We start from the raw sequence: 72,089 nt of genomic DNA, 5'->3' as shown, positions 1-72,089 counted from the left end.
GGGACCTGCAACTGGTCCTAAGAATAACCCTAAATTATGGGTACAACTTGGAGAGGAGGCTCGCAATACAAATCTTGCAATTTTGGAGATAGTACAGGAGTTGAAAAATGAAATGGCCCGATTGTGGGAGGATAACACAAGGTTAACTATGGAACAGGAGAGGATTATAAAAAGCCTATCTAACAAGCAAAATCAGCAACCACTGATTCCCAGCGCTGAGCAGCAAAGGATGTCAAAGGAGCATAATCACCACAAAGAACCTGAAGAGTCAGAAGGAAGGGATGAGGAATGATTTGATAATGCTTTCGAACAATAGACATCAAAAATGAAACAGATAGAGTTGCAAGGGGAATTTCGTAAGATCAAACCGCCACACTTTGACGGAGAACAGGAGGAAGCAGTTGAGGCGTGGTTGATTAATATGAACAAATACTTCCAGCTATATGAATATGATCACAACCTCAAGGCACGGTTGGCCATTTTCCAATTACAGGGAAAAGCCACCCTGTGGTGGGAAGAAGTTACGATGGTAAGAGGAGTAAGTGAACATAATATCACTTGGGAAAATTTCAAAGATACTTTAAGGAAAGATACGTGACCAAACGCTTCTATGATGAAAAGGCAAGAGAATTCCATGACCTGTGATTGGGACAACAAACTATGGATGAATTTATCACTCGTTTTACTTCATTGCTCTGTTATGTGCCTTATATTCGAGAGGAAAAGGCTAAAGTACAGAGGTTCGTCAATAGTTTACCTTTGAGCATGAGGGCAAGAATCGAATTTGACAACCCAAAGAGGATGAACGAGGCCATACGTAAAGCCCAAATTTTCTACCAGCACAGCAAGCAGAAGGGAGAAATCCTAGGTAAGAAATGGGTCGATAAGAGAAGCAACAAGATGGCTGGAAATTCTAGAGGTAATTGAGGTGGTGGTAACAAAGGATTCGCCAAGGGGCAAAACAACAACAACATATAGAAGAATCCGCTCCGATTAAAGCCCCCCATTAAGTCTAGAACCAATGAAAAACCTAGGAAAATAGACAACGAAGGGACAACAAGGCCTCTAGTGCAATGTTGGGGCTGTGGTGGACCCCATTACGTAAAAAACTGCCCTCAATGAAAAGGAACCAAATAGGTTTCCCAGGTCTATGAAGCATCTACAATTAGCGATGTAGGACGGAGTCTACCAAATATTAATGCTGTTCTGGAAGATCATCAGGTGGAGTACCAGCCAACCATGGTGGAATTTGAAGGTAAACTCTTATACCTTGCTGTAACTGTTTTAATTGATCTTGGAGCTACGTTAATTTATATTATTCCTAAGGTTGTGGAGCATTGTAAATTGCAACCTGTTAAATTTAAGGACCCTTCACTAGTACAGTTGGCAACAGGGGCAAAGAGACGGGTACTTGCTAAGGTAAAAAGCTACCCTTTAAAGATAGTATGACAGCCGGTGACGACAGATTTAAATGTGCTTCCCCTTGGTTCATATGATGTGTTGATTGGTATGGATTGGTTAGAAAAACACTGGTCCATAATTAATTGTAAAACTAGGACTATCTGTTATAAAGATGAGCTTAGAATAAAGCAAGAGATGCAGGGAATTAAGTGACCAGTGCAGCTTCGGCCCATAACCACCTCACAGTTAGAAAAATGCATTAGGAAAGGATGTCAGATTTATGCCGTCCAAGTGTGTTATGCCAACTCGAAAGATAAAATAGCCACATTGGAGAACATTCATGTCATACAAGAATTTGTTGATGTGTTTCTGGAAGAGATTCCGGACTGCCACCCAAAAAAGACATATATTTTACCATCGAACTGGTGCCAAGAGCAGCCCTGGTGTCGTGAGCACCCTACAGAATGATCACACTAGAATTGACAGAGTTAAAAATGCAATTACAAGAGCTGTTGGACAAAAACTACATTCGCCCCAATGTGTCACCCTGGGGAGCCCCAGTGTTGTTCGTTAAGAAGAAAGACGGGACTTTTAACATGTGTATGGATTATCACCAACTGAACAAATTGACGATCAAGAAAAAGTATCCTCTAACCCGTATTGATGAACTATTTGATCAAGTAAAAGGAGCAACAGTTTTCTCAAAGATTGATTTGCGATCAGGGTATCACCAAATCAGGATTAAATAGGAAGACATAGCTAAAACAACTTTTAGAACACGATATGGCCATTATGAATTTGTGGTGTTACCCTTTGGGTTGACCAACACCCCCGCAACCTTTATGTGTCTAATGAATAGCATATTTCATCAGTATTTGGATAAGTTCGTGCTGATTTTCATTGACGATATACTGATTTATTCTCGAACTATGGAGGAGCACCAGGAGCACCTTAGATTCATATTGCAAACCCTCTGAGAACACCAATTATACACTAAGTTTAGCAAATGTGAATTCTTTAAAGAAAAAATACAATATTTGGGGCATATAATCACTAAAGAAGGAATCACAGTGGATCCCGAAAAGATAAGGACCATAATGGAATGACCGGTACCCAAGGATGTGGCAGACATCCGATCTTTCATGGGGTTAGCAAGCTATTACAGATGGTTTGTAGAAGGATTTTCAAGAGTAGCTTATCCAATCACTTCCTTATAGAAAAAGGGAAGAACCTTTAGGTGGACCCCTGAATGTCAAAAAAGTTTCGAACAACTTAAATATCTGCTCACCACTGCACCCATTCTAAGCATAGCCGATCCTAGCAAAGATTACGTGGTGTGCACAGACGCAAGTAAGGAAGGGGTAGGAGGTGTGTTAATGCAGGAAGAGAAGGTGATATCATACGAATCAAGAAAATTAAAAGAGCATGAGCAGAAATATTCCACTTATGATTTAGAGTTGGCAGCCGTCATTCACACCTTAAAAATGTGGCGACATTATCTTATGGGAAGAAAATATATATTATTAACAGATCACCATAGTCTGACCAATTATTTTAGTCAGCCCACCTTAAATTCAAGGCAAGCACAGTGGATAGATTTCTTAAGTGGTTTTGATTTTGAGATCAAGAATTTGAAAGGGAAAGAGAATTGGGTGGTGGATGCTTTAAGTCGGAAATTGCAATGTCTATTCGAGATTTCTTACAGTGAAGGGAAAAGCCCCTTCGAAGAAATGATTAAAAGGGTAGCAGAACAAGATACTGCTTATCATTAAATAAAACAGCAAGTTCAGCACCCAACCAGCAAAGAAAAACAGCCAGATTATGCTTTGGATGCTGCTGGGATGCTGTATTATAAGAAAATGTTGTATGTGCCCAATCATAACAGCATTAAAAATCTGATTTTTGATGAGTATCATAAGATTCATTACACTGGACACCCAGGATATCAAAAAATGATCACTGCACTCCGAAAAGAATATTATTGGCTGGGTATGAAGAAAGATGTGGCTGGATATTTGGCACGTTGTCTAGAATGCCAACAAATTAAAGAAGAACACCAACACCCTGCGGGGTTATTACAACCATTACCCATTCTAGAATGGAAGTGGGAAACCATCTCTATGGATTTTATAACGGGTTTGCCTAAGTCAAAGAAAAATAACGACTCCATCATGGTGGTGGTGGACAAGCTAAGTAAGTCAACACATTTTATACCGGTGCAATCTACTTACAGAGCTGTGAAGATCGCCCATGTTTTCATGCAAAATATATTTAAGCTACATGGGTTACCAAAGACAATAATCTCAGATCGTGATGTAAAATTTACATCGGTCTTTTAGAAAACATTTTTTGAAGAATTGGGGACTCGGCTTAATTTCAGTATGGCTTATCACCCTCAAATTGATGAGCAAGCATAACGGGTGAACCAGGTGGTGGAAGACATGTTAAGAGCATATGTGATGCAGCAACCAACCAAGTGGGAGGACTACCTGCACTTGGTTGAGATCGCATACAACTATCATACATCATTGCAAATGAGCCCATTTGAAGTATTGTATGGGTGAAAGTGTCGTACCCCCTCAGGCTGGGGTGGACCGGAAGACAAATTGATGTTAGGTCGCAAAATGCTTAAGGAAATGGAGGAAATGGTTAAAAAGGTATGTTCTAATCTGAAGACAGCTCAGGATAGGCAAAAGAACTTTGTTGACCAGAAAAGGAGGTTTAAGGAGTATCAAGTCGGTGATCATGTGTATGTGAGAATTCGAGCAAAAAAGAGCACGTTACAATGGAGCGGGTGCACTAAGTTGGCACCCCGATTCTGTGGACCTTTTCAGGTCTTGGCCAGAATCGGGTCGGTAGCATACCAGCTTGCCCTGCCAAGTCATATACGGGTCCACAACATTTTTCATGTTTCCATGTCAAAAAAATATGTTTATGATCCTAAGCATGTAATCAACTAGCAGGATATACAGGTAAGGAATAGCTCTCGTAGATCAATCTAAATGAGCTCTGTTAAAGAAAAAACTGATTTAGGATGTTGCTTGTTTCAGGTCGAACCGGAAGGAGAAATCTTGGTCGAACCGTTGAACATCCTCGACCGGAGAGAAGTAATGCTATGGAAAGGGGTTATTACCCAAGTTAAAGTGCAGTAGCAGCACTTTGGGTCTGATGAGGCCACTTGGGAAGATGAAGAACTTATGAAAGGAGCTTATCCAAGGTTGTTCATGGCCAAAAGACATCGGGATGATGTCCAATCTCAGGGGGGGAGATGTAATTCCCTGGGAAAAAAATGTAAATATTTGATTTACTGTGGTAAATATAAACTAAACCTGATATTATCATCTGTTTGAAATTTAAATATATTTGTTTTCATTATGAGATGTAACAAATGTTTCCTTAAAAGATGGTAACTTCTCAAGGGGGAAGTTGTCCTCTTGAGGTACAAAAAGACAGTTGTTGTGAGGGCAACCCCAACTACCTCCCCTAACTGGAAGAGTTTCCAGATAAAAGGAGGGGAGGAGAGGAAAATTTGGGTTGTAGGGACACGTAGAAGAAGGGAAAAAAGAAAAAGAAAAGAAGGCTAAGTCTGGTGATGTTCAGATAGCCCTGCACGCTGTGCGAGCAACTTGCGGAAGACTGTGGCCTAGCAAGTAAACAAGGGGGGAGATTCTGGTCTTGAAAGATGAATCTCATGGTCAGGCGGTTGAGAGGTAGCAGACCTAGTTTCGGGTGACCTTCAAGAAGAACTTTACCAGCCGGAGCACCAGGTACGTAAAGAAACCCTTGAGGGAAAACTGCTATGTGAACTTTATAATGTATCATATTTCTTTTGAAAAAGAGGTGCGGAAGGTTTTCTCTACAGTGAATAGTAGAGGAAATATGAGAGGAGAGATGGGTGTCCTCCTAAGAATATCTTTACTAATGTAAGAGTTAGTAGTTTGTGAAGAGTTTTTCTTATTCTTGAATTTGGAGATAATTGTGAGAGGAGTCTGTAGGAAAAATTATCCAAAAATTAAAACAAAAACTCAAAGATTTATAGCAGACTCGAAATTTCAAAAGGCTGACCTTGTAGTAAACCAGAATTCATACAATAATTAATAGAATGACCATTTAGGAGCTTTTTCCTTAAATATGCTTGTACACAAAGAAATGCAGGAAAATCTAGAGAGTAGATTCAAAACCTCGGAGCACAACCAACGGAGGGACATTTATGAAAGATTTTAAAGAAAATGCTGAGTGGCAAAACTGTTCCCACAAGGTTATCAAATTCAAATCCAGAACCCTTTCTTTCCCTACTTTCATGCAGCTATGTTATTAAATGACAACATTGCAAATCATGTAACTATATATATTATTGACAGAAGAACAAATCTTGCAACTACGTAACCATACGATGGTGAGTATTCATGGAAAAGTTAGATAATAGCATAACCCGAGCTCTCAGGAACGTATTTAAGCTTAAGAGAATATATAAAAGTGACACACACAGAAGACTAGCAGTATCATAGAGCTAGACTCGAAAGCATATGCCAACATGCAACAAACTTGCTAGGTATTTAACATTTTCACCATGCGGGAGGTTTCCTACACAGAATACCATAAAACATGCAGTACAAACCCAATAGCAATCCGTGGGATTCAAAACTGTAAATATAAATTACATTGTCTCAACCATAGGAATAATTCTATAACTCAAGGAATCCTGAAGGGGGTTAAAACATTACAGTATAAGAAAAGAGTCGCAATGCGCAGCAGAGATGGCATGCTTCTTTTAATAACTTAACACTTACTCAGGTCACAAATACCTTAACAAAAAATGCTGGAGAATAATTATATGAAAATTGTGCTCAGCCAACAAATGAAACCGTAGCAAGCCCATGAGATTCTAACCAGGGTTTATAACCTGAACATTCCTCTTTAAAATAAATGTAATACATAGCAAATTAAGAGCAAGCCTGAGGGCATGACAAATCTAATAATCCGTCAAGTTAACCAGGGTTACAATTCAGAGGAATAACTCCGAGAACAGGGTTTCCAAAACCCCGTAAAGAGCATAGTAACCTCGATCGGCGTATAGACTTCACCATAAATTTGATACAATAAATGCAATAAAAGTCATAACGACTAGGGCCGAAGGGCCATTCCTAAATAAAAAGGAAGAACCCTCTTGATCCGGATTTAAACAGGAACGCAACAAATTACAGAGATAACCATATACACAAAGATGCAGCGGAAATAATACTTCATTTCATTAATGGAAAATACTGAAATATGCTTACAAACAAAAATGGAAATAAACTAGCTAGGGCGATGGTAGCTTATCTCTGAGAAGAGATGTGATGGCTACATGCCTCTGAACTGTGTTACAATGAGGCTCGAAGGCCTATTTATTGTTGAGAAACAATGGAAAAACCCTTAACATTCCAAAACATAACCCTAGGATATGAAACGCCAAACTGTGGGCCCCGTTTGGGGGTAAGTTGGTACATCAACTTCCCGGGGTCGTAACTTTGGCATATGATCTCCGTTTGACGTGTACAATAGCTCATTAGAAAGATCTATCTGAGCACTATCATTGTTGGAATGGGCAACATGAGTCCAGTCCATTCCATGGACTTGTGTTGCCCCGAGAGTCCCCAAAAAACGTCGTTTAGGGCCTCAAAACGGCTCCGGAAGTTCAGGACCCGAAAAACTGCTAAAAATAGTAAGTTGTGCTACAATTAAGGAAACTGAAAATGCTGAGAAAGACAATGGTGGGGGTCCAGGTGGACTTGGCAGGTGGCCACCAATATCCACCTGGATCATTCCTCCCCCCTTAGGAAGCAATGGTCCCCATTGCGTTGAGCTCCTCCATGAGATGAGGAAACTTCTGCTGAACTTGTTCCCTGGTGAGCCACTTGCCCTGCTGAAGGAGTTGGCCCGCTTTGACAACTCGATACAGTTGGATATTCTGTTGGCGAGTGTTCTTGATCTGTGTGTCCATGATCCGATCAGTTGCAGCTTGTTCCATGCAATTTGGATTTAATTCTGTGGGTTTGAGCTGTTCTGCAATGTCGGATGTGTCTAGCAATGGTGGAAAGTATGGCCGAAGGCGGTCCACATTGAATACTGGGTGCAGGCCAAGGAATGGGGGAATGCTGAGCTCAAATGCATTGTCTCCCATAGCCTTAGTAATGGTGTAAGGACCATATCGGAGTGGTCTCAATTTTCGATAGGCTCCAGTAAGGCGTTCCTTTTGCAAATGCAACCAGACTTTGTCGCCCACCTGAAACTTGTGTGGCACCCGATGTTGATCATGTCGCTGCTTGTACTTGGCATTTGATTTCTCAAGAATGTCATGGACCTGCTGGCGAATATGTTGGATGCGCTCAATGAAGCTGGTGGCCTTATCTGTTTCGGACTGGACATGAGCTGAATTCATGTGAGTAGCTGCAAGTGGCATGGCCACATCAATGGGGCATAGTGGCTGGAATCCCAAACCCACCTGAAAAGGGCTATGGCCAGTGGAGCTGTGAAGAGCTCGGTTGTAGCTGTGCTGAACGTAGGGGAGGCTCTCGTCCCATGTGCGTGGATGCTTTGAGTTATACATGCGCAGAATGTGCACAATCATCCTATTGACAACCTCTGTCTGGCCATCAGTTTGAGGATGGAAGGCTGTGGACTTCGTGAGTTTGGTGTCCAGCATTGACCAGAGACTGGACCAAAAGGTGCTGAGAAACCGACTGTCCCGATCTGAGATGATAGACTGTGGGATCCCAAAGTGCACCCACACTTGTTCAAAGAAGAGTTTAGCAGTGGCTTCTGCTGTGATATTCTTCTTGCAGGCCATCATAATGGCCATCTTTGAGAACCTGTCGACGACCACAAAAACACAGTCATTTCCATGCTTAGTGGAAGGAAGGCCTGACATGTAATCCATGGAGATGGATTCCCAAGGTCGACTAGGGGTAGGCAACGGGGTATAGAGGCCTTGCTTCTTAATGGTCGGTTTGGCAATGGCACAGGCAGTACATAATCAGATGTACTTCCCAACATCCTGTCGAAGATTCGGCCAATAGAAATAGTTTTGCAGTACTGCCACTGTTTTCTCGACCCCGAAATGCCCAGTAGCCCGACTGTAGTGTGCTTCCCAAATCATCTTGGCACGCTCGCTTGAAGGAACACAAAGGTGACCGAGGTGGCATAATAGGGCATCCTGGAGGTGAAAATCTGCAACCTGCCGACCCTCCAAGAGTGTCTGGTATGTGTGGCCGAATTCTGGGTCGCTTTTGTAGAGAAGTGGCCAATCAGAAGTCTCGTGCCCACAAGAGTTGAGCACGGTGGTTAGCGCCATGATCGGTGGTCGACTGAGGCAATCTGCAACATTATTGGTGCTGCCCTTTTTATACTTGATATTCAAGTGAAACTGTTGCAGGTATGTAGACCACTTCTGATGGCGATCATTCTGCAATTTCCCTTGGGTTTGTATGAACTACAGAGGTCGGTGGTCTGTGTGGATGACCGTTTCCTTCCCCAAAATGTAATGCTTCCATTGTCGGCAGGCCTGTACAATGGAATACATCTCTTTATCATAAGTGGGGTACTTCCGGACTGTGTCTGAAAGTGTTTCACTGTGATATGCCACTAGATGTCCATGTTGAGTAAGGACTGCCCCAATAGCATAGTCAAAGGCATCTGTCTCGACCTCAAATGGTTGTTGTAAATCTGGTAACGCGAGCACTGGTGCCGTGCAGAGGCGATCCTTCAACTCCCTGAATGCCTTCTGTTGAGATTCAGACCAAAAGAATTTTGCTTTCGCCCCGCCCTTGGTGACTTGACTCAAGGGCCAAGAAATATGAGAAAATCCCAACACAAACCTGCGGTAGAAGTTGGCAAGACCTAGAAAGCTGCGGAGCTCTGTTAGAGTGGCTGGAGAGGGCCAATCCCGAATGACTTGGACCTTGGCTGGATCGACATGCACCCCCTGTTTATCAATGATGTATCCCAGATACTGAACCTCGGTCATGCCAAAAGTGCATTTCTCCAAATTGGCACATAGCTTGTGTTGCCGCAGTGTTTGGAGAACCTGTCGGATGTGGTGGAGGTGCTCTTCCCAACTCTGGCTGAAGATCAGAATGTCATCCAAGTATACTACTACAAAGGAGTTGGTGAATGGCTGCAAGATGTCATCCATTAGCCTCATAAAGGTTGCAGGAGCATTCGTCAATCCGAAAGGCATGACCAACCATTCGAAGAGGCCCTCCTTGGATTTGAAGGCAGTCTTCCACACATCTGAGGGTTCAATTGGTACCTGGTGATATCCTGACTTCAGATCGATCTTGCTGAAATATTTCGCCCCCTTTAGTTGGTCTAGGAGGTCATCAATCCGTGGGATCGGGTACCTATTACGGACAGTGATCTTGTTCAGCGCCCGATAGTCAATACAGAGTCTCCACGTCCCATCCTTTTTCTGTACCAACACTATCGGGCTCCCACAGGGCGAAGAACTCGGACGGATGTGACCTTTCTGCAGGAGCTCCTGAATCTGCCTCTTGATTTCATTGTTCTCTAGAACGGAGCGCCGATAAATTGGTCCATTGGGTAGCGGCGCACCTGGGGTCAGATCGATGGAGTGCTTGACTTGACAGTGCAGAGCAACCCCTGCCGGGGAGGTGAAGATGTCTTCGTACTCCTCCACAATCTTGTCCATCTGTAGCTGCCGTGCAGAGGGACCCCGTTTGGAGGCCGCAGCCACTGTCTTCTTCTTCCCTTGAGGGCGTATCATCAGGAAAACAAATTTCCTGGTTTTGGAAATGATCTTACTGCATTGTTTTGCAGTAATCAAAGAGATGGCGGCAGGTGGTGCTACCTCTGGTATCCTGAACAACTTATTTCCCAATGTAATAATAACAGCACGGGGCCTTGATTCATACACAGCATGTCGCTTCCACAAGTATGGTTGTCCTAGTAATACATCACAAACTTCAAGGGGAGCAATATCACACAATACCTCATCCGTGAAGGGCTTGATGTTGTATGGAAGGCGACACTGCTGGCTCACGCGAAGATCTCGCCCTTGGTGAAGCCATCCAATGGTGTATGGTTGTGGATGTGCTGTGGTCGGTAAGCCCAACCGCTTCACGACCTCTGCCGAAATGAGGTTCTTTTGACTCCCGCTATCAACAATGAACTGTATCGGGGAGCCCTTTACCCACATCTGGGAGTGGAAGAGACGCTCCTCCTCCTCTGGATCTTCGGGTTCATTTTTCTGGATCTTTGCGGTAGCAACAGTGGCGCTGGGATCCGCATCAATGATCTGCTTCCCTTTTTCATACCCCTTATCGGGTTCTGACTCAGAGTCGGAACATGCATCTGATTCTGAAACCTTTAGCTCAGCCACCAGTGACTGCTTGGCCCGACACTCACTTGTGTTGTGAGTGGAGCTCTTATGGAACTCGCACCATTTTCCAGTGTCCTTTCTCGGCTTCGCGGCGTTGCTCTTTGCTTGCAGCTTCGACTGGTTGTCTTGGGCTGTCCCGCCTTGGCTTTGTCCTTTGTTTTGTGGTTTAGGGGCACCTTTCCCCTGCTTTGGATTCGCAGATCCAAAGTCTCGCTTCTTTTGTTTAAACTTCTGCTCGACCTTGACGGCATATCGGTATGCTGCGCCGAGCGAGGGGATGTTTAGGAACTGTATTTCTTCCTGGATGTACTTGTGCAGGCAGCCACGGTATTTGAGTATCAAATGTTGCTCTGAATCCTTGATACCCAACTTTGTGCGAAGGGTATGGAAAAGATTGGTGAACTCCGGCACGTCTTGGTCCCTTCCTTGCCGCAGCGTGGTCCACTTTATGTATTCATCCTCATAGCTTCCGATAGGGTAGTACTGCTCCTTGATGGCATCCCGGAACGAATCCCAGGTGGGTGCGGCTGAAAATAGTGAGCCAGTACTTTCATCCTTCTGCTCGCAGTAGGTTTCCCACCAGTCCTTGACGTGGGGGGCTGCTTTGAGAAGAGAAAAAACAATCTTTTCCCGACTCGAAAATTCATGAACAGAAAAATAACCCTCTAGCAGATTTAACCATTTATCTACGGCATCGGCGTCTATCTGACCCTCGAATATGGGGATTTCAAAATTAACTTGTACCTTAAAGGGTGTGGCGTTTCCAGAGGAGCTGCTGGAAGCCGATGCGCCGCTTCTGGGTAGCCGCTGAAGGATCTGCGCAAAGCTGTCCATCATCGCGTTCCGTTGTCGCTCGAGCGCTTCTTCGAGCAAGATTTTGATGGGATCTCCTGCCCCCTCGTCTTTCTTCTCGTCCGCCATGGGAGGCCGTCGGGATTTGCGAGGCTGGTCTTGCAAAGGTTCAACCAGTTCAAGCCCTAACTCCTTATATCCCGACCTTGTTGGGGACATGCAAAGAAAAACAGAGAAAAAGCAGACCGCTCTGATACCACTGATCCGGATTTAAACAGGAACGCAACAAATTACAGAGATAACCATATACACAAAGATGCAGTGGAAATAATACTTCATTTCATTAATGGAAAATACTGAAATATGCTTACAAACAGAAATGGAAATAAACTAGCTAGGGCGATGGTAGCTTATCTCTGAGAAGAGATGTGATGGCTACATGCCTCTGAACTGTGTTACAATGAGGCTCGAAGGACTATTTATTGTTGAGAAACAATGGAAAAACCCTTAACATTCCAAAACCTAACCCTAGGAGATGAAACGCCAAACTGTGGGCCCCGTTTGGGGGTAAGTTGGTACATCAACTTCCCGGGGTCGTAACTTTGGCATATGATCTCCGTTTGACGTGTACAATAGCTCATTAGAAAGATCTGTCCGAGCACTATCATTGTTGGAACGGGCAACACGGTCCATTGCCTCCGATTCCCCAAAAAACGTCGTTTAGGGCCTCAAAACGGCTCCGGAAGTTCAGGACCCGAAAAACTGCTAAAAATAGTAAGTTGTGCTACAATTAAGGAAACTGAAAATGCTGAGAAAGACAATGGTGGGGGTCCAGGTGGACTTGGCAGGTGGCCACCAATATCCACCTGGATCACCTCTTCTTCCAACAGCAGAATGGGTAATCTGTCAATGGAACCAGAGAATCGACTACCATCAGGAGAAATATGGTTAGGGACTTACCCATTAGCTAATCGCTGAAGAGGTAGTCCCTGGAAACCTGGGAAGCACCTACCAAAACCCTTGGGTGATTGCTGGAGGTCGGCTCCATAACCCTCGTCCACATAACAAAGACAAGTGAGAAACCTATTAGCGTTTCGGACAAAAACTAAAGAAAAAGTTGTAAGGAGGAAAGGAAAATGATAAACTTAAAATATTGCATGATAAAATTCTTACCAGAAGATGAATACTGTAATAACCAGGTCAAATTCAGTCCGGAGCTCGGCAGTGTGGAAGAACCATCTGCATCTACTCAGCCGGAAGGAGTTCTGGACGAATTCGTCGCCAGGAAGGTAAGACAGAGCTGAAGCAATGCCTAATGCAAATGTTTTGGGAAACTCCACGCTACAGGATAAACATGGGTGGAGCATATCGGTCTAGCACCGCCTCGGATGGGCATCCATACACCCACACCGTCGATGAGGGGAGAAGCCCGAGGGCGCGAAGGCAGAGTGTACTCTGACCATACCCATCATGTGACAGAGTGAGTGGATAATAAATTCCAAAGCCATATGTAAAGAGCCAGCGGTGCGAGCATTAAATACGTCAACTAATATATTATCCACCGGAGAGATTTTCCAATTACGCAAAATACAAAAGACAATACCCTTTGATATTTCTGGAATCATGTATGAGTATTCAGAAAATTAGTAAAGTTAACCTGTATTATTATATATGCATGTATGTGGTAGGATATGGTTTGACTTAAATTAAAAAAAAAAAATATTATCCTATAGGTGGGTATATTACATTCATGTTGGCATAATGAGACAAAGTATTTAACTTCAACACATTTGTAAGGCTAAAGGAAGTAGTATTGTAGTAACATTTCATTGTAACATGTCCTTGCCTTTTGTTGATATTTCTGTCTTTCAACAGTTGTCAAAGAAGCATTAAGTAGTGTTGTATGTTATTGCCTTATGGGGTTTCGTTTCTGGTACTATTGCTAATTTAATGCATATACGACCAAAGAACACACAATACAATACAATACAATCTCAAAACTACTCAGTGTCATTCATTGGCATTCGTAATCAATTAACACAATTTTATTTGGCTTGTAACAATTATATTTTGCTGGTAAGAATATCAGATAAAATGTTTTTATGTAATTCCTATTTAACATTTTGACTAGGTCAAAATAAAATTAAATTGAATTAAATTGAAAATAAATTAAAATTAAATTAAATTAAATTAAATTAAATTAAAATTAATAATTATAATTATAATTATAATCAATTGATAATTAAACCAATCTAGATACATCTTAACTCTGGATCTACCAATTGCCAAAAGATCAAATCTCTTTAGATGCAAATCTTTGAAAATAGATTTGATTTTTGTCAACATTTGATAAATCCGAATTAAAATAAATCTAAGCTGATATTAGAATATTCCCCTTTCATTCAACTTTTCTAAAACTTTTTAATTATTCAATTAAATGTTGAAATACAAAATTGTAATGTAATTTTTTTTTTTTAATTCTTAAAATGTAAAATAATAACCACTAACCCACTATAAAACTACTATTTATTCTATTAAGAGTTGATTTATTTTCAATCTCGAACAACATTCTTGTGCAAACCAGCCATCAAAAGTAACTTAAATGCTTTAACATCAAATTTACCGTTTCTTTCTTTTTATTTATTTATATGTATATGGATATACTTTAGCTTCAGCGTGGCGATGTTTATACAGACAATATCGGGTTATGAAATTGATGGTTATTTGTTTTTAATGTCTCTTATATTAGGTTTTGAAATAGAATGTATTCTGCTCAAGCTACAGACTACTTCTATATCTTGAGGCTTCACCGTGGGAATCAAATTTACAGTTTATATATATATTCTACGTTGTTCGTATGGCCAGAGCTTGGATGCCGCCGCTACGTACAAGTATGAAAAGAGGAAGTCACCTTGCTCCAACCATTACTCAAGGTGAGTCCACATAAGCCATCTTTTTCACAAACGTAGCATAATCACCTAGTTGGCCACGTTTACGCTGTTTTTATTTTATATTTTAATTAACTTTCTTCTGGCTACATTAAACATTGCATGAGCTCTGATTTTCTCCTCCGATTACACAGTATTATAAAAATACTACATCAGATATGCATGAGTTCCAAGGACATTAAAAAGAAATAGATTAAGTTGACAACGACATTAAAGTGTAATATACTCATTCTATTTTAAAATTAAATGAAAATATTGAGCAAATATATTCCATAGTTTTCACTTGAAATTCCAAGTCAGGTAGAGAATCTGTGGAAGAAGTCTCTTTGGCCCTAACGGATTATAGCATAATTGAGATGATTCGTTATAACATTTTATGACATTAACGTTAAACGTTGCATACATGAGACTCTAAATTCCAAATTTGGATGACGACATTTTGAAAGATTTAGGACGTTGACCAAATTGGCATTAAAAACGACAAATAACGAAGAATTGAAAATTTGGCAGACATTTAGAAAGATTTAGGACATGGATCACGGCAGGATACTTTTGACCCTTGAGTGAGGGAGGTGAGAATCTAGTGGTAGCGTAAGCTGGACACGGCAGCATACTTTTGACCATTGAGTGAGCGAGATGAGAATCTAGTGGTAGCGTTGCTGGATACTGACGAGAGAGTAATATGGGTTGCTGGATACGAATGACTTATCTGCTCAATCACTTTCCCATCTGCAATCACAACAATGGAATTTGCATTTTGAATGGTAGTCACTGGTCAGTCGATGAGCTATCACATTACTCGTTCTCCCCACCGTTATTCTGTCCAGGGCCTCTTGAACAATCTTCTCCGATTGGCTGTCCAACAAACTCGTTGCCTCGTCCAGCGGTAATATGCTCGGATTCTTTATGATCGCCCTCGCTATAGCAATCCGTTGCTTTTGCCCTCGCGATAATTGCACTCCTCTGTCTCCGCAATTTATTTCGTATCCCTTCTCCAAAGAGCTACACAAATCCAAGTTAAATTCACTGCCTTGATTCACTCCATACAAATTAATACCAGAAACAATCTGTTTAATTACAGCTGATTGAATATATATCTTTTTGCATAAACAATTTGTTTGAACAACAACAGGAGCATTTAACTGATGAAGTCATGAGCATTTGCAGCCTTTGCAGCTTCGATCATCTCCATCTCGCTTGCATTCTCTTTCCCGTACAGAATGTTGTCTCGCATGCTTCCTCCAAACAGCGGGGGCTCTTGACCTACCAGAGCTATGTTACTCCTCAGACTCTTCAAATTAAACCTCCTGATGTCACTGCCATCGATTTTTACCGATCCTTTTAGGGGATCGTAAATCCTTTCAATTAATCCAATGATGGCCGATTTTCCGGATCCGCTTTGTCCCACCAGAGCCATGCTTTTGCCTGCTTTGATCCTCAAGCCGAAGTTCTTGAAAATCATAACAGCTGGATGAGATGGATAAGCGAAGTCCACGTCTCCTTCTATCTTATCCGCTTTCTCTGGGTTTATGCGGCTCTGTCTATCCAGTATGGCAAACAGCGATTTGACTGCGTCGGATCCTTTAGCAATATCGAGACTCATAGTTCCTGCTTCCGCTATACTTTTGCGGTGGTCATCTGAAGAAAACTTGGAAAGACAGCTTTGGAGGTGATTTGTCCTTTGGATGCAAGCTGTCCCCCATACCAAAAGGTCAAAGCCATTTTGCATAGGGTGATGCATTGCGATGTTCCAAGAGCAAATCCTGCAAACACAGATTGTTTGATAATCTCTCCGCGAGGGCCTTCTTGACTGTTTTCGAAGAGACAGAGAATCTTCTTCCGTGAAGAGAAGGCACTAATAGTACGATGGTTGGCCACAGCCTCTTCTGCGAGTTGGCTAGCTTGATCTTGAGCTTTGATTGCCTCTTGAGAGATGGCCTTGAGGAGAACCTGATTAGTGTAGAAACATAATATTATAACGGGTTGCACTGCGATTATTACAACTGCGAGACGCCGTGCTGTAATCAAAGACATCGAAAAGGCTATTATCACAGCGGACGAAGTTTCTACAAGTAATGATATACGATCTCCGACCAGAGATCTCACCTTTAATACAAATAGCATATTCGAATAATTAGAAAACTGTAATTCAATTCACAATTTTATTGGAAATATTAAAACTTTAAGGTCAGATACTTGCCACATTAACATCTGTCGCCAGTCTGGACCAAACAGCTCCACTAGAATTCTCCTCCTTATCGAACCACCCAACCTCAAACGTAAGTATTTTGGACAGCATCCGCTTTCGAACCCTTTTAAGTTTTAGTAAGATATTCCCACATAGCTGCAAAATTGTAATGCTGCAACATGTTCGCTTAAAACGATTTTATCCCACAACCACAAACATGGAGGAGAAATATTTGATATTAGATTTTATCTTCCCATGGTCCTGAAGGAAAAATGCAGATACAACTGCCCCAAGGAAAAAGGAAAAAGTAACTGCCCCATTTTTCAAGTAACTGTTTAGTCAGTGCTCTGTTTGGGAAGATGAATCGCAAACTGGGCGACAAAAATTGTTTATCTTGTCAACATCTTAATTCCAGTTGGTGAGATTCGTGTCAGAGTTGTGGGGATTTGAAGCCTAGAGGATCATATCGTATTGCTCAACCTTCATTTGCATTTGAATAATCAAATAACCAAGCATTCAAACATCATTTTCACTGTATTGATCCCCTCCGCTTGTTTCAATTTTGATGGAAAATGTATTTATGGTCCTCTTTCTCATGTTCAGTCTCTTTTCTTATTTTTTTTTTTTTTTATTGCAGGACATATTTGGGGCCGGGAGTGACACCACTGCAACGACAATAGAATGGGCGATGAAAGAACTCATCCGCAATCCGCAAAAGATGAAACAAGTCCAAGCCGACTTAGAGGAGGTAGTGTGGCACGACCGAATGGTCGAAGAAAGTGATGCAGAGCATCTTCCTTGTATTCGTGCCATGGTGAGAAAAGTGCGTCGATTGCACCCGGCGGTGCGGCTCCTTTCTTCATCCCTTACAGAGTCAATAATCATTGTGAGGTTGCAGGATTAGTGACACCTAAGTACTCTCAATGACCCTTTAATCTAGAAGTAACCCTTGAAATTTATGCCAAAGAGATTTCTTGATAAGGAGATGAGTAGTGTGGATTACAGTGGACCAAACTTCGAGCTGATTCTATTCGGTGTAGGAAGGTGATGTGCATGGGGCTTCCTTTGGCCAGTCAGATGATCATCTGTTGTTGGCATCCCTCCTCCATCCATTTGACTAGGTTCTTTCCCATGAGTGCTGACAAAGTGAACATGGGCAACAGGTTTCATCTGTTGTTGGCATCCCTCCTCCATCCATTTGACTAGGTTCTTTCCCATGAGTGCTGACAAAGTGAACATGGGCAACAGGTTTGGACTCACAGTGGCAAAGGCGGTGCCACTGGAAGATTCCAACGCCACGCCTAGCTTCGAAAATGTATTTATTAGATTAAAACTAGAACGGAACTGAATCGTAGCAGCTCCTTTCTCAACAGAACTTCTCATCATTTTTATCACTTTAATGGTATGTGGTAATGAACTTCTGCATCCATTCGATTCATTGTTCTGTGATGATTATGATGCCTATGTAGTGATGAACTTTTTCATAGATGTGTGTGGTGTTTATTTAAAAATTTGAAAAGAGATGAGAATGGGTTTACGAAAAATTAAATTATTTCAATGAGTATTTCAAGATTGATTGGTATGAAAATAATTTTATATTTAAATTAAATCTAGCTTTAATGTTGTTTTATTTAAACATTATGGATAATAGTAGTTGAAAAGACAAAAACATAAAATAATAAAACTAGCAATTGTATTACATGGGGAAGGGAAACGTCCACGTTAACATAGGGAAGAAAAGGATAGTCGAAGAAAGATATCATATGTTATGCCATCTAAATTTTGCCCAGTTTTAAAATTAAAAGCAATAAATTTTAAAATAATATATCATAACATGGTGGTATAGATAATAACAATTATCTAGATGACCTATACATCTATTTTTATCAACAAAAGTTCTATCTTCTATGATAAATCTACTCCCTAGGTAGTTGTTGCATATAGGAGCATTTAAATATGATAAGAAAAGTGTGATACTCTATTGTAATTTGTTGTACAAATGTGATAGGTAGTTGTTGCATATAGGAGCATTTAAATATGATAAGAAAAGCGTGATACTCTATTGTAATTTGCTTTACAAATGTGATGAAAAGTGTTCCCTGAATATTGGAAATTTCATGGTTAATTTAGTATAAGCTAAATGAAAAATTACAATCTTCTATACAAGATCGAGAAAGTTATTCCCAATAGCTAACACCACATAGCAAGACACGTTGACCAATTCCACAGTTGCTACCAAATCTCTCTCAGTGTTGGAGTTTATTTCTCAATAGACTTGTTTTGATTGCTCTTGAAGTGATGAAAGCCACCATTGTTGCATATAGGAGCATTTAGATATAATATGAAAAGTTTTGCATATAGGAGCATATAGATTTGATAAGAAAAGTGCGATACTCTTTTATAATTTTCTCTACAAATCTAATGATGGTTGTGCCTTGAATATACTTTTCATGCTCCATATATTTTTCCTATCTGTGCAAAGAACAAAAGTGGCCAACTTCATATCAGTTGCTGAAATATAAATCAATTCCTTTTAAAACACTCGGAAATACAATGAAAACTTAGTAGAATAAACAATCTTTAGTAAGTCAATAACCCACAAAGAAAAAAGCATACTCACTGAGTATAAGATCAAATTAACATAAAATGGTTAACGACATCCATATAAATCATCATCAACATGGAAGTAGGATTTGTACAAAATCTAGACTCATTATAGTACAATGTTAAGATTCTTCAGGTTGGAAAGAAGAGTGCCTAAAGAAAAGATAACATAAAACAACATATTCTCAGGAGAAAAAATATCCATGCATGAATGACACATAATATGTTAATTCAGTCTAAACTCTGATCACCTAGCATTGGAAACAAGGAGATAAAAAGATATAAATCAAGAAAATTGTATGCTTCCTTGCGAGGCAAACTATCATCACCTAGCATTGGAAACAAGGAGATAGAAATATATAAATCAAGAAAAGTGTATACTTCCTTTCCATGCAAGGAGAAGTTGATGATGAAGTGAATGTGATGTTGTGATGTATTGTGTCTCACGAAGGACGAAAATTAATAAAGGGTGAAGATTTGAATAGTTTATATAGCACATTGAGTTTGGCCTCTAAACAAGTAGTTATATCATAAATGTTTTACAACTTTAAAAGATGAGGATTGATAGTAAACAAGGAAAAATAAAAATAGAACCTAAAGATCTAAATGGTTTAAAGTTTACATAGCTTGTTCAATTTTTCCTCTAAGCAAGTGAACATATATATGAAAAATGTTTTGGAACTGAGTATTTACAACACACACAGAGTATGTTGAGACAACATTGAGGAGTTTTTTTTACAAATTTTATTATAACCTTTCCCTTCATCCAATAGATATTTCAAAGCCTTTTGAAGAAAGAGTTTATTCTATTCTATATTTTGATCCACAACCAGAGAAAAGGACTAGGGATGTCACAATCTAAAATAAATGGTGTTTGTCAGTGGCACAATGATGTATTGTCATTCTTAGTTGAAATGGATCCTATTAGCTACATGGTGGCGAGAGACACTGGAAAATTTGAACTAGATATCCGTTATGACATCTAGATTTCCTATACACCATCCAACTTTCCCACCATATATAACAATTTCTAACAATAACCACTCAATTTGTTCTCCAATTTCTAAAACCACCACCCATGTTGGGGAGATCACACTGTAAAATCAAATGTTCTTGTGCTTTTTTTAAAGGGTTCATATACAAAACAAATAGCGACGTAGTCAATATTGAGATATAATAACTAAGTTTTGAATCATTGTGACAAACAAAACATCACATTAGCTCACAAAATATATCCAATGATGCAATGGTCTGAGATGGTGACTAAGTTCGAATCATGATAACTAAGTTGTAGCCACAATAAAAACATTGCGTCATCTCATATAATATATCCAAAGCTACAATCAACCCCCATACATAGTGTTGGACCTCACAGTTATTTTAGTTCACATAAAAAAACACCCTAGAAATTCTATACTCTTGATCAATTAAGAATAACCTAGGATGTCTAGAGTGGATGCTAAGGTGGGTGGTACAAGAATTGAATATGCTCTTTAAAGGGTAATGGAATTTAGATACTCTATTTGATATAACTCACAATGCTGCTATTATTAGGCATAAATTACTATTAAGGTAGGAAGATAGGAAAAATAACGTTATAGAAGCAATAACCCAAACAGTTCATTTGCATCTTTTAAAACTGAGCATATTGAACATGTTTCTCAAGGTAGTCCATCGATTCCAAGTTACATGATTTCTACTGAGTCGGAAAAAATAAATTTTTTTGGTTATTCTCCAAGGTCAAGTCTAGATGTTCAAGAGAAGGGAACTCCTATAATAAGGAGACATTCTATTCTAGCTCCTAATGAGAAACCCAATTTTGTATCATCAAGGACTCAAAGATTGTTTCCACAAGTTCTATCAACCAAGAGGCACATAAAAAAGTGATCAATCTATTGCATCGGTAAGAATTCAATTCTCTCATGATTTGGAGATTTATCTTTGTTCATCTTTCTTTGAAGAAATTTCATTGAATGCTAACACTTTGTCTTTTTTATTTCAGAAAAGGCAATCCATGTTCAGGCTTATTGGTGAAGGTGATCTTTATTTGAGATTCTCTTGATATTTTGTGCATTTGGAGTGTCTTCTCAGTTAGTAATGAATGTGAATATCTGGAGAGACCTTTTATATGTTATGAGTTTATATTAAGTGTGTTGGAGTTGATATTCACTCAAAATGTCTTGTGAACCCCAAAATGCACCAAATTATGTTGTATAGACAAATAATATACCATGTTTCATATTCATGACATGGCTGGCAACATACATTTTTATCAATTCACATGGGATAGCTGATTCATTGACTGTAAACTATCAGATTGCATATTTCTTTTAGCTTCAAAATGTTTTGAGAAGGGTTTGGATATTATGCATGCTTTGAGTTAATATCTGTTTGATTTTATGATGTATAATAATATGGGTTTTGACTTTAGAGCTAATGAATTGTACTTGAGAAAGCACAAACAATTTTTTCTTGGAAGGAAACACATGAAATTTTCTCAAGAAGAAATGTAGTTGATGCTATTTTTGGGTTCAATTTCCATATGGGAGATATGTGTAGTTTTATTCAAGGGTATACCTTAATTCATATAAAAATTTAAAATTTATTTACAAAATTGTTATAGTCCTTTGTTGACACATGTTTCAAAATATATAAAAAAAAATTATTTGTACTAATTAAGGTTGTCTAGAGCATAAGGAAGTGATCAAGAAGAAATATGGAGGAATTGTACCAAAACAACCTCTCATTTCAAAGGTAGAAAATTGTGATCTATTTATTTATTTACAAGGCATTCATGTTGGTATAATCAGGAAAGGTCTTTAACTTCAACATAGGCCTCATGATTTGTCAGGCTCAAGGAAGTAGTATTGCAGTAAGATTTCATTGTAGCATGGTCGATGGATGTCATAAAATAATTTGGACTTTCCAATGACTAAATTCTCATGATACCACAAAGGTCACTATGTGCAATTTCCACATGCATGTTTTATATTCATCCAACTTTTTTTGTCAAATGCATCCCGATGTTTCTTGTCTAAAATGCAAAATTCACAATAACTCTTTAATGTTTTTACTTGTCAAATAGAGGAGTACGCTATATAAAATTTGCGACCATTATTTTAAAACCAAGGTGAGGTGTGGTATTTTGATATGTCGTTCTTATGGACCACACTTGCTTAATTTTCAAGATAAAATCATTTATATGTTGTTGAATGATCTCTACATTATTTTCAATTGCATGACATAGGTTAGATTTACATAAGAAAAATACGTTGTATTAAAACAAGAAAATGGCAGACACCAAGGAGATTAGTGGTAAAGAGCAATGTGATATTTTGAATAGTTTCAAGGATCATGAAGGAAATAATACAGAGGTGAGTCAACATTCAAAAGAGAAACACATGCAATTTTCTCAAGAAGAGGTGTAGTTGATGCTATTCTTGGGTTCAATTTCCAAATTGGAGATATGTGCATTTTTATTCAAGGGTAGATCTTAATTCACATAGAAATTCAAAATTTATTTACAAAATTGTTATAGTCCTTTGGAGACATATATTTCAAACTAAAAAAAAAAAATGTATTGATTAAGGTTGTCTACAACAAGAGGAAGTGATCAAGAAGAAATATGGAGGAATTGTACCAAAACAACCTCTGATTTCGAGGGTAGAAAATCACAATCTATTTCTTTATTTACGAGGCATTCATGTTGGCATAATCAGACAAGGTCTTTAACTTCAACATAGGCCTCATGATTTAGGTTCAAGAAAGAATTATTGTAGTAAGATTTCATTGTAGCATGGTCCTTGCCTTTTGTTTATATTTTTATGTCTTTTAACAATTATCAAAGAAGCATTAATTAGTGTTATATGTTATTGCCTTGCAGTGTTTCCTTTGCAACATCTGGGGCAATTTCTAGTTATCTTTCTCCCCTATATATTTTTATATCATCAATATACACTTTTAAAATAGTATTATTCATATCATGGTAAAAACATTGTTCATATCATCAACATATAAATAAAACTCTTCAAATACTAAAATATATTTGCTACTTTTAGTTTAAGCTTTATTCTCCTACTATGTCATGCATATTCTTTCTTAAACTATGCACATCATAAGCTATTATTGTTCAAAAAGTTAGAACCGTATATTAATTAATTAGTGATACTTTAACATATGACTTTTTACCATTCTTCATATGTATTCTCATTAAATTCCAATTGTATCCATTATAGTTTTCCTTATTTTACCTAACACATTGCTTCACCATTTTTTCACTTTGTGGTTTTTCAGTTCCTTTCTTCTTTCAAATTATTAAACACAATATCAAAGGTATGGAAATTATATTGACATCAAACTCTATTATTAGGATTGGAGATGGAGAGATTATTTGTAGTCCTATTCTATAGGTTATGGACTTTACATTAACTTTTGAATATCGGTATTTTGTACTCTTTGATGGAAACAATATAATGAAAATCATGTTCGATTCAACACTTGGGAGCTATTTCAAATCGTTTCAAATTTAAAAGGGTCATTGATTCAACATCAAGATTTCACTTTTAGATCTATCCAAAATAACAACTATGTACTCGAGTTACCTTCTTCACATAACTCAACTCCAGTTATAGTTTATACAACTATTCTCTTGCTTTTATTCATACACCTTCTGTTCATTCTCACTAGGAACACGCACACTACCCACATTTGACATTGCTTACCATGTGACCATTAATTGAAGTATTATTTGTACATTATTTTTCCTTCTTTTTTTTCAAGGTTTTGATAGTACATGGAATGGAAGTGCATATTTTGAAAGAAAATATTATTGGTGACCCAACATTGCAAAAATATGTATGTGCCTATGGAAAAAAACCATTAGAAACCACTAAAGTACCTCCAACAATTAGATCGATTTCATATTTACATTCGTCCATAAAGGAATGGACATTGAAAGTTAGAGTACTCTGAAAAACTAATCTACACACATTCGTTAATGCCAAGGGACCCGACCATGTATTTAGCTTTGATGTTAATGATGCAGATGGTGGTGAGATATGTATAACATGCTTCAACATCGAAGTGAGCCACTTCCATCCTTCCATAGACATTGGGAAAGTGTGCATCATCTCAAAAGGGTACATCAAACTTACAAAAAAAGAATTCAATCATTTAAAAAATGATTGGGAAATAACTTTAGATATTACCTCGACCATCGAAGCTTGTTTAGCAGATGAGCATTCAATACCAATCCACAAGTTTTTGTTCACTCCTATTAATGAAGTACCAACTTTATCCAACAACGTTATAGTTGATATTATTAGATTTGCTATTTCCATTATCCCTTTAGTAACCATCATGAGAAATAATGGAACAAAGACACATGAGAACCCTCCAACTAAATGACATGTTAGGTTATATCATAGAGATCACATTATGGGGAGTATTGTGTAACAAAAATAACTTTGACCAATATTCTATCCCAAATGGATTTCTAATTATCGCTCTTAAGGTTGAAAAAGTGATAGAATTTAATAGGATATCAATTACTACAACTTTCACATCTTAGCTTTCCATCAATCCTATTCTAAAAGAAGCACAAGATTTGAGAAAATGGTTTGAGAACCCATTGAAAAATTCTACTTTTCACTCATTATCCATAGATGGAGCTTTAGGCGGGAACCCTTCCAGTCAAAAGCACTTTGTCGACATAGAAAATGCGGGGATTGGAAAAGGTCCAAACCCTGCATTCATTTTGGTCAAGCAAATTATTACTTATATAGATGCAAACAATTATTGTTACATTTCATCCCATCTTACCTTTAAATATTGCACATGAAAAAAAAACACTCCTATTGAGGATGGTGTTTGGAATTTTCGAAGGTGTGATCAACATGTCTTTGAATGTGAGTACAAGTACATTTTCGAGTTCATCATTGAAGACCAAACAAAAAAAATCAATGTTACTACATTTAAAGAAGTTGCAGAACAACTTATAGACATTGTTGTTGAGAAGTTATATGAAAATGGCTATGAGGGTGATCAGAAGCTCAAAATTTGCGAAAAATTCAAAGTTGTTAGAATGGTGTGGAACCTAAACAACCACATAGATCTCGTCATCCTAAATCTAGCTCAACACATTTCGTGCGAAATAGACACCGTATGCTCCCAGAAACGCTTTCTGTTCACTTTGTCAAACAGGCAAATTTTCAAAAAAATGGACAACCCAGTCAGCAGTCTATACTGATGACATGGTGCTAACTTTGTAGGTTATGTGGTAGTTGACTGGTCAATGTTCTCTCAATGAATCAAATCATGCAAAGTGGCACTTTGGTATTGGTTAGAAATGGTGTGTTTTTATTGGTTGGTATAGTGGCCAACCACGGGCTGACACGTGGCCTAGTCAGAGGCCGCCATGTGGCAGCCCAAGAGGCCACTAAAAGTTGGTTCAACAACCGAGCCGGAGGCCACAATATTTTTAACTAACACCTCTCAGCACACAACGCGAAGCCTTACCACACCGCCTACCCATTGGTTCTTAACCATAAGGGGAGGCACATCTATTTAATGCTTATATATTATATGCATGGGGGATGGGGACCGTGGTTAACGCTCGGCCTCAGTCCACGAACCATGGTTAGGGGATAACCATGGCCCCAAACAAGCCACCAACAATAACCAAAACAGTTGACCTCCCATGTGAACAAAAAGAGGGAGGTGGAGTGGGGGGGTCGACTGGTGGGGGTGGGCCTTTGGCCTTTTCCCTCGAGCACATAGCCCCCCATCTGGCTACAATTCTCAGAAGTTAAGTGCTAGAGTATGTTTTAATGATCTAATAATTCACCTGGTTTTTGGCGAAAATTGTTGCTCTGTTAGAGCGCTTGGTGGGAAAAATTGTAGGATGATGCCGGATTTTGGGGAAAATGTACAGCGAATAGTGGGAAAACTAGGAGAGGTCATAACTTCTCCATTTTTTGACCAAATTGGGTGCAAAAAAAGGGTAAGTAGACTTTTTTGGAAATTTTGCACTCATTGGAGCAGGTTTCGGAATCAAAGGAGCACTTCTAGATAGCTTTTTGCAAATTTAAGTCTAGGTGTTGCATGGTTAACCAGAGTGTTGAATCAATTTATGGAGGAGTTTGAAGATGGAGATGACCTTGCAGGGGTTTTTTAGCTTCCATGTGCTTTCTGAAAAAACTATTACATTAGTGTTGTAGCTTTTATTCCTCTTTTTTCTATGTGTTTTGGAGAAGATACTTGTTTATGTACTTCAAGTGGATTGTAGTACTGTTGATGCTCTTTGAAGTTGGAGTATGGGGTCTTGGTGAAAGATGCCTTTGTTTGTTGAAAGTTTACATGTTTGACTATAGGTTAACATGTATATGGAGTGATAACTCTTGCAGAAGTTTGTTTCTTTGAAGGAGAAACTAACCACTCCATTCGTCACCACTTTATGTACTCTTCTTTTCTAAACATTGAGCATAATGAGAAGGGGTCATGCCATTAGAGCTGATCCAAGGAGATGTAGCCTAGGAGGGGAGAAATCCTTTAACAATGGTTGTTGTATAACTGATTGATGCATGCTTCCATTCAGTGTTTTGATTTCATGTTTAAATTTTTTCATGAAATTGACTTAAGAAAACACACATAAAAAACTCATATTTTTACTTGCTATTTTGGAGTACAAACCTCAAGCACATTTTTGTATTCTGATGAGGATCTTAGCATAGAAAACTAATATTACACATTCAGATCAAGTTAGTGTCAGAGCATTGGTTTCCTTTGTGCAAGGAGGAATTGATTGTTTCTTGCAAGTGAATGTGTTTTGGAGCTCAAGTGAGGAGAAGGTTTTGGAAAGGACAACAAGATTTTTACAATATCTACCACCAGTTCTACCTCAAGTTGCAGTATAAGCTTCAATAAAAGCATGTCCCAAGGAGCAGAGCCTGCAAGAATCTCAGAGGATTTGAAGGCTTTTAGAAAGGCTTTCTTAAACATGATAGAAATGGTAAAAGTCCTCTATGAAGAGAGGAATACCAAATTGTAAGGTGAAATCTCTAGACCTCCAAGAGGAGAATGTTCTCTAAGGGAAGAAGGTAACAAGAATGGTGATAAACCACCATCTTATCCACAATATTCATGTTTTTCTACAACTCTTATGCAATATGCTAGTGTAGAAAGTCCCTCAGAGAAGGAATATGGATAAGTTTGTACCTTTTGTCAACATGATGTGGAGGATGAGGTTCTATTAGCACCCAAATTCAAGGAGCTGAAAGAAGAGACCCAAAGAGTCCAAGAGGAGACATCCAAAATCAAAAGAGAGTTTGGAAACATATTTGTACCTTAATCAAAAGATGAGGAAAATAGTAAGCATTTACATGCTTCTACTTTACATGAAAGTGTTGATGTAAATTCATTTGCAGCCTTTGAAAAACATAGTAAAGGAATTGTAACCAAGCTCTTGACCAAGATGGGTTACAAGGGAGGAGGCCTTGGAGTAAACCATCAAGGCATTAAAAATCCAATTCAGGCAAAGGAGAGGCCTAAATATGAAGGCTTAGGCTATGTTGCAAAAGAAGAATGGTATTCTAGCGACAACTCATGGGTGTCGTGTTCCTTTTGCCATAAAAGAGGACATGAGGTGACAAGATGTTGGGATTTGCATCCAAAATTGGTACCGACTTGGTCCCTCAAGTATAAGGAGGAAATGAAGTAAAAAACATCTCCAAAGAGAGATGAAAAAGTTTAATAAGAAACAAAGCTATGTTATTCTTTCCATGCAAGTTCCTCACGCAAGAAGCGTAAGCCAAAGGACAAAAAAAAGAGGTATAATCGTCCTGTTAATTCAAATGATTTTCATAATGGAAAACAACATGCTGATTTCAATAACATGTTCAGGAATTTGTTTCCATTCACCTTTGGCCTTTCATCTAACCATTGTGTAGATAAGTTCTATAAAAGGAAAGAAATCATCAAGAAGATGTTTATGTCTAATGGAATTGAGACTGAAAAGAGAAAATATCATCCACAATTAAAGACATGTGAGCCAAAATAAGCTCAAAATAACTTTTACACCCATTGCAATATTAGTGGGAATTGGGTCAAGAAGTGTTGGAAATTGTTTCCACAACTTTATCTTGGCAAGGGAAAGCAAATTATACAAGCACCAGAAGAGGAAGCGACAAAAGAGAAAGTGACGCAAGATGCAACCATCCTTGAAGCAACTCCAGAAGGAGAAAAAGTTCAAATACAAGGTTCATTTACCTGGTTCAGTAAGAAATGGGCTGACTATTTATCCAGCTAAAGTTTGTAAAATATTTGTTTTTTTCTAGTTGCATATCCCCATAGTTGGGAAATTTGTGAAAGTGATGTTCAAAAACAAATCATTTATATGCAACAACCTTTTCTTTGGCATTGTTATGCTGGTTTGGCTTGTTGATAGTCAATTTGAACGGAAGATTTGGGAGTCAAGTTTATTCCATCTTGTAAAATGGATTTCTATTTGTAGTTTAAGAAAGAATTTTAAAACTGTTGTAAGAGTAGTTGCAACACATTTATTATATTACAAATGTGTTAAGCACTCAAGTTATACAACTATTCACTATGTGAAACTTGTTTTGGTTCATTTGAAAAATTCTTTTTGGGATCTTATTCTTGATAAGGATTTTGCAGAAGAGCGCCATGGGAATTCTCCTTGGGAATGATGTTGTTGTGGATGGTCATAGTGACATGGAGAAGATGAGAATAACATTGAACTTGAATTCTTTGGTCGGATTATATTTCAAGTTCATATTGAGAAAGAGCCAAGACAAGTACAAGTCAAGGTGCTACAATCATCGATTAGATTGAGTTTGGAAAAGTGAAGGAATTGAATATTCAAATGCTGAACAATTGAAAGTGAAATTTTCGGGACACATTTTTTTCAGTGGGGAATAGTGATCAAGAGTTCAAAATTTTCCAGAAATTCAAAGTTGTTAAAATGGTGTGGAATTTGAATGACCACATAGATCTCATCATCCTGAATTTGGTGCAACTTGTTTCACGTGAAATGGACACCGTATGCTCCCAAAAATGAATTATGTTCACTTTGTCAAACAAGGAAATTTTCAAAAAAAATGGATAGCCCAGTTAGTAATTTGTACTGTTGACTTGGCACTAACTGGGCAGGTTATGTGGCACTTGACTAGTCAATTTTCTCTCAGTGAATCAAATCATGCAAAGTGACACTTTGGTATTGGTTAGAAATGGTGTGTTTTTATTGGTTGGTACAATGGCCAACCACGGGCTAACACGTGGCCCAGCTGGAGGCTACCACATGGCAGCCAAACAGGCCACTAAAATTTGGTTCAACAACTCAGCCGAAGCCCATGGGATCCAAAACCATCACCTCTTGACACATAGCGCAGAGCCTTACCACACCACCTACCCATTGGTTCTTAACCATAAGGGAAGGCACATCTATTTAATGGTTATATGTTATACGCATGGGGGATGGGGACCGTGGTTAACCCCCAACCCTGGTCCACAGACCATGGTTAGGGGCTAACCATGGCCCCAAACAAAGCACTGACGATAACCAAAACAATTGACTGCCCATGTGAATAGAAAAACGAAGGTGGAGTGGGGGGCCGGTCGACAAGGGTGGGTCGTTGGCCTTAGCCCCCAGGCACGTGGCCAGAATTTTTGAAAGTTAAGAGTTAGAGGAATTTTTAATTATCTTACAACTCCACCCAGTTTTCGGTGAAAATTTTCACTCCATTACAACGCTTGGCGGGAAAAATTGTAGGATGATGCCGAATTTTGGGGAAAATGTAGAGGGAATAGTGAGAAAAATAGGAGAGGTCACAACTTCTCTAGTTCTCACCAAATTGTGTGAAAAAAGAGGCTAGGTAGCCATTTTTGGATATTCTGGACTCATTAGAGTAGGTTTAATAATGAAAGGAGCACTTCTAGATAGGATTTTTGCAGATTTAAGTCTAGGGGTGTCATGGTCAACCAGAGTGTTGAATCAATTTATGGAGGAGTTTGGAGATGGAGATGACCTTGCAGGGTTTTCCAACCTCCATGTGCTTTCTACAACAGCTATGACATTAGTTCTGTAGATTTTACTCCTCTTTCCTCTATGTGTTTTGTAGAAGAGACTTGTTTATGTACTTCAAGTGGATTGTAGTATTGTTGATGCTCTTTGAAGTTGGAGTATGGGTTCTTGGTCCAAGATGCCTTTGTTTTTGAAATTTTACATGTTTGACTATAGGTTAACATGTATATGGAGCGATAAATCTTGCAAAAGTTTGTTTCTTTGAAGGAGAAACTAACCATTTCATTTCTCAGCACTTTATGTACTCTTATTTTCTAAACATTGAGCATAATGAGAAGGGGTCATGCCATTAGTGTTGATCCAAGGAGATGTAGCCCAAGAGGGGTGAACTCCTTTAACAATGGTTGGTGTATTACTGATTGATGCATGCTTCCATTCAATGTTTTGATTTCATGTTTAAAGTTTTTCATGAAATTAACTTAAGAAAACACACATAAAAACTCATCCTTTTACTTGCTATTTTGGAGTACAAACCTCAAGCACATTTTTGTATTCTGATGAGGATCTTAGCATAGAAAACTAATATTCCAAATTCAGATCAAGGGGAACACCAAAAAGATCACAGAAAATTTACCAAGTTGTTCTTTAGTAGTTACTTGTTCAAACTAGTAGTACATGAAGAAACATTTGCTAATGAAAAACTATTCAAATTCTTTGTGATTTCATGTGATGAAATGGAACACTTACCAAAGCTAAAAAAAAAATCCCCATCCCTAAATTCTTGGCTAAATAGTGAATGCAAAGTAGTCTGGTTGTTTCTTCCAAACAACATTTTGTACATTTTGTACTCTTTTCCATATACATATTACATAAAGTATTTATGTTTTGAGGCTCTTTCATCCATTATAGCATTTCTATGGAAGAAATTCAATGCCAATTGGTGCAAGCAAAAACAACAAAATTTACAAAATTCAAGGAAATCAGGTACAAATATATGATGGGAAAGAAGACAGTTTAAATCACCCAACATATTTTCAAATAAATCCTTTTCAACGGGCCAAACATGCCCCCCTCTTCTAAACAACAACAACAAATACCACAAGTGTAGAAATCTCAATATTATTACAAAGGCATGCTCTCTTTTAAGAACTAATGACATCAACTATTTTGCACGTACCACCTTCACAAATTACACTTCCCAACAAAAACTTGTACAACTACCAACATCATATAATCCATTCTCTAGAGCTAAACCAAAAAATAATAACTAAATGGAACCATGATACTCCACTAGAAAAAATGTTGACCCAATTACTACTACTCTATCTTCATATAGGAGCCAACAAAATTAAAAACATAGGATAAAATATGCTAAGAAAAACAAACAAACTTAAGGGACTTAGAGAGACATCACACATAGGACAAGAACCACCTCTTATGGGTTTAACAACTCATGTTTTCAAACACTATGGCCATATGAATTCTTCCAAATATTTTCGAAAATATATTAAAATGCTTTGTTTAACATACATACATGTACTACATGTATGGAATCATACCCTATCATTCTTTGTTGCCCAACTCTTAATGGAAACATTTGTAATCGATGTCATAGAGAAACAAATATCCATTGATTCTCTAAATGGACTAATATGGATCCTGTTAACCAACCCGTAGTCCTATCAATACTTACTCAAGTTGAGGAAATGCTCATTGCTAAAGTTAACCCCAACTTGCAAGTTAGGCATGCCCTAGGTGGTCAATACAAATATAGTGGCCATACTTTCGGTTTCCCACAACAAAGTTTTCAAATACCAACTTACCTTGCATGTCTTCTTTCAGATATTGACATCTTACTTGTCAAGAGGCCCAGAGGAAGGGAAAAATGTTATGATTATAATGTCACAAAATATCATGTCATGAGTGCATTGTTCTATAAGATGCAACATGACAAATATCAAAATGATATCCAACTAGATCTAAACTCAATTTCATCTCTTCCAAACACCTGCACTAATTTCTCTTCTCACCTCAACTTTGTGTCAGTAGAAACTTACAGTTCTTCTACCAAAGGGTCAAATACCACAGATATAACACACTGTGTTCTTAGCCATGTGGAGAAACCAATGTCTTCCTTTGCATTTATACTGCCTAATACACAACAAGAAATGGAAAAAATAAAAGTAATTGTTCACACATCAAACAATGCTCCATTAGATATGATTGCATGGCCAACAATTAGTCTATCACCAATCAATGAGTACAACACAGAGGGTTTATTTGACATGGAATTTCCAACTCTTTTCCCAACTGGGGATGCCATTCGTCACCAACCACGCATGAAGAACATCCCACTTGATAGCTATGTTTTACACTTAATGAGATACCATGACAATAGGTTCAGTAGTCATCCTCGATTTAGATATAACCTCTATAATTTTACTATGCACCATCGAAGTTAAGCAATAGCGACCTTCTTTGTCAAGCGAAGGAAAGAGCATAATACACCAACCACAATTGAAGAGTTGTGTTCCCATCTCAAAAAATTTCCTATAAACAAGCTACCATAACATGTCATGCAATTCAGAGCACACCTTCATGGGACTAGATCATACTGCACTGTATGAAGACTGAGCTAATAGTAATGATCATGCAACTTCAATGCTCGACATAGTTTTTCACTCTTAGTGCAACATATATAAAATGGCTAGACTTGCATTCAGTTATGCACGAGGGAAAACTTGTTGATCCAATGCTTGACCAATAGTGGCATACCAAGAATGTGATCGAACACCCCCATAGTGTAGTTGCATACATGTACAAAAGGTTTTCAATATTCCAGGAAGAGATACTACACAAATGTATGCATGCTATAAACTATGGGTATAGGTGCATAGTCTATAAACTTCATACTACCTCTATTCAACCTCGAAAAATTATCCTTTCTACTACTAATTTCATATTCTTTTTGTAGGTATGAATGGAAAAATCGAGTCTATGCACATACACATGGTTTCCTATGGCTTGTTGATGCTCCAAACATGGAAACAATGGATTGGGAAGACCCAAACCAAATTAATAGTGAAAAGAGTTTCTTTGATAATTGTGTTACCTCTTGGAATCCTAGAAAAGACCATGACACACACATGTATATTCATGAATCCATTGAATATGACCCTTTCTTGCTAGATACACAAGAGATATTTATAGTCAACCCACTTCAGGACTATGATTAACTCTTCAATAGATTTCAAAGACATATAAAATGCACTCACAAAACATGTCTACACAAAAAAGGGGCTACCTTTGAATGTAGGTATAAGTTTCATTGAAAGGTTCAAATGGAATAATCACTCTACATTGATGAAATAGGCCAAAAGACATATCATCCATCACGCAATGACGACTTCCCGAACATCCATAATCCTAACATACTTCAAACATGGAGATAAAATGTAGACTGCTAACTCGTTCTCTCCCTTGATGCAGTTTTGAAATACATTTCCAAATACGCTTCCAAAGCAGAGGGGAGATCTAAGACATACCACCATATGTTAACCAAAATTTCAGCTACATCACATCGAGATGATTCTACCTCAAATTCCTATCTACGCTTTCACTCAGAAGAAATTTTAGATCATGACATAAGCACCTAGTAAAATTTCCATATGCTCCAAACGTTTCCCCTTGTCACATGTAGCCGCACCTTCACCAAATTAAATTTGGTTGCCAAATATTTGGTTGTGTATTTCATGAGTTTTTTGACTGCTTATCAAGATCTACCTTCATCTATGCATATTTGACTCATCCTACTTTCATGGATGTTATATGTTTGCTTGACCTTGAAAAATATTAGACATATAACCATGCACGAAAATATGAAAAGTGGAGAAAAAGGCACATCCCCACAATTATCCATGTATGACCACTTTTTACGACAATACCAAACAAATATTCCAATGCCTCTGTTGATTTTGGTTGGAGTGAGCTACTCTTATATAAACCCTTCTTCTCTTTCTCTAAAGACATAGGTCTTTCGGAAGAATAAATTTTGGCTAACTGAGAGAGCATAATAAATAAATACCATGCATGACATGTTAATCACATCCCTATTCTCACTCCTAATGACCAACCATCTGAAGAAGAACCTACCGATATTAGAATACAATCAAATATGGAGAGGAATGAATGGCAAGATTTATCAAGATTTGTCCCTACATGGAATATCCAATTATGTTCTCTTGACATGCTAGGCCTCTAAGGAATAGAAACTTCCCACCCATGGGATCAACTAAAAGTATAAAAAGATACAATGGTTTTTGCACGTAACTTTGTCAACCACAATGGAAGGAATGGGAAAGTAATACAAGAACACAATCCCCTATGTTATTTTAGAAATACACTATTTTTACATCAATAACATGCATTGGACATAGTCATACAACAATCATAAACAACAAAGCCAAAAGGGTCATTAAAGATGATCATCCAATGAACTGCATGCACCAAAAAATCCTACTTTATAAGCCACATCATAGAGGAATTATCTTCTCAAGAAACAACTGGCCATAGCCCAATACTTCTTCTTGTCCCTACAAGTGTTGCAACATTTAACATACATGCAACCATTATACATTCAGGGCTTCGAATTCCTATCAAAGACATGAAGCCTTTAGGTGGTCAATCCCTTTAAGTGCTCCAAGAGGATATGAAGAATATTCAATACATTCTCATCAATGAGATGAGTTGAATAGGCTCTAAATTATTTGTGAAGATAGAGAGTCATTTGTGTGAGGCATTTCTAGAAATGAATCACTTCTCATTTGGTCACTGCTCAATAATTCTTGTCAGGGACCTGGGTCAGCTTCCACCAGTAATGGAAAAACCTCTTTATGCAGGTAAAACTCTAGGGAAGAATTCATGGACAATCTTTACCACTATAATCAATTTACAAATAGTGTTTCGACAATGAGGACTTATCGACACCCAAGCTCTCTTCTGCTAGTTGTTAACTAACATTCAAAGAGCTAAACCAACAATAGATAATTGGAACCTCCTTCATTCAAGTACTAACAGATTCTTATACATCGAAGAACGTCATATATTTGACACTACAATCCACCTCTTTGCAATAAATATTCTTGTTTATAACCATAACAAATCCATGATCAAATCATTGCATATGCCAATTTCACAGAGTATTGCAGAATTAACAAATGGCTTGGAAGCACACCAACAATATGATGGCCAATTGGAAAAATGGATAGTTATATGTGTAGGAAAATGAGTTATGTTATCTTGCAATTTATGGGTCCAAGAAGGATTAGTGAATGGTGTTCTCAGAAAAGTCATGAAACTTGTATATGCACTAGGATGTAGCCATCCAAGTTTACTAGCATATGTTCTTGTGGAATTTGATAAATACATTGGCCCTCCATGGGAAATCACACAACCAAAGTATGTTCCAATTCCACCCATACAACGAAGTAACAAGAAACAAATCCCCCTTAAGATGGCTTGGGCACTAACTATACATAAATCTCACGGAATCACCTTGATCAAGGCTACCATTGACATTGGTAACGTTGAACGTCAATGCTTGACATTCACAACAATGTCGTGCAATACTACTCTAGAAGGAATGCGAATAGCACCATGGTTCTCCTTTGAAGGATATTACCTATGTCTCACTACGAAAGAAAGAAGAGGCATGCTTACATGATTTGTCACTCTCACCACTACCATGTGTGGACACAACATCCTAGATTCTTCTATATTGTGATTGTAATTATATACATGAAGTCATCGCTCTTGTCTATTATTCCATATGTAATAGTGTTTGGCGATGTGCTTAATAAAGGGAATTTTACTCTGATATATATTTTTTAAAAAAAAAAAAAAAAAAAAAAAAACCTAACTTATTACAAATTAACTATTAAACATACCTTGCCTTGAATATTTTGCACATTTTCTATCTTCCTTTTCTCCTTTCGGCATTCCATACCCCCATTTGGGGGGCATGCTAGTCATAGTTTACTATGGTATATTATGATTGACTATAATTGAACATGGTTTTGCATGGGTAATATATCATGGAGATATTGACCATGGGTGAACATGGTTGGACCAATTTAACCATAATTCACCATAATTCACCATCGTTCTCCATTATTTAAAATATATTTTTAAATATAAATAATTTTTTTAATTGAGATCATATGTCATTTTAACAAGTTTTAATCATATTTTATTCAATTCATTAAAAATTATATTTTTTTAATATACTTAATAAAAAAATTATATTTCAAAAATCTAAATTATGATTTTAGTGTTAGATTAAAGACTTTTGTGATCCATGTTGTAAACAAATGTCTTTTGACCAAATCTCAATGATGTGATTAGTTCGAAAGACATTTGTTTATGCTTTTAGTTTTTATTATATTTTAAGTTCAAAATTTAAAGAGCAGATAAGGATGGAAACAATGCCAAGGAGCACTGGAGCTCAATTAAAATGCAATCCCTCTAAAAAAACATTTATTTTTAAAACAAAACATTGAGAAGTATTTTTATCTCCAAAAATTTGATCCCTCTAACAACTTGATAAGTATAAAATTAAGAAAATCTCTATTATTTTTTTTAAATATTTTTTAGGTTATACGTAAAAATATATACTATATATATATATATATATATATATATATATATATATATATATATATATATATATATGACATGTTTTATAATCTCCTCTCTTTTTTCATATGTATATCACTCTGATGGGGTGATTGATTCGACAACCCTGACAGTACTGAATGTCAGAAGGAATGAAGTTTACAATTAATATGGAATGTGGCAAGGACTTGGGCTACAACCAAACCAAGTGGAGGAAGTGAGACAGAACAATCGAGAAGGTTAAGGCATTTTATAAAAATGGGAAGGCTAGTGTTCTCCATGTCGCTCGACATTCTAGTATGGGAGGGAAGGTAAATGAGGTTACCTTGACTGAGTGTGAACAAGCTCCTTCCCTTTGCATCTACTCCGATATTAGTGTGACTGCACTCTGGTTTGGTGAAAGGGAGTATGAGTTTAAGGAGTTGGTGCTTGCAGTGAAGAGTTGGGCGGTGTGGGATCCAGGTGTTTGGCCTAAGGGTTGCTTGTTGCCTAGGAAAGAAGTGTAAAGGTTTGCCTTTGTCTCAAAGAATTTGGAATCCTCTTCCAATCCTGGTCACATTTGTTCACGAGGGGGAGAAATTTGGGTAAGTATTTGTTTATGTTATTTCTTTATGCGTAGTTTTGTTCTTAAGCACTATTTGGAAGTTTTGGTCCTAGTTTTCTCTGTGGGTGGAGTCTATGATTGTGGTTTTCCCCAGTGGGTTAAGTGTGGAGGTTCAATGGACTTGGTTAAGGTATTGTAGGTTCAGGGTGTTCACATTGTGTTATGTTGCAGGAAAAAAGGGGAGTTGTTTGCCACTATGGTAGGGAGCTTGGTGGCATAGTTCTCTTTATGGAAGAGTGCCACAGTGGGGTTCTATTGTGGCCCTCTTTGGTGGCAGGGTTGGTTAGCTAGGCAACTGTTGAAAGAGTGGGTGGCTATGCCTTTGTGTAGAAATCATAAAATATGTGGTTGGTTGTGCAACTTTGTGGATGATTTGGGACAACTTACCCTTGGTGTTGAACTGTTGCGTTGAAAATGAATTGACAGCAGGGCCATGCCCGATGGGGAGTTGGCCCGAGAGGAATGCAGGGTGAGCGATCCAATCTAGGGGTGTGACAAGATAAGTCATGAAGCAGCGCCAAAGGGGAGGAAGAGGTCACAGTCCCATAGTACCTTGGAAGGGTGGTGCAACCGCCCTCACCTGTCAAATTGAAGAAAAATTGTGGGTTATTGTAGAAAGACTAGATGTCTTGCAAGAGCAAATATATGAGGATTGGAACAAGATTGTTTCCTATATTAATGATATTCAGTTCAACCAAGGAAAAATCCTTGTCTATCTTACCTCTAAGCGTCGAATCCATCATCGAACTAGTGAAAGGTTGGACGAATTTGAATCGTGGTTGGTTCACATTTATTTCCATGTTCATCAAGGCTCGGGCCACACTATGGGACAAGGTGTAGTTGATGCACCACTTCCTCCTCTGTAGATGCTCTCTGCAGGTTGTTAATGGTTTTGCTAGTGTTTTGGGCGATAATTACTCTTTATATATGTAAACCTTGTAACTATTATCAGTACATTTTAAGTTTCCACATCGCTCTCCTCACTAACAAATCTAGTCGGAGTGAAGCCAGGAGAGCGAAGACAAATCAACATGCTGAATGTAATACTTTTTTACGAATTAATGAAATTATGTTGATTCACACACATGCACACACACATATATTGTAAATATTAAGGTTTATATGTTTATTTACTAAATTTAAATAAAATATTTTAATCATAAATATCAATATGAAATAATTTATATGATAAAATGAATGTATAATTTTAATTATTATATATATTTCTATTTCTATTTCTACCAAAATTTTCGAATATAGAGGATAATATTTTTTTGGAAGGCTATAATCACACCCACAAGCCTTCATGCATGCGATTATAACAAGAATCTCTTTATTCTGTACTAGTGGTTGCGATATTTGTTCCACTTTTTTCAAGGATGGCCTACAGGCCACTGCCCAGAAATGCCCAAAACTCTCCAGAATACAATCAAAGATGATGGCAAGTCTGTGCAATCAATAATTAAGCTAGGTCTTTCTCAAAACTTGCTAGGACATAATAGAAATTTTGGCAAATAGATGGTAAACATAGTATTTACATGTCATGAATGCATATTTGATCATGATCATCTTAACTTCATCTAAAAATCATCAAGAAGGCTCCATTCCCTCTCAAGCTAGTTGCAACAACACTTGTTAACCCATGCATTCATCAATCATTCAATAACTCATTAAATCGTGAAAGAGATCCATAGTAAGATCACATCATATAACTGTGCATATAACCAAGATAGACTCCATGACAAAATAGCGATAAAATCAACACATTAACCAGTACAAGTGCTCAAAGATCATAATAGAAAAATAACTCATATTTGTAACAACCCTGGTGAAAATTCTTGTAATAAAAGTTAATAAGGAAAAATGAGACCATGATTAAGGGACACTTAGTCCAAGCTTAATGTTGGGCAAATATATCCTAGTGGGAATCAATGGACGTGTGTTTTGGCTAATGAAAATTGGAAAAGGATAAGGAAAATACATTAAAAGGGAAAAAATCATTTTTGGCACATTTATTTATGAAAATAAAGAAAATTAGGAGAAAATTAAGGTGAAAGGTCACAGGTTGCATGTGAGGAGGAAAATGAAAGAAAATAATGTAAAAAGAAGAAATTAGAGGCCTCATTAATAAAAAGGCTTCTGAGGATCAGTTGGTAACCTTTTTTCAGTTCAAGTTTGGAGCTCTCTCATTATTCTCTCTCTCTCTCTCACTCTTGGTCACTTTGAGTTTTCATGGAGCACTTTGGTATTGGAGCAAGCAAGGAAAAGAAATCAAAGGGTGTTATAGCTCCAAATCTCACTCTTATGGTTTGTAATGCTGTACTCATGGCCTAGGGCAACCCCTCCTTCCAGACCTGGTCCTAAAATTTAAAAAACAGTGTTTTATTCCTTATACACGACATTGACCTGAGTTAAACGCGTGTATATGCGGGTCTGTGTATATCCAACCTACGTGTATGTATTAAAACACTTAAAAAAATATAAAATTCCTTCTTTCAGGCGGAGATCGCGGGTTTTACCTGCTGATCACGTGTTAGTGCCCGTGGCCCAACTGTTCCCAACCAACTCCTAACTAAAAAACTACTTTGGAGATGGTATAAAAAGACCTCAAAGGGAAGGCCTAAGGAAAGAGAGAATAGAGAGAAAGGTTATTATGCTGAGATTTTCCCCTTGAACAGGTCTGAAGTCCCTTGTGCCTTCTACACTTCCCCCATTTTGTACAGGAAACCTTTGTTTCCTTGTGTGTTGATTTTCATCCACCATTTATGACATCATGGAGAGAGTCATGGAAGGAGTTTTGTGAGAGGCTTGAGGCTGGAACGGATCCGGAAGGAAGCTTTTCTTGGAGCCTGCTGAAGGTGACTCAGGTGAACATATTCCTTTTTATGTACTTTATTTGTCTATAATAAAAAGAAACATATTTCTTGGTTCCCGAATTGAATCTTCTTTATGTTAATGATATTCATGTTTTGAATTCATGTATAGATGGTTGTTTGGATTTCATAACTAACTACCTTTCTTTGTAACATGAAGATGGTTCCTTTATAAGTTTTTGTCCATGTACTGTTGTGTTCTTTGAATTGTTTGTTTTGCAGGACAAAAGAGAAGAAGGGAACTCCAAGAAGGGTTTGGACCCTAAAGGCCTTCTCAAACGTAGGACCGAAGGTACGTACCCTTATCATAGAATTTGCTTATAATAGCATAATGGCTGTATGAATGCATGTTTCTTTGAATAGAAAACTTTCAGTCTACTAGGGTTTCACCCAAAAAGCCCTAGGGGAGCAATTCCCTCTACCAGAATTGGCGACTCCACTGGGGACAACACTCTTGTTGTTCCTAGTTTGGGTGTGTTTCAAGCCAATCAGGGCTCAGCTGCCTTGTCTGCTTGTTGTTACTGTCTGGTCTGTTCTTGAACTTTAAGCTTTGCCAGTTTCTTCAGTTTGTCTTTTTTATTTTTCTTGAAGCTTTTCATATACGCTGTTTTTATTAGATACAGAGGCGTATATACACTTGTTTCTTTGAGTGAACCCTCGTATACGCCAGTTTCCTCATACACAGTCGTGTATACATGCAATCTGTACTACAGTACAGTCGCGTATATATTCTAATTTTCAAGATTTGTAAATCTTTTTGGCCTCTGAAGGTTTGTCTGGTGGTTTGAGTCAGTCTGAAACAGTCATTTTCCAGTATTAGTTATTTGTTTTACAGCGAGCATCTCGTTCTGAATTCTCTCTGATTATAAGGAGTGTTGGTTTGGTTTTTTGTTGATTGCAAGCGTCATCGTTTTGGCTGAAGCACACAAGATTTCTTGCTAGGAATCTTGGCTGCTCTGTTTCATCAGGGTAGGAAGATTGAATTCAATCTTTGTGTTAATTTTGCTTTTGGTGACCTTCTGTTTGCTTGACAAAATCACTTTTTGTGACCATCTGCTTCTTTGTTTCATGAAAGTTGTTGTTTGACACTTTCTTGGAATTTGTCTTTTTGATCTTTTTGGTTTTCATTGCCAAGGCTTTCATTGCTGCTTTTGATTGTTAAGAGCGATTTCAAACACATTTATTTTTGTTGGGTTTTCATCCATTAAGTGGTGTTGATTCGCAAAAGTGTTTAATTGCCTATTCTTCAATCACAAGTTTCAGTTTTGTTGAGAGCATTTTTTGAAAAGACTTTTTGTTTGTTGCTTTGAAGAAAATCTTTTGAAAATCTTAGTTTTGCTTTCTTGAACTTGCTTTTCATTTGGTTTCCTTTTAGAGAAGTGAAAGTGCTTTATGTTTTTCTTAGAACTTGTTTTTAGTGTTTAGACGAAATGAATGGAAACATTTCATATTCCGTCTAGGCATCTTAAGTGGCAAGATAAAGTTTGATAAACAAGCAACTTTCATTTTTGTTTTTAGAGTAGTTTTGAATCTTGCATCCACATATAGTCGTTGCATTAGGATAGATTTGCATCCCCTTTTAGGCATATATAGCTTTGTTAGCTTTTGTGAGTGTGAAGTGTGCATTAACAAAAAGAAAAGAAAAATTTGTTTTATTAGAAGTACCTGTGAACCCTATAGAAATTTCTCTTCATCGAAAAACGTAAAAGTGCATGCGCATGTAGTTAAGTTTTTATTAATTTCTTTTGCGTCAAAAAACACCACTAGTTTCACTTCCGTTACCTTGTGACTTAAAGAACAGCCTAATAAAATCAAGCGCTAACTAAAATCCACTAGAACTTTTTGTTTTAGTCAGTTACACCAACAAGATTAGGATTTTAGGGCCTTGGATTAGGTGAGTGGAGAGTTAACTCTCCAAGGCAATATAAAAGTCAAACGTAGGAGTCTGAATAACGAGAGAAAATCCAATAGCGTTAGGAAGACCAGGAAAGCTCCGGATCTGGGAGTTAAGCACGAGGGTCTGTGAAGACAGGGAAGAGAGATACCCCCTCTCCTACTTGTCCGAACTTACCTCACGACTATTCCGCCTGGCTTCTGCGACGAGTTGGTATCCATAGTTGCTTCTCCTAGGGAACTACACAGGTGGCTGCGGAGGGGAATCCCGTGGCACCTGAGGTCGACGTTGCATCACTCTTGACAGTACTACTGGAGGGCACCCTTGCGAAGCTTGGGGGCTTGCACCGGCGTAGGCTGTTGTTAGGAGGTCAGCGTAACTTCCTCTGATACCTTCGCTGATAGGACTGGGCCCTCATCATCCCAGACTATCTTTGGAAGGCCCCTTATTTCACTTTCTCGTATTTTGGTGTCCGGTCTTAATCACCCAGAGCGGAAATACTTGGAAGTTGTTTGACTGGCTGTATCTTTAGGGACTTTATAGTGTGTGCTCTGTGCTCCTAGTTGGCCTAGCTTTCAATTTTTTTGAGTCTTTAGTTAGATCATAACAAAAAATTCAAAGTGGCTGACCGATCTCCAAGACGGTCTCGAAGACTTCGTGGTCTCTCGCCACCAAGTTTAGAGCCTTCTCCTAGAAGGCGCAGAGGCAATACTACCGGTGGGTTCCGTCCCACGCCGGTTGACGCATCGGGGATTGATCCTCCTCTCGGGGACATTAGCGGCCAAGCAAGGCCTGGCACTTCTGAGCAAGAGAGGGACACTCCAGTCCTTTCTCGAGTTCGCTTTCAAGCAGAGAATAACATAGAGGTAGAAGAACTTTCAGAGTCATTAGTGGCTCCAAATTCTCCACTACCATCTAGTCATCCAGACGTATTGCAATACGTTGGGACTCCGATGCATAGACCGTCAAGTCCAGGTTACGCTACGCGCTTACCATCGATGACCACTACTGGAAGCATGGCTTCTACGAGTGCTACGACTATGCAAACCCCAACATCGGTGCAAGGGGGAGGAACCATTTCCATCCCCTCCGCTTCCTTGTTCGGATCTTTTGCTAGCACATCTTTAGTTGGGTCTACCTCCATTCCGTCCACGAGTGGAAATGCCCAAACCAATGCTTTTGGTACCCAATCACAGGGTATTCCATCGGTTCCGTTTAGTGCCGCTATGTCCATGATGGGTGGATCGGCTTCATTCCAGGGTTTTCCTTTCGGAAGTGGTCATATACCACATTCCAACCCGACGGTAGGATCCATGCCTTTTTCTTTTGTAGGACAAAGCAGCAATCCTTTCCAAGGTTGGAATAACCATGGGGTTAGTAGCGCGGGAACTGGGAATCAGTTTATCGGCCAACAAGGGAATAGGCCGTACTCCACGGTTAGCATGTTTCAAAGTATTCCTCCCCTTGCTTCGGCTTGGAATCCGTATCAGGGGTTATCAACTCCCTATAATCCTTTAGGAGGAAACTTTGCTGGTTATGGAGGTTATACGGCCAGAGTTGGTCAAACTCCGAATTTTGCTGGACCACAAGGCCTGCCTTTTGGTTCAGCCAATTCTACTGGTCATTTCAGGCAGCCTGGTGCCTCCCAAATTCCAGGACAATCTTTTCAGAGCTTTGGGAGTTCTGCCCAGTCTGGGTGGAATCCCCAAGGTCCTCCTAGGCTTCCGTTTCTGGCAACGTTAAACTTGCCAGATCTCACTAAGTTAACAAATGACCCAATCAGGTACAATCCGACGTGGCCTCCGGTCCCAACCAAACTCCCTTCGGACATTCCAAAATTCGAAGGGAAGAGTGGTGAAGACCCAGGCGACCATGTAACCACATTCCATTTGTGGTGCTCATCTAACTCCCTTATCGATGACTCGATTAGGTTGAGACTCTTTCAGCGCACCTTGACTGGTAATGCGGCCAAATGGTATATAGAGTTTCCAGGGGGCAGCTTTACATCATTCGCTGACTTAGCCAATATTTTCTTAAATCACTTCCAGTTGCCTGTCCGCTATGATGCCGGAACTAAACTTCTGGCCACCTTTCGTCAGGATAAGGCAACCCACATTTCTGACCATATTCAGGAATGGAGACGGAGAAAGAGGCTCATTAAAGCCGAAATCCCTTCGTAGTACCGTCTCGAGTGGTTTTTGAAGTCTTTACAACCCGAGATCTCCAAGGATGTCTCCATGTCTGGGGTCTATTCTGAGGAGCAAGCCATTTTTAGGGCCCAGCAATTAGAATTGATCTACTCTCAATCTGGGATCCTACAAAAGTAATTGCCAGATGCTCCTGGATCTAAGGTTGATGTAGCTAAGTCGAAGCCAGGTCCGCACGCGGATGGTATCGTCGGGTTAGTAGACACAACTACCGTGAACTTGTTGAATCAATTGCAGCAGTTGTCCTTGCAAAATGCTTCTAACAACCAAGTCACATCGTCTAATCCCCCCGCTTCCCAAACTTCTTCAATAAATGTCGTCCAATCTGATAATCCCAAGGAAATCAAAATTCCAATGGGAAAAAGAAAGGACGAGGTAAGAAAAAGAACCAGGATGGGAAGCCTGATGCAAATAAATCCGGCAACAATGCTGGTGGTGGTAGAAATGAGTCGAGAAAGAAAGTCAAGTTTCCATGCAAGTTGTGCAGTGGAGACCATTTAACTCATCTCTGCCCTAAGATTGAAGACGCTCAGCGCTTCTTAGGACAGCAAGGGACTTCTAGTTCTCAAGCTGTGTTAACCAACCCATTTCCCCAAGGGCAGCAACTTTTTGCTGGCGCGAGTTCGAACCCTGGAACCTCCGCTGGGGGCAACCAGGAAGGGGAAAAATTGTCAAATGTTTTCATGATGGGTTCTAACGTCCATGTGGCTACTCGGTCATGTGATTATGGTGAAGCCGAAACATCCAAGGACAAGACTGTTCCCGGAAGTAGTGACCTTCATATCGAGCGACCCTCTGTCGAGACTATACCACGGATACCGAAAGGTTCCGCTAAACGCGCGACGATTAATCCTAATGCCAGGGCCGCCCAGAATTACTCCATTGTGGAGGATCTGGCTCAGAGTCTGTGCGCCATGTCCGCTTTAGAGGTTCTCCAGTCGTGTCCAGCTCAGAGAAGCGCTTTACTCTCCGCGATTGGAGCAGTCGATCCAGCTAACTCTTTAGTGCTCACTTTTGACATGTTAAATGTCAAAAAGCGACTCCCTCATCATATGGCTTTTCAAATAAAGTCCACATACCGGAAAATCAATATTTTTCGCACCGTAGTAGATGAAGGAGCTTCCACATGCGTTATGTCGATGTCATGCTGGAAGGCTATTGGATCACCTTCGGTTGTTCCTTCACCCACCGTCTTGACTGCATTTGACGGTCATTCTCACAAGCCACATGGGATTATCCCGGCCTTTCCTATATGTGTTGGGGGAAAGGTCGTCAATATTGAAGTAGAGGTCATAGACGCTAACCTAGACTATAATCTCCTATTAGGAAGGAACTGGGTATACGAGATGGATGCCGTTGTTTCGACTCTGTTTCGTGTTATTTGCTTTCCTCATGAGGGGAAAATCGTTAAGGTTGATCAATTGGACTATCGTCCAATTGATCCTCAAGCAAGCTCTGACTCTATTGTCCCTTTAGTGGATAACCCTCGCCCGCCGACTGAGAATTTAGGAGTAGGGATGTATTCCTCATTGATGGGTACATTTGATCTTCCCTCTCCTTTCGCTAAAATTAATGCTATTTCATCATCTAAGGAGTCTCCTCGAGAAGAGTTCTTCCGAACTCATTATTTTTCAGACCCTTGGACCTTGCCTTCACCTACAACCACATTAGTTGAAGGACAAGTAAATGGAATGGCATTCCCTATATCTGCAGCTGAGCTTAGATATCAGTCTATCTTAGACTCTGCAGACAACCATTCTACTCCTTTTTCCGAAGAGGAGTTAGATGGTCATGTGGCCCCGGCTTGGAGCCTTGATTCTACCTCTGCCTTGGACTGCTTAGACTCGGTTCTGCCTTCTGAAGAAGCAATCCTCGAAGTAATGATGGGTATAGATCGACCATGGGAAGACTTACACCATCGTTCATACTTTCTTCCTCCATTGCAGGAAGTAGAATCTAGATTCTCCGAGCTCTTCACTAGTGATGTTTGTACGGTGTCAAACCCTTTGGCTCCAACAAACGTTCGTGCCGAAGGTAATATGTCGGTAATTTCAAAAACGATACCTATAAACATCTCTAGGGACCCTAACGTCATCGAGAATATCTTCATCGGAATTGAATGTTCCCCTGAAGAAATTCAAATTTACACCGACCTATTCAAGGAATATCGTGATGTATTTGCTTGGTCTTATGAGGAAATGCCTAGCATTGATCCTTCTATAGTTCAACATGAGATCAAGACGTACGAAAACGCAAAACCAGTTCGTCAAAGGCTTCGGCCGGTCAACCCTAGGAAAGCAGCGGCTATCAAAGCTGAGGTTGAGAAGCTGCTAAGGGCGGGTTTTATATACCCTATTCCTCTTACTGATTGGGTTTCTAATCCAGTCCCTCTGGACAAAAAGCAAGGAAAAATCCGAGTATGCATCGATTTTAGGGACCTAAACAAGGCTTGTCCGAAAGACAATTACCCCACGCCATTCATTGATCAGATTATCGATGAGTGTGCGGTTAATGAAATTTTTTCCATCATGGATGGTTTTTTGGGTTATAATCAAATCTCTATCCATCCTGAAGATCAACATAAGACAGCTTTTATATGTCCCTGGGGTACCTTTGCATATAGAAATATGCCTTTTGGTCTTAAAAATGTTGGAGCCATTTTTCAGCGGGCCATGTCATACGCTTTCCATGACATCAAACATGTCATCGAGGCATACTTGGATGATCTCGCTGCTCGTTCTCAAAAGAGAACTGATCATCCTAGTCATCTTCGATTGGTTTTTGAACATTGTCGTTTTTATAAAATCTGGTTGAATCCCAACAAGTGTGTTTTCGCGGTTACATCCGGTCGGTTGTTAGGGTTCATAGTGTCCAATGAATGGATTCGGTTTGATCCCTTCAAGGTAGAGGCAATAGTTCAGTTGCCTCCCTCGTCCTCAATTCGTCAACTTCAAAGTCTTCAAGGGAAGGCTAATTTCTTAAGACGGTTTATAGCAAACTATGCCGAGATTACTAAAGGGTTCATGCGTTTGCTATGAAAAGGAGTTCCATTTGTCTGGGACGACTTTGCGCAGCGGTCGTTTGATGCTTTGAAAAAGGCATTAGTCTCTGCCCCGCTTTTGAGTCCACCAGATTATAGTAGAGACTTCCTTTTGTATCTCGCTGCAGCAAAATCAACCATTCCTATGGTTCTAGTTCAGGAAGACGATGCTCTTGCCGAGCACATGATTTATTATTTGAGCCGAGGCTTAATAGGTCCTGAACTACGCTATTCTCCAGTTGAGAAGTTGGCCTTGGCAGCTGTCCACACTGTCCAGAGGCTCCGTCATTATATCTTGCTTTGCAAAACTTTTGTCTTAGCGGCGGTCAATCCATTTCAATTTGTCCTCAGTAGGCGAGTGATTGGGGGCAAATATAATAGATGGATAGTCATTTTACAAGAATTCGATCTCGAGTTCTTTCCTGCCAAGTCCAAGAAATCTATGGTTTTTGCGGAGCTAATTTCTGAGCTTCCTTGTGGAGAGGATACTGTTTATGAGGAAAGTTTCCCCGACGAACATTTATTCCTCATCTCTTCACTCGACCCTTGGTATGGAGATATCATTATTTATCTCCAGACTTCGAAGTTTCCCTCTACTTTCTCCAAGGATGAACGTCGCAAATTACGTCACCTGGCTAAAAACTATGTTATCATTAGTGACACATTATACCATTGAGGGGTTGATTCAATCCTTCGGCGCTGTTTAACCTTAGAGGAAGCAGAGTCTGTGCTTAATGATTGCCACAGTGGAGCTTGTGGTGGTCATCTATCAGGGCTTGCTACAGCCTAGCGCATCTTACGTGCTGGCTATTTTTAGCCTTCACTCTTTAAGGACTATGTGGAAGCGGTAAAACACTGTCACCCGTGTCAAATTTTTACTCGCAAGATGCGCGCGCATCTAGCTCCCCTTTTTCCCGTTGTCACCGTCGGTCCCTTTACTAAGTGGGGTATTGATTTTACAACTTGTAATCCGCCTTCATCGGCGAATCACAAGTACATTATCGTGGCTGTAGACTACTTTACGAAGTGGGCTGAGCCCATGCCTACTTATAAGAACGATAGTGACATGGCAACTTTGTTTCTTTTCAATCAGGTTATCTCAAGATTCGGTATCCCAAGAGAGATTGTCACCGACCATGGCAGTCATTTCCAAAATCAACTAATGTCCAAATTGGCTCTTAAATTAGGTTTCCGTCAGGAGCATTCATCCCCTTATTATCCTCAGGCCAATGGACAGGTCGAGGCGATCAATAAAACTCTTAAGACGATACTCCAACGGACAATCGATAAAAATCGATCCAATTGGCACATTATGTTGTATTCGGCTCTTTGGGCATACCGAACCTCCGTCAAAACGGCTACTGGTTTTACTCCTTTTCAGTTGGTTTATGGGATGGAATCTATCTTTCCGGTTGAATGCGAAATTCCATCTCTAAAGTTGGCTGTTGAGCTTCTTCCTGAAACCTCGAGTCTCGAGGAGCGCCTGGTTCACTTGGAACATCTCGATGAGCAGCGTCGAGATGCCGCCACGATGAATGAGGCCCATAAGAAAAGGGTTAAAACACAGTATGATAAGTCTGTCCATCCTCGAGTCTTTTCTGAAGGTGACCTTGTCCTGGTCTATGACCAAGATAAGGATGCCTAAGGGGCAGGAAAATTTAAGCCTATGTGGTACAGTCCTTTCATGATTAAACAAGTTTTAGAAAAAGGATCGTATGAGTTAATTGATTTCGAGGGAAACAAGCTGGCGGAGCCCCGAAATGGGCTCTACCTAAAGAAGTACTTTGCTTAGTTTTACCAGGCAATGGCTTCTTTGTATTTTATGTATATTTGTACATATATCATCGAGAGTTTTCTGATATCAGCACTTTTTGGTCTGCTTTGGCAGGTGTTGATGGATGATTTGGTTTATTTTGGGTTCGCCGATGGTGCTAGTCGGCACACTTGGAATCTTGCTTCCGCAGCTTGGGTACTCTATTATCCAACTGGTCAATTGATGGCATCAAGAAGCATGTGCATTGGTCCTGCTTCAAACAATATGGCCGAGTATACTGCTGTTATTAATTTATTATACGAGGCAATCTCTCATGGGATCGACTCGTTGGTAGTTTATCTTGATTCTCAATTGATAGTGTCTCAATTAAATAACATTTATCGGGTACGGGATCCATCTTTATATCGTCAGTATTTAAGGGTGAGGTTGTTGCAAAGATCATTTACTTATATTAATTATTTGCATATTCCAAGATCTCAGAATTGGTTAGCTGATTCTATCGCTAATCAAGCATTAGACTGGCATATTAATCATTCATCACAATAAAATCAAGCATCAAAAAGTCAAACTGTATATATATATATATATATATATATATATATATATATCGTAAAGCGTCTCGAGTATACATATGTGTGTCCAAAAATATACAAAATTGGGACTCAAATGCCCATAATTATGTCCGGCATATCTAATGCCTCGGCTCAGGATGAGCGTCTAAGTATGTCACTATAGCATTGGCCACGCGCCGAAAGATGCGAACCCAGTCACGTGGCATGCCAACCACATGACGCTGCATATCCGGAGGAAGGTCCTCTATAACGGCCATCGGTACTCGGCAGCTCAGTCTCGCCAAGTGTCGCTGGACGTTGTTTAGAGTCCGTTCCGTATCAGCAGCCGCCTCTTCGGCTCCTCGGCCACGCCGTCCATGCCGCGGGAATCCATCTGGTCATACAGGCCCAATGTCTGGAACATGATCACCGTATCAGTCATTTGAATCTCGTCAAAAAATATTTTTCAAAATTCATCATTATATTTGAAAAATCCAAAAAATCATAAAATCAAAAAATCTTACCAATCTCGCCCCATGCTGCATTCGGTGGTAACGCTAAATCAGGATCTCCTCGGAAATCTAGTCCAGCATAGGGGTAGTCATCCACGGCGATGATCTGCTGATCCCACCAGGTGAAGAAGTCATCGTCAAATGCATTCCTTGGGACCTCCCCAACCCCCAGACGTTTCATCAGATCAGCCCACCGGCCCATGCGTGGATCGCGTGGGGTGCTGATGGAAACTGCTACCCTGGGGCGGAGTGAGGGAACCTTCTCGAAAAAGAAAGTGCACAAGATGCTTCCATAGCCAAAGTTTTTAGTCTGACCCCTCCTGATAGAAGTGAGCTGGCTCTTCATGTTGGCCAGAAGAGGAGTACACCAGTCAAACACAGTAGTAAGACAGTCAACTGCCACGCTCATGTTTTGCCGTGACGCCTGGTGCAGAGAGGATGATCCGTTCACTCGAGCCATGGTAAACAGGATTATCCTAAGTGACAAACTCGCCACATGTGTGATGGAAATCTGGCTCCCAACCTTCTTGGGATGTCCAGGGCAGTATATCTGTACATAGTCCTTTATAGAGAGGGCACTCCGTGACCTGCCCCGGGACTGTACTACCTCTCCCCTTCGGGAAAGGCCCGTGATAAAATAGATGTCCTCTACTTCTACCCTGAGTGGCATCTGATCGATCATAAAAGATTCCTCATCGACATCCCAATAATCAATGAGCATCTCGAGCAATCGCGTGTTCACTTTCATATTTGGCAATTTGAAAAATTTAAGCAAACCGCATCCCCGGAGTGCATCCAATGCTTCTGGACTGTTCATAACTTCATTGTCTATCGCTGCATGTTCTCTTTCACGCCACGTGATAGGCATCCTGAGAAAAAATCGAGTTTAAACCGTTAGTTTTTGTTTAAAATGATTCATGGCGTATAAGCGGGTCCCTTTGCACACAGTCGCGTGTAGGGCTCGCGTATACGTGGGTTGAATATTACCAACCCGCGTATATGCTGCGAGTGAATTTTTGACAAAAGTTTAACGGTGGAACATCAATCATAAATCTTAAAACTTGTCACAATCAATTACAAGCTAAGTATAAGGGTTACCTGGAGGTATTCGACGAATTTGAACGGTTGAATCTGGTTGTGGGAAGTTTGCTCCTTTTGCTCCAAATCTTTTGCTCTCAAACTCAAATGGTAAAAATGGTGAGTCCAAAATGCTTTTTATAAGTTTTGAAAATGCAAAATTTTTTCAAAATTTTATTTAGTTTGGCCTCATGTGACTTTTAACTTGGGAGCTTGGAATGTCGAGATTGGTTTGTTTTTCAGGACATTTTGGACGTTTTCAACAGTTCGAGACGGTTCCATGACTGCTGACCCGTCATGGCAGGTATCGTGTTCTCACTGGCATATAGCTTAGGGACATAATTTTTCCGTTGCATTATGCATACTAGCCTCCATTTGACCGATACATCTGCCATAGGGTCGATCCCATCGTGTTATGGTTCGCAAGCCATCTTCACTCGCTGATTCTTTAAATCATGACACGATGGTAGAGCCATCCTTTACATGGGCATCCTAGTTAGCACCTCACTGACATTTGTTGCCCATGTTGCTCCGATTTGAGTAGGCTTGGGAGTCCTCTGTAGTCCCGCCGTGACTTATGCGTTGAAGACTCATTCCTCTTAGCTTCTCCGCTTTGTTCTGGCCTTATACCCTAGAGGCTCCTTTGTGTTGAGTTGTACTACTGCATTGCATGTTGACCATTTGCACCTTTTGGCCTAGAGCCGGCTTCACTTGGACTCGTGTTTAAGCCAACTTTTGACCATGACATCTGCAAAATCAACCTTGCATACCTTTGACTTCTACATCTTGACACACCTTGACCCGTGGAAGGAGCATACCTTTGAGTGTCACTGACCAGTTTTCACCTCCCTGCATTGAGCATAGGAACGTTCCTGTCCCAGGAACTAGATCATCTGTTTCACCGACACTCGCTCTTTCCACTGTACCATAGCATTCTTTTATTCTTTTTCTAGCTTAACAGAAAAAGACAAAAAAATTAAATATTCCAAAAAAGAGTGGGAGCACAACATTATTTCCATTTATTGTTGGCAGCTAGAGTCAGTCGTGTCGCCCTTGAACAAAGCACTCAAAACAAAGTCTCCTCCGCATGGGTGGGATTTAGTTTGACTTAGGTACGCCATAACCTTGTTATTGAGTCAGTTCTCCCCCGATTGGTTATCTCTTCCAGTCATATGGAGGGTTCGTTCATGCCTCCTGCATGGCGAACTTATACAGAGTCATCATATGCTGCCACATAGTCACATTGAGTTGTGCTTTTGTTCAAGGGAAGTTAGCCTGAGTCGGCCTCTCTGCGGTGTCTCTTGACTCATTTTTCAGTTGGCCATCCCTGGTTGTCAGTGTCATGTCTATCATCACATCAGTTATATTGGTCCTTTACTCGTGCCGGTTTGAGAAGGTCCCCATTGACTTCTTATTGGCGGGTCTTGTCCTTATCGACGACGACACCTAGCTCTGAGGACAGGCCTAGAGCCACACCCTGGTCCTATTTTCATTATTGATAGGTCACCTTGTGCTCAGCATCGATCAGTATCATGGGTCTTTGACTGGGTGGTTTCCCTTGTGTTCGACATCAGCTTACATTATACACATTGGGATTCGTGCAATACCTTGGTTTCCATTTGACCCTATTGGTGGATACCTCGCCTCTGTGTCAGCTTTCATTATTGGTTGGTTCAGAGGGTTTCTGTCGTGCGCTAGCCACATCTTGTATACGCTGGAAACGTACTTCGGTTGGTTTACTACATCTTTTTCGTCTGATTCCTTCCACATTATTGGCCTACGGGTTACACTCGCGTTAGATTGATGGAGGATGCCTTAATGCCTTCCTTCTAGCGGATCTTTCCCTATCGACTCCGACTCATTGCTCTGGGGCAAAGATCTAGAGTCCATTTGGCAGTACCTTGGGGTTTGCAGTCATTAGTGGCAGATCCTTCGCTATCGACAGTGGGAAACCATCATTGTCTCCTGATCGATAGATTCTTACAGGTGTTCGACTCCAGCTCATCTATTCACACTTGCTAGATTGTACTAGGTACCTTGACGCTCATTATCATTATCGGTGAGTAGTCTCGTGTTTGTTAACAGTATACATCAATGACCGGTAATCAAATGATTTGTCACATGGTCGACTTCAGATCATTTATTCCCATGGTGTAGATATGTACCACAGCGGTCGGTGAAGACCTCAGGTTCTACCATCATTCATTGGTTCACTTGACAGTTGCTCTGTTGCTGCTAGTTGATACCACTCCACTTTATATGTTGCAGTCAGTCATGGCGACATTCTATATGCTGGCACCTGAGTTTGCAGTGTAGTACCATCCTATTCCATCATGTTCAGTTGGTACCTTTTGGGATCAGTCTTTGATATCAGTGATCCGTTGCATCTTTCAGCATCATTGACAGTCTTATATGTGATATTCAGACATGCACTTGTTCATTATGATCAGATGATCCATTACGTATCTTTCAGTCATTTATACTTGTATACTTAGTGGATCCGCTTGTACTTGATATGCGGACATGCTTTACTTTTTCTGAGCATGGGTATGCCCGCCTCAGACAGTGTTTCTTTCTGATCTTTTTTGGTGGCTTGGTAGGCTGAATTCGGTTTTTGACGGACTTCCTTTCCATGTAGTCGCATAATATATTTCGGCCATCATGTACCCCTTTTGACCTCATATATTAGGGGGCATCTGTTATAGCTCCAAATCTCACTCTTATGGTTTGTGATGCTGTACTCATGGCCTAGGGCAACCCCTCCTTCCAGACCTGGTCCTAAAATTTATTCTGGGTCTGTGTATATCCAACCCACGTGTATGTATTAAAACACTTAAAAAAATATAAAATTCCTTCTTTTTCGGGCGGAGATCGTGGGTTTTACCTGCTGATAACCTATTAATGCCCGTGGCCCAACTCTTCCCAACCAACTCCTAACTAAAAAACTACTTTGGAGATGGTATAAAAAGACCTCAAAGGGAAGGCCTAAGGAAAGAGAGAATAGAGAGAAACGTTATTATGCTGAGATTTTCCCCTTGACCAGGTCTGCAGTCCCTTGTGCCTTCTGCACTTCCCCCATTTTGTACAGGAAACCTTTGTTTCCTTGTGTGTTGATGTTCATCCACCATTTATGACATCATGGAGAGAGTCATGGAAGGAGTTTTGTGAGAGGCTTGACGCTGGAACGGATCCGGAAGGAAGCTTTGCTTGGAACCTGCTGAAGGTGACTCAGGTGAACATATTCCTTTTTATGTACTTTATTTGTCTATAATAAAAATAAACATATGTCTTGGTTCCCGAATTGAATCTTCTTTATGTTAATGATATTCATGTTTTGAATTCATGTATAGATGGTTGTTTGGATTTCATAACTAACTACCTTTCTTTGTAACATGAAGATGGTTTCTTTATAAGTTTTTGTCCATGTACTCTTGTGTTCTTTGAATTGTTTGTTTTGCAGGACAAAAGAGAAGAAGGGAACTCCAAGAATGGTTTGGACCCTAAAGGCCTTCTCAAATGGAGGACTAAAGGTACGTACCCTTATCATAGAATTTGCTTATAATAGCATAATGGCTGTATGAATGCATGTTTCTTTGAATAGACAACTTACAGTCTGCTAGGGTTTGACCCAAAAAGCCCTAGGGGAGTAATTCCCTCTACCAAAGGGAAAGCAAGGAAAGCAAAGATCAAGGAAGGAAAAGCAGGATCAAGAAGCTTCACTCACAATACTTGGAGCTAACCTTTTGCATGTGTCATCTCCTAGCTAGTTTGGACATGCATGGATTTGCATGTTGGTGTATGGTTCTCTTGCTGTCGGTGGCATGGTTTTGTCGGGTTATGACATTGGTTTTCAGCCTAGCCTTTCATTTTCTCAGATGCCATTGTATGTTGGGATGTTTAGCTTGGTTTTGAGCTTTGGTTTTCTGGATGGATTTAAAAATACGGGGCAGAGGTGGTTTGAAGGTTCATTCCCAAAGGCCTGGGAATCCCTTCACCAGCTTTGTTGGGGTACAAGGTAAATCCTGAGGAAGAAGTCTCGATTTAGGGCCTAGTAATTTGGGTTTGGATTTGGGTAAAGCCTGAGAGACAGGTCTCAGTTTAGGGCTTAGTGATGCGGGATTGGATTGCGGTAAATCCTGAGAGACAAGGAGATGGGAAATTCCTCAAGGATAGTGATGGATTCTGGATGGCATTCCAAGTTCAGTTTTGGTTGTGATTAGAGCACCGATTTTGGTGTGATCACGGTTTGATGAGGGTGGAGGTGGTTTAACCTATAGATTCCCTTGGTTGTTCTATGAGATCCCACATTCATGCTTGGAATATGGCACAGGGGTGACTCACTGACAGAGACATTTGGTTAAGCCATGTCTATGGTCGAGTGGTGCGTGGAAGTCTCAAACCTGGTCAGACTTGTATATGATTAATAAAAGCTAAGTTCTCTTACTTTTGAACTTGTTTATATGTGGATTTAACAGTTGTCATATCTCTGATATTTATATGGTTTTATGGTTGTTATAAGCATGGTTATATGACTTGTTCATGTCATGGTTATTTCATGTATTTACTTGTAATTGTTAAATGGATGGATGCAAGACCTAATTGATGTTACTACAGCTCAATGGAGAATGAGGTGACCCTTCTGGTTATGTTTCATAAGTTCTTTCAGTCATTCACGCTCTGCTTTGTATCCTAGACCTGTAGGTTGCATTGATGCTAAGTGTTTGACAGAATTCCAGTCCTAGTTGGGGATGCTCAAGCCTAGTCCTGAGATTGAATTTTGATTTGTTTTTATTTTCATCATGTCTTTGATGGATTCTAAAGGTTATAACAAGTTTCTGGAAGAGGCCGTGATTTTGGGCTAGAAAAGTGGCTCAAATCTCAGGGATGCTAGCACAGGTCTACTAAAAAGAGTTCAAGGAAGTTGGCACATAGACCTGTAAGAGCGACTTCAGCTTTTGGACATTGTCTTGCCTACAACATCAGAGCGACCAGGGGTTAAAAGGCTTGAATCATCAGTGGGACTCAGGGACAAGATGTCTAAGTGCTTGACAAGTCTCCTAAAGGTGTTTTTGCTGATGTGGATGGGTTTTGTTTAATATATTTCATCGGTTCCATTTCCTTAAGGTCACCAAGGAAGTTGAATCCCTTATAGTGACTTCTCTTGTCGTATTTTTAGCCTGGCTAGTCAGTTTCTTGGGTGCACCTCGGAGGAGGGGGTTTTACATATTGGTATCATAGCATGGTTGCACTCTCCTTAGGTGAAGGTGCTTGGTCATGTCGTCTATCAGGGGCACTAACTAACATAACCACGCAATTTTTAGAGACAATGCAATGATAGGAAGTGGGTGCTTGTCCCTCTTTTTTTCGCAATTTCTTTAGTCAACGGAGGCAGGCATGCTGACAACTTCTACACGATTTTTGGGAGGAGTGAAGCCCGGGCTCACTACCCAGTCAAAATATTTGGGTGACCAGCAGGAGGCATGATGGATTAGCTTGCAGGAAGAAAAAATCGAGATGGATTCTTGGGCAAATTCTGCAATGTTCTGGGTGACAGTCGGCCAAGTCGATTCCAGGATTGAGCAGTACAGACTGCCAAGGAGGCAGCCTCAAGATCTGTGCAATTATGGGTAGCAGTACTTGGTCTTTGAGGGTTGAGACTGTGCAGTGCAACTCAGTGGAGGTCAGTCTGATGGAGGTTGGTCTGGTCGATAGATCTTCAGAAAAATGGTTGTGTGTGTGAGCTAGTGAACTCATGTATACATGACCTTGTGAACACACACTCAACATGACTTGATGACAAGACATCTCGAACCAAGAAGACAACATATGCTCAGTGTGACTGACTGTGGGATTGTCTAATGATGAAAGTGATAAGTGCGACACTTCGGATAGACCTTCAGACAACCATGACGACACTTGCGCGATAGTGCTTACAACATCATGTGTGAGTGCAATAGATGTTTACATAGAGAACACAACTCAAACAAAAACCTTCAACCTCACCAGAACAAGGTCGTAAGAATGAAATAGAAATCAACATGTCGAAGACGACAGTTGGTCAAACAAGAGAAAACGAAGCAAGATATGTAGAGGAAACATATGAAATGACTTTTCTTGTTTGCGCACATGCATGTTACTGAGAACAGGATGATATGACAATGACAAGCATTCCTACAAACTCAACTAAGAGGTGTACTTCAACAGGTGTTCTTTACTTACCATAATTACCCTCGAGATGATCATGCATCTGAAAGAGTTTACATGCGGTCATGATCATTTTCCATTACTTGGTCTCTTGGTCCTTCTCCTTGACTCCTTGAGAGTGATCTCAGCATGTCACATTTTCTTGTAGTCATTGAGCGATGGATCAACACGGTTTCAACGAGAAGTAACTACTACCAAGATGAGGCCATGGGAGGCCCATTTGCGTAGTTTATGAATGCAAGACAAACAGGGTAGCTTGGACAACACTGCACATTTTTTAGGCATGGGACACTACTATAGGATGGGGGTCCTAGGAGGACACCTCTATGCAATTTCTGAGTGCAGTGCAGCTGAGAGGCAATATTGCATAGTTTCTGGGTACAAGACAAACTGAGAAACTGAGGGACAATAGTGCCCATTTCTATTGACAATATGTTTTGGCTGGGAAGGGCACTGGAGGAAAGCACTGTGCAATTTTGGATGCCAGGGGATGTTGGAGTCTTTGCACACTGTGGGGTTTCAGTAGGCAAGGGAGGAAGCTTGATGGTTGCAGAAGCAAAGTGCAAAGTTCTGGGAAGCTGGATGAGGCTAGGTTGCTTGGGAAATGGCTAAGTGTGAGATCAGTGACACATATGTAAACAGTGATAGGACTCGACTGTAATCACACATGGACACTAATGACACAACATAGACCATCTAAAATGCATAAGACATACTTTTCTTGATGCAACAACCTTCGTGACAAGAGTGCGTGAAGTGAGTGTGAAACATGTCTATGTGATGAGAACCACTCATAAGCACACAATTCCCATGAAGCAAAAAAACAATCCCTTTGCATGCCAAACAACAACCCCTATGCCGAAAGATGACACATGCTGCATAAAGATGAGAACATGAGAAGTTCTTAAGATCAAGGAGGGGAAGTTTGAGATCATTGGCTTACCAATAAACGACCAAGGACAATCAATCGCAGGATCCAAGTTAGGCTCTGAAATTTTCATGCGAGCCAAAATTTTGGAGGGTGGTTGTAGCTGCTACAATAGGTGCATAGTCTATAATACTTCATACTACCTCTACTTAACCTCAAAAAAATATCCTTTCTCCTACTAATTTTATATTCATTTTGTAGGTATGAATGGAAACATCGAGGCTATGCACATATACATGGCTTCTTATGGCTTATTGATGCCCCAAACATGGAAACAATGGATTGGGAAAACTCAAACCAAATCAATAGTGAAAAGAGTTTCTTTGATAATTGTGTTACCCCTTGGAATCCTAGAAAAGACCATGACACACACATGGCTATTCATGAATCCATTGAAGATGACCCTTGCTTGCTAGATACACAAGAGATATTTAAAGTCAACCCACTTTAGGATTATGATCAACTCTTCAATAAAGCTCAAAGACATATAAAATGCACTAACAAAACATGTCTATGCAAAAAATGGGTTACCTTTGAATGTAGGTATAAGTTCCCTTGAAAGGTGAAAATGGAATCAACACTCTGCATTGATGAAATAGGCCAAAAGATATATCATCTAGCAGGCAATGACAAGTTCCTAAACATCCATAATCCTAACATACTTCAAACACAAAGAGAAAATGTTGACTGCTAACTCGTTCTCTCCCTTAATGCAATTTTGAAATACATTGTCAAATATGATTCCAAAGGAGAGGGGAGATCTAATACATACCACCATATGTTAACAAGAATTGCAGCTACATGACGTCCAGATGATTCTGCCTCAAATTCCTATCTACACTTTCACTCAAAATAAATTGTAGATCGTGACATAACCGCGCAGTAAACTTGCCATATGCTCCAAAAGTTTCCCCTTATCACATGTAGTCGCACCTTCACCAAATTAAATTTTGGTTGCCAAATATTTGGTGGATTATCTCATGAGTTTTTTGACTACTTATCAGGATCTACCTTCATCGATGCATATTTGACTCGTCCTACTTTCATGGATGCTATATGTTCGCTTAACCTTACAAAATATTGGATATATAACAATGCATGAAAATATGAAAAATGGAAAAAAAGTCACATCCCCACAATTATCCATGTATGGCCACTTTTTAATACAATACCAAACAAATATTTCAATTCCTTTGTTGCTTTCAGTTGGAGTGAGCTACTCTTATATAAACCCTTATGCTCTTTCTCTAAAGACATAGGTCTTTCTGAAGAAGAAATTTTGGCTAACTAGGAGAGCATAAGAAATGAGTACCATGAATGGCATGTTAATCACATCCCTATTCTCACTCATGATGACCAACCATCTGAAGAAGAACCTACCAATATTGGCATACAGTCATACATGGAGATGAATGAATGGAAAGATTTATCAACATTGGTCCCTACATGGAATATCCAATTATTTTCTCTTGACATGCTAGGCCTTTGAGGAATCAATACTTCCCAACCATGGGATCAACTAAAAGTATCAAAAGGTACAATTGATTTTGCACCCTAACTTCATCAACTAAAATCGAAGGAATGGGGAAGTAATACAAGAACACAATCCACTATGTTCTTTCATAAATACATTGTCTACACATCAACAACATGCATTGGACATAGTCATACAACACTCATAAGAAGCAGAGCCAAAAGCGTCATTAAAGATGATCATCCAAGGAACTTCATGCACTAGAAAAGACTACTTGATAAGCCACATCAAAGAGGCATTATCTTCTCAAGAAATAACTAGCCATAGCCCAATACTTCTTCTTGTCCCTACCAATGTTGCAACATTTAACATACATGCAACCACTATACATTCAGGGCTTCGGATTCCTATCAAAGACATGAAGAATTTAAGTGGTCAATCCCTTATATTCTTCCAACAAGATATGAAATATATTCAATACATTCTAATCGATGAGATGCATTTCATAGGCTCCAAATTATTTGTGCAGATAGAGAGTCATTTTCGTGAGGCATTTCCAGAAACAAACCACTGATCATTTGGTCACCACTCAATAATTCTTGTCGGGGACCAGGGCTAGCTTCCACTAGTAATGGACAAACCCTTTTATGCAGGTAAAACTCTAGCAAAGAATTCATGGACAACCTTTACCACTGTAATCAATTTACAAAAAGTGTTTCAACAACGAGGAGTTATGGACGCCTAGTCTCTCTTCCGCTAGCTATTAACTAACATTCACAGTGCTAAACCAACAATATATGACTGGAACCTCCTTCATTCAAGGACTAACAGATTCTTATCCATCGAAGAATGTCATATATTTGACACTTCAATCCACCTCTTTGCAATAAATATTCTTGTTGATAACCATAACAAATCCCATGATCAAATCATTGCATATGCCAATTTCACAGAGTATTGCAGAATTCACAAATAGCTTAGAAGCACACCAACAAGATGATGACCAATTGGAAAAATGGATATTGATATGCGTAGGAAAATGAGCTATTTTATCTTGCAATTTATGTGTCCAAGCAAGATTAGTCAATGGTGCTCTTATAAAATTCATGAAATTGTATATGCACCAGGACATAGCCATCCAATTTTACCAGCATATGTTGTTGTGGAATTTGATAAATAAATTGGCTCTCCATGGGACAATACATAATCAAAGTATGTCCCACTTCCACCCATACAACGAAGTAACAAGAAAAAAACCCCCTTAAGATGGCTTTGGCATTGACTATACATAAATCTCAAGGAATGACCATGATCAAGGCTACAATTGACATTGATAACCCTAAACATCAAGGTTTGACCTTTAGAGAAATGGCACGCACTACTACTCTAGAAGGAATGTGAATAGCACAATCGTTCTCCTTTCAAGGATATTTCTTATGTCTCACTATGAAAGAAAGAAGAGGCATGATTACATGATTTGTCACTCTCACCACTGCCATGTGTGGACACAACATCCTAGATTCTTCTATGTTGTGATTGTAATTATATACATGAAATCATTGCTCTTGTCTATTATTCCATATGTAATAGTGTTTGGTGATGTGCTTAAAAAATGGAATTTTACTCTAATATATATTTTATAGAAAACAAAAATCCTAACTTATTACAAATTAACTATTAAACATACCTTGCCTTGAATATTTTGCACATTTTCTATCTTCCTTTTCTCCTTTCGGCATTCCCTACCCCCATTTGGGGGACATGCTAGTTATAGTTTACTATGATATATTATGATTGACTATAATTGAACACGGTTTTGCATGGGTAATATATCATGGAGATATTGACCATGGGTGAACATGGTTGCACCAATTTAACCATAATTCACCATAATTTTCTATGATAAATTAAAATTGGATAAAACATACTATGATAATATGGCTTTGCTCATGGTATACTCCAATTTTTTTATTTGTATGGAAGCTCAATGCAAATTGAGAGATGCAAAATGCATTTCTCTTAACATTTGGTTATATGGAAATTATATCCAACAACCGTGTCTCTATAAATCACAACAACAACAGTAAAATTTGGTTAAAATATCTAATCTGTAAAAAATATATCCCCATGAAGCTCATTGTTATTTGTCGGAGGAGACCAAGATCTTCAAGCCCTGATGTTTGTTGTTTTGTCCTCCAATTTGTAACCACAGTCACTGAATGTAGATTTTATATCCTCGTGAGTGAATCGCATAGATTGACTCAATTGGAACTCATGAGCTTGAATTTCCAATGATTATGTACAACATAGAAAATAGAAAATGCGTAGCCTAAAGAACCCACATATTAACTCGAAAAAGAATGGAAATTCTGGCAAGATTATGACAAAATCCGACAGAATTTTTTGAAAATTTGGGTTACAACTGTCAAATTTCAAGATTTTTGGTGTCCCAAGGGTTATTGATGGTGTTGAATCTATTTCCACCATAAAAAAATGGTTCAAACACTTTAGCATTCTAATTTTTTGAATTTTTTTTAATGAATTATGGCAAGAAATCTACCATCCGGGAAAATTTGTGGCATTAGTAGACAACGACGAATAGAAAGGGTGAATTGAAGTGACGAAGAATGAATAGCAGTGATGAAGGAAAAGAAAGGATGGAGGAATTAAAGAAACAAAGATGTATTTAAATTGCACATTAAACTTTTTAAGAGTAGAAATGTCGAACATTATGGTTTGATTTGAGATAAATCTAAACTCTCCATATTGCATATGAATATTGCATTATGGTTTGATTTGAGAATATTATGTGCATGTGAATCTTCACCATCCACTTAATTTGTTTTTCTAACAAAAAACTCAAAGATTGATTCAAATATAGAATGCCTTTCGGCAAATTATAGATATCCTGAGTTATATTTAATTTAATAGAAGAGCAAAGTGACATTCAACTGAATCAATTTGGATAGACGACAAAATTTCAACGTACAATTTAACACCCACAAAATGATACATGGAAAATCATAACAATTTCATGGTTATGTTATGTTAGAGTGGCAGTATCAAGAAGATTAACTTGTTACACCTAGAGGCTATGTGGAAGAGATGTTATAATGTCTTGTCGTTTGACTCTTCCAAATTACATTAAAAAAAAACAAAACAAAACAAAAAACAACAATATTGTGAAATATTATTTAGTCAAAATAAAATAAAAATAATAAAAATAAACCTTAAAATAAAAATAATTTCATGGTATTCACCCATAGTATTTATGTGGAATATAGCCTATCTAAAGGGGTAAATTAAATCAACATAAATCCATCTTAACTCCGTTACCAAGCGACATGAGGGGTCAAATCTCCTGAGATACAAACCTCTTTTAAAGTGAAAAGAGATTTGATTTCTCTCTACACTCCCAAGATGCAAACCTCTCTTAAAGTAAAAAGAGATTTGATCCCTTATGACACTTGTTAGATCTAGAGTTAAGATAAATCTATGTTGGTATATTAATTCGGCCCAAATCTTTTTCCATCTAGTATGACAACCATTTTACACGTTAGTTACCTAATGTTGACTTAGTCACCATTAAAAATAAAAAACAATAATTATAATTTTTAATTATATATAATAGAATTAAAAATTAATTTTAGATTTAATCACACTTGAGAAACGTGTTGTCTATATGTGAGACCTTTTGAAAAGTTTTCTCGTTTATTTTCCGATCAAGTAGGGATTCATTGAAATTGCAAGTTTGATGGGTGAACTTTGCACAATCAAAGTGCCCTAGGGTTTTTCAAGGTGTTGAATCCATATATATAGTCAAAAAATCAGTTTAAACAACACAAATTAAATTTTAACCACATACTTTTTAGTCAGCGAGAAATCCTAAGACTCCAAAAAAATCTCACATAAAAACAACTCTTTTAATAAACTTAGATTTAAAATGAATTTGACTAATGTAAAAATTGTTCAGGAAAAAATTAAGATTTTGAAGGCCACACAGCTAAATAGTATCGATTTAATCATTGTTATTGTTGTCCTCCCTATGCCAGAGGAACTTGTGCCTTCCTAATGATTAATCTATAATAAATTTATCTGTCAGCAATCGCGATTATATTAAAGTTCTATATTGGTGGAATAGAGTTCAAATGGGATGAGTGTCGTGCATTGCTAAATCATCTCGCATTCCTCGCCCATGTCCAAAGTGTTCCGTTTATTTTTTAATTTATTGTGTTCTAATATTTGCGATATATTCTATATATTTGTATAAGTTAGCACATTCGCATTTATTGTCATATTTTTGTTTTATCAGAGCGATGTCCGCACAAATATTTGGGTCCATAAAACAGACCGAATAATTGCTTCCGGGTAACGCATGAGATATAGTCTGTAAAGTAGATTCGGACATTATGGCTATCTACACAGTGGATACTTTTGTACAAAAAGCCCACGGGAAAAGACTAGATAAGAATATTTACACTGTGGAAGCTTTTAAACAGTAAAGCCCACGGGAACTCTGGTCACAATTAAGCCCTTGTGACTGGTACGTAATCAGAATACAGTCAGATCAGGGAATCTGTTTCTTTTATAAAGTAGATCATCACATGCCTTTGTATAAATCCTCCGGACTATCATGGGTTTACCCAGTATGATTTGATGCTGGACTTTGGTTAAGACATACCATTCTAAGTGCTCTCTCATGTATTCCTGGAGGGAATAATTTGTCATGTGAAAAGGATCCCACTCTTGAACTGTCATTTCTTTGACTGTGCTGTATATACGATGAAAACATTCCCCAATGTTGTACTCAAAACATCTGTGACAGTATTTTCTTTCATATCTTTCATGATATACTGGGTCCATGGCTGTTCTGCTAACTCCGTAATCTGTCCACCAATTCTGAAACCATTCACATTGTAGATTTTTCTGGGATGCTGCCATTGTACTGAATTTCAACTTTGTGTAATGGGTTTCTTCTCTGTCATCAACATTCATGAAGTCCCACCACAGCTTTTTATAATCTGAAAAATCATAAACTGTGTCAGGGAACATTACTTTGGGATCATTTCTGGGCCATCGAGCACATGGTTGGACTTGGGGTTGGTTGATCCACAAGTCTCTGGTTCGGTAGATGCAATAATAGCTTTCATAGATTCCTGTGTCACGGCCTCCATGGTGCCAGATACATCCAATGTCATGAAAATTCGTTTCCAGGGCCCGTCTTGCGGTTCCAGCATCTGCTTTTGCTTTGTCATACATCATATCATGGATCCATTTTCTGCCCTTTGGGTACACCTTTCTTTCAGGTACATAATGCTGGAGATCAGTGTGAGGATGTAAGTTGGCATCAAGGACTTTTGTGTTCCTTAATTGCCATGTGGGTCTCCAATTGTCTCTGTATGTATCCCAGTCTTGATTATCTGGAATGGTTCTCAAGACCTCTTGTTTTTGGTGCTGGTCCCACTCAGTAATAATCATCATGATATGTACTATATTTTGTTCAAGGTATTCCCTGCTGAGAAAGTCAGGGAGACAATTTTCCTTTCCTTTGATGTGCTCAATGGAAAAATCAAAATTTGCAAAGAGCGCCTACCATCTGGCAAACTTTGCTTCTTCTGGTTTCTTGATGTCCTTGGATAGGACTTTCTTCATTGCTGACGCATCTGTTCTGAGAAGAAAAGGCTTGTTTATTAGATATACTGCAAACTTGCTGATGCAATTCCATGCAGCTTTCACTTCTCTTTCAATAATAGAATAATTCTGTTTTGTTGGGTTCCATACTCCTGAGGCAAACTGTACCACTTGTCCTTCTTTGTCAACTTTTTGTTTTAGAATCCCTCCCCAGCCTATGTCACTGGCGTCGGATTCAACTATTTTGAATGCCTCATCATCTGCTATGTACAGTATAGGCAAGGACTTTACCTTTGCTTTGATTTCTTGCACTGCTCTGGTATGGGCATCTGACCATTGAGGGGGATTTTTGCCAAGCCGCTTATTCAGCACTTTCCTGTCACTGGCACAGTCTTGATAAAAACTGCTTACATAATTTAGGCAGCCAAGGAACCTTTGCAGTTGTGTCTTGTCTTTTAAGACATCTGGAAATTTGTCTGCAAATTCAATGGCATGTTGTTGCAGAGAGATCTGTCCATTAGAAATCTGGTGGCCTAAGAACTTTATAGAAGTCTGAAATACTTCTATTTTCTTTTTACTAAGCACAAGCCCATTTTTCTTGACCAACTTCATGAAAATATTTACATGCTTGAAGTGATCATCAATATTTTTGGAAAAAATTAAAACATCATCAATATATACAAGTAACCAATCAAAATATGGCTTAAAAATATCATCCATGACCTTTTGAAACTTTGAAGGAGCATTTTTAAGACCGAATGGCATGACATTCCATTCATAGTGCCCTGCAGGAATACTAAAAGCAGTTTTGAACTTATCTTCCTCATTAATGGCAACTTGCCAAAATCTTGCTTTTAAATCAAATTTTGAAAATATTTTTGCCCCTGCAATTCTTCTGATCAAGTCTCCTTTATGTGGAATGGGATAAGTATCATCAGCCAAAACTGAATTTAGAGGCTTGTAATTTATTACAAGTCTAGGGATACCTCTAATTTGTTCAGCTCTTTTGTTTACATAGAATCCATAGCAATTCCAGGGGCTAGTGGATTCTCTGATCAATCCTCTGTTGAGCAATTGCTGAATTTCTTTTTGGCATAGTTCTCTGTATTCTTGGCTCATAGGGATCGCTCTGCTTTTACAGGGCTTTCCTGTGTATCCTTCTTTATAGGGCAACTTAATGGTATGTTGCTTTCTGTGCCAAAAAGCATTTGGCTCTTCTGAACAACATTTTTCTTCCAGTTTTCCTTTCAGTTCTTGGATTCTTCTTTTGATTTGGGGTAGTTTCAGCTGTTCTTCTACTCTCAATGTGCTTTTTAGATCTTTAAGATCTGATAGCAAAGATTCTGCTTTGTCTAATTTCTGCATGGCTTGAACCATTGTAGAAACTCTTGGAGTTGAAACATAAGGAAGCTCAATTCTTTTTCTTCTTCCTTTAGATGTGGGTACAGAAATGAAATAACCAGCTCTACTTCCTTTCAATCTGGCTGAGCCATGAGGTTCCACTGCAGCCAAAAATACATTCCCTAATATACAATCAACAGGGATGTCTGCTATGGCAAACTTCATGTATACACAGTGGGTATCAAAACATAGTGAAGCTCTAGGAATTTCATATTTGAGTTTCTTATTTCCTAGGCCTACAACTTCTCTTTCAGCAGAGACCCAATATTTTGCTGGAACATTTCTGATGTTAAGAATATTAATATCTGCACCAGAATCTAATAATGCAGTCATGAAAAATATCTGGCCTTGGATACAGATTTTTACCTTGACATGATGTTGCTGATATGTGATGGTAAACAATCTCATATCTTGAAAGCCAAAGTTTGGGTCTGACCTTCCTTCAGCAACCTGAATTTCTTGTCTATGGGCTGTTGTGTTCCAGGATTCTTCTTCTTTCTCTTCTTGAATCTCCTTGCCTTTCTTAATTTCTGTAATTTGAGCTTTGATTGCAGAAATCTCTACTTTGAGTTGGTGAATTTCACCACTCACTTCTCCCAAAGTCAGGGATCTTACTTTCCCTGGTTTCTGGTGATGCATTTGGAAAGACTTAGTGTTCCTTTCATAGGATGCATCGACAAACAAAGGTTTCTTACCTGATTCTTTTGAGGCTTTTGATTTAAGCTGATCTGTGAATGCTTCTATCAGGCGGTTCTTCATGGCTCCTTCTTCCATTGTCCTAATATGTGATAAAATCTTCATTTCTGCTTCTTCTTCAGCAGATGCCATTAGGACTTTTTCTTTAGGAGGCTTTGTTCTTTCTTCTTCTTCTTCGCTGGAACTGTACAAAAATTCAGAATCATCTTCATAAAATATATGACATGCACATTCTTCTGAATTAGAGCAAGAACATTCAGATGATTCAGAATCAGTATACTGGCCCATATTAACTTGAAATTCTTCTTCTGAAGTGCTAAAAGAATCAAGAGACGATTCCTCTAATTGGTGCTGTCGGGCTGAGTCTTTGATAATAAGATTTGGGCACCTTTCTGTAGCATGGGTCCTTGATTTGCATCTCAGGCAAAAGCTTGGGCCTGAATACTCTTTCTTAACCTGTTTGGCCTTTTGAGCATAAACAACTGTCTTTTTTCCCTTATTAAGCTTTGATTCTTCCCCTTGGGGACATCTTGAAGCTGTATGCCCAGTCTGGCCACACAACCAGCAAGTAATTTTGTTCCATTTGTCTTGCTTGGATGTATGCAAATGGATGTCAGAAGGAGTATAATAATGGGTTTTTGGGATATATTTGTAGTGGCCCTTCTTTTTATGACTTTTATCCCTTGTGGAATACTTCCTTTTATTTTTTGGATAATCCCTTCGATTTTTGTAGAAAGTCTCTTTGAATTCTCTTTTGGCCCTCTTCCTAGACTTTCTCTTTTTGACCAATGGGTCATCTATTGTCAGTCCATATTTGCTGCAAATGGACTTTCTATCTGGTAGTCTGGACAGTTTTTCCAAGGACTTGTTTACCTTTGAGCTGGTACAAAGACTTACCAGTGTCTTTGTAATAAGGGAATAAATTTCTCCCCATGTATAAGACTCAAAAGGTAACTGAAAAAATTCTTGCAATCTAATATAGTCAACAAATCTAGAGGGTAGAGCAGCTAGATATACCTGCTTCCAGAGCAAGTTTTTGGAATCTTTCACCTCATAGATTCGTTGCATCCAATCTCTATGGAAATCATCAAATTGAGACATCTTATGACATTTGAGGTTCATCAAAATGACCTCATGTTTGTTGGCAATTTCTGTCTCACAGCCACACCAATGTTCTAGAATCATTGATGTTAGTGCACCAATCATATTGCTTATTACAGTACCATCAGGATTATGAATAACATCTCCTTTTTCATCCTTGAGCACTTCTGCTTCCATGGTCTCAATAAGTTTAGGAGAAGATTCAGTTTCCCACCACCTGAGAAGAGTACCTATAAAACATTGGATGATGGTTCTGCAAGCATCTACCTCTGATTTTCCTCTAAGACACATGAGTTTATATTCAGTATACATTAAATCAATCATCTGGCGAATTTGGCCAATGCTCATGTTGTCTATGTTCCATTCTCTGTGGGAATCAGGGAAGAAAGTATGGGCTTCAGGCAATTTTCCCTTCCCTTCAATGTCAGGAGCAGAATATCTAGAAAATCTATGTTCAAGAGGCTCATAGATTGGGAGGATTTGTGTTTCCTGAGATTTTTGTTCTTCTGTTTCTGGTTCCCTGAATAAGGAAGCGATACTGATGTGTTCAGACTCATCAGTCTTTGAGGTGGTTTCTTTGGGGAACAACAGCGGGAATTTCTGTACATTCCTTATTGGATTCTCAATCTTTATATTTCTTTTTACCAGGAAAGAATTTGGAACTGGCTTTTCAACTTTTGTGACCTGCATCCTTTCAAATTTCTCATTTAACCCAGTAAGGAGTGTCTTAGTCACATCAATATGTCCAACTAAGTTTTCTCCCATTTCTTCAATCTTATTCAATGATTCCTTGGTGTAAGAACAAGTCATGCTGGAATCAAATTGTAAATTATTCAAACAAGAATTTACACAATTAAGTGAAGACTGTACAATATCTACTTGCTTCTTTACATCTTCTGCTTTAGCCACATTCATTTCTAGACCGTTTAGAGTAGTATTGGTCCAATTTAACTGTTCACTAACCTTTTGAATTCTACCATCAATTCCTAAGGCATTATCATCTTTTTGAACCAGAGGAATGGCTTTGGCTGCATTTGTCTTTTCTCCCAAGATGATTCCTTTATATGGGGGAAAAGTAGTAGGGGTTTCAACTGTGGATCCATCAATTGCAGTCCATCCATGCTTATCAGTGATACTGTTAGAAGTAGCATCAGTTAAAATATTTATAGGAGCAATTTTATCTTTCCATGAGTAGAAAGATATCCAAACATTATTTACTTCCATATAATGTTTCCAGTCTGTGGCTAACTTTCTTTTCTGATCTGGGGTATATCCTTGGTCAAATTCATCTGCTTGAGGATTTGTATACAAATCCCAATTCAACATTTCTTTCATCCATTTAGAACTGATTTGTGATTTTAAGCATCCATCCATAAGTGAAAAAAACTTATGCATTTCCATGACTGCAGGCCTTTTACAGTCAGAAGGAATCTGTTTGAATCTGCATTCTGGAATCAGTTCTGATTGCTCAAGTTTCCCCAACCCATACCTCGGCTTTGCTGGTCTCATTAAGCAAATCATCTAAGTAAGCCTAGGGTCTTCTTCTTCTATAGAATGGATCATGAGAACATGATCTGAATCGGGCTCAGGTTCATGTGGGAAAGGAATATCAGAACATTTAGGATTCGGGCATGAGCTGATAGAAGTGGATGGAGGAGCAACACCAGTGCGAGGATTATGGTGCAGATGAACATTTTGTTCGGCTAGAGTAAGCAGATTTACGACATTTGTACAATCTGGACATTTTACTTCTAAAGAAGAAAAATTAACAAGCTGAGCTAATTCGAAAAGCTGTGGATGTTTACAGGAAGAAAAGGATGATGATGAACAGGCGGTATCAACAGTGGAAGGATCTCTGTAGTATTTAGATGTTTTACAAGCAGCGTCTATTCTTCTCCGATCAATAGTTGACCTGCGAGGAAAGGATATGACTGCATTGGAAGCATTTTCAGTTATGTTGGCAGAAGTGATATTTCGGGGAATTTGTGGCCTGGAGTGATTTACAACCCAATGTTCAGGGAATTGCAGATCTTCCCATTTTATCAATAGATGTTCAATCTTTTGGTTCTTTGGGTCAATTTTAACTACCACACTTGATTTGGAATCTCGACTGGGAGTATGACAGATTGCTGGCCATAAAGTGTTGGTATGTCTGAAACAGGCTTTAGTCTGGATGGCTATATTGTTCCTCTTTCCCTTCATATCAAAACCAGTAGTATGGATTTGCAGCTGTAAGATATCTTTAATGGTTTCATCAAACACATATATAGAAAAGTTTGGGAAACAATCAAAGTATACAGGGCCATCAGACAAAGGAGCTACAATCCCTCCGATTATAGAATCTGTATATCTGTTGTGCGTTAGATCTCTAACAGTAGCAAGCACAAATGTTTTTAATCCTTTATGGACCAAAGGATTGATGCCAACCCGAATGCAACCAAGATGCAGATAATTTGTTTTTAACCTTTTTGCTTCTGCTTGTAAAGCCTGAGGATTTAACAGTGGTATTGTCTGAATACTCTCAGAGTTCTCCTGAACTTGACTAACAGACTCTTTAATACTAATTCTTGATGCAGCAATTAAATGAAAAGGAGCTAAATCACTATAGACTTCAGAGGGTGTTATATCTGGTAAAGCCCATCTTGCAGAAGGCTGAAATTCCTCATAAGTAAGTTCAGCAGAGTTTAAGGTTCTACTTGAACTATTTTCAAACATTTCTTTAAGAGGATTTTCTTCTGGATGTGAATCTTCTTCAAGCTCTCTAAATGAAACAGACTTTCTGAATGGCTCCATTCTCACTTAAAGCAATATAGATATGAGTACCAACCTTTTAGAACCAGACGTTACTGGCTCTGATACCAATTTCCAGCAGGGGCTCCTGTCACGAGCTTGCTCTTTCTCTGTGTCTCTTCGTATTTCTCTGATAGCCAACTCCTGATGAACCAGTGATGAACCTACTTGGATCTTTCTATTCGCATTTGTTGTCATATTTTTGTGGCCCATTTATTTTTTAATTCTACGTATTATATAGGTTGGCTCATAGTGATTTGGTACACATTTTTTAAAACTTCGTATAACTCCATGATGTATTGGTATTTGT

At 39.0% G+C, this 72,089-nt stretch overlaps 1 pseudogene; it reads right to left on the bottom strand.

The window, feature by feature from the left end:
* Positions 1-15,100: 15,100 nt before the first annotated feature.
* On the bottom strand, positions 15,101-65,415 carry LOC149207109 (ABC transporter B family member 15-like; annotated as a pseudogene).
* Positions 65,416-72,089: the final 6,674 nt, after the last annotated feature.

The sequence above is a fragment of the Pinus tabuliformis genome, chromosome 1_2 (assembly GCF_031772625.1).
Source record: "Pinus tabuliformis cultivar Carrire ecotype Pingquan chromosome 1_2, CPIR1, whole genome shotgun sequence".
NCBI classification, from domain to species: Eukaryota; Viridiplantae; Streptophyta; class Pinopsida; order Pinales; family Pinaceae; genus Pinus; species Pinus tabuliformis.
The sequence above is the reverse complement of the archived record's forward strand: the minus strand, read 5'-3'. Positions and strand labels throughout refer to the sequence as shown.